Here is a 72,089-nt window from a genome sequence, read left to right as displayed (position 1 = left end):
GGATAGCAAACGGTTGTTTGTCTGGCTGCGTTACAGTCCATAGCTAGAAAAAGCCACCTTTCCAAAAATCTATTTACTCCTCTGTTCATAAAATTAAAAAAATATTCTTTGCCAACACACTGGTGTTCAGAATTAGAATTTAAGTTTTTAATTCACCCCTAAAATGGCCCTAGGTGATGGGCTATTCTTCATTTACAGTCATTACAGAGCCATATAAAACAATTTATACGGTGCATTTCATCACTGAAGTAACAAGTTCTTAAAGGTGACAGAATTTCATTTTTCAAGAAATGCGATGCCAAATATAACTTTTGTCCCATAAGTAGCTATCATTCTCCTGTCCACACTTGAAGGTTTCTTTGACTTTTTTGCTCCTAATTGCTCCAAGTCAATGCTTCTGACATCTCTGTTCCTTTCCCCACTGTACTTAAGAATTCCAAAGCTGAGGCTTTCCAATCCGAAATATTTTTATATATAGTTTAGTAGTTTGTGGAACACATGTTAAGATACAGGAAAGGAACTTAACAATTAGCATGTACAGAAATAACCATGTTTTTGACAGTAGGTGCAAAAGGGCAGGGAGAGCACACACAGCACTCCTTTTCATTAATTCATCTTGACTCATGTTGTCCTTCCTCTTGCTGGAACTCTTTTTAAGAGCTGGAATTTCATTTGGAAGATCTTGCAGGTGGCTGTAGTGCACACTATTTTCGACCTTATTTGTTTACTGAAACTGCTTGCCAATTTGCAAGCGATTTGCAGTTTTTTCCACTAGTGAGAATGCCTGGTGCAGTCTATTTTATATGGGCATGTACTACCTGGCTTCCACTAGAAAAATATTTTTTAGAGGACAGCACAAAGCTTTAATTATTTTGTTGATTTCATTACACTCCACTGGGTGCACAGGATCCCCGTGCACATCTTGTTTTGCATTTACTTCTTTGCTTTGTTGCAAAAGACATTTATTTTGGCTAGATACAACTATCAATCTATACCTGTTCATTAATTTGGCAGTTTCTAATTCAAAATGCTACACAGTATTATTCATTAAGATACGATGCCTCTATTTTTTTTAATCAAATATAAGGATAATTCCAGAGGTAAAGAACACTCCCTAAAAAAATTAAAAAAAGGATATAGGTCTTCTTTGCACAGAGAGATTGTTGCACTTCACCAATTCAGTCAACTGGTGCAATCATACCCTAGCACTGACCTGTTAATACTGAAATAATTTACATCCATCTGGAGGGAAGACGAAACTATGCTAGTAAAAAATATTGATGCTTCCAAAAGGCATTGTTTTGGTGTAACTCCCTACATAGTTCTGCCAAAACAGAAATCATACAGTTCCAGCCCTAAGATGTCACTGCAAGGTATTACCAAATACTATCTAAATATCTAATACTAGCTACCAAATCAGCTACAGAATTACTTGGTTTGATGTAGCAACTATTCAATAAAAAACAGAGCTAGGACAACAGAGATACACTGTTCCTCCCAATATTAAAGTCTGAGAAACTGTATATAAAGTAAAGATACTGAAAGAGAAAACTTTGCTATTGTGTGCAATTAACAAGGTTATAATTGTTAGGGCCCTCAGCACCGAGATTTAATTGAAGAGATTCAAACAGGCAGTCCCACAATAGGAAGAGACTTAAGGAGCAGCATAGAGTCAATTTTAAGGAAGGACTTATTCCTCACGCCTGATCTACTATTTCCAGTTATTGTTTACAATTCTTTCATGTCAGAGCACTGCTGTTAATAAAACCATTTGTGTTTACTGCTTTTTACAGGTCCCTTAAAAATTGACATCTGATTTATCTTCTCTAGAACTAGTAATACTAATATACTAGTTATAGAGAGCAGGCTGCAGTCCAGACAGAGCCAGTTAAATTCAACTTCCATTCAAAGGACAGCAAATAAAGGCTAACAGTGTAATGCTGCACAACTAAAAGTCAGGCTCCACTGGAAAGTAAAGCACATGTTTACAGCCTTAACAGGAGGTGAGCCAAGTACAGCTGAGAACTACAACACCTCGCAGAGATGTAGGAATTTCCTTCGATTTTTTGTGGTAAATCCTCTATCTTCCTCACTTCTTCAGGTAACGCTCGAATTATAATTACAATTCATCTTTTCTCACTTAAAAAAAATAAATCTTTTGCACTAGAATCAACTACTTTTTATATCTAACATGTATTCAGGTACCGCCTGCAGACTGGATACAGCTTTAGCAAAATTTCTGAATCGAGCTTAACTGCTGATGGAGAACGTACTACCTGGAACTGAAGATTAGAAATGTAATTTGGGAAAGTTCACCCCCCTAGGATAAAGTTAGTTTTAATGGATAACCTTTTCCACCTGTATATAGACATGCAAACTAGAAGTCAGTTAGGAAAACATAGTGCAGCTTGTCATGGGAATATACTGCATGAATTTTGCTACAGTACCTCACTTGGCTTCAGTGAATTTAAGTGGAACTTCAGCTGCACTGTGTTTGAAAATTGCATTTAGCTGTAGTGTATCTATATGATAAGGAAATGACATTTATTATAATTACTTCTTTAGTGCAAGTTCTGCATTGCTATCAAAGTATGAAAGGTCATAAAGACTCTTCTTCCCCCAAGACACAGTTCTTTTAAAAGTACATTATCTGAAGTGTAGGCAATTCATGTGAAAACTTTACTTTAAAAGTATCTAAATTTAAAAAGGATACACTTTTTCCATTTGGAAAATTAGCAATTAGACTAGATAATTGTTGTAGGTCCCTTCCAACTGAAATAGTGTATTCTATTCTATTTCTATTAAAGGGATATATTACTGAGGTATAGCTGATGCCAAATACTTCTCTACATCTAATTTGTTAGTAGGGTTTTTGCATGTACCCTTTGAAAAACAGAAAACATTTGTGCAAATTAAATTGGATTTAGTATGGCTTCAAAGGTATTTCAGTGCACATCAGTTTCAAAATTTAATAATTATTGTATAGCAGTAAAATGGTCTTCAAAGGCATTTTGATCTGAGGGAAAAAAATAGAGCATGGTTAGTTACTAAAGTTTCTGTGCTAGTAGAAAATGCAGATTTAATGCATTAGAAATAATATTCCTAAAGTAAGCCCTTCCCCAGTAAAGGGTATCACCAAAACGCTTAATTTGACAGACAATGGAGTAACTGAGGATACTGGTACTTCACCATTCAGAGGAACCTGCCTAACAGTCTAATTTAATGATTTAAGTATAATTTGACTACTTAGTAACAGAGACCACTATTTTAATAAACCACTTGTTGCAACCATCCACAGTACTGACGGCAGCGAAGCACCTCGACAGAGGCTTCAACTGCTGTGCTAGCCCTCCTAACCTCGGGCCAGCAGGGATAACCAGCAACACTGAAATGCAAGCTGCCGCAAGATTGCTGTTAGCAGTATTTAAGAGAACTTCAATGCAGCTGCTTTTGCTGCGATAACGCTCCTCACTTGAAGTTAAACAGCCTTCAAAAATATGTCCTTGCTTTGCGCGTGGAAACAAAGAGCTCCCTTTTGGCTTTATCAGTTGGTCTAAATATTCGGGATTTCAACGGCATGGGGAGTGGGAAAAGGATATTTACACTATCGGATTTTAAGCACTTAACATACTTCCTTCCCCCTCCTTGTCCCCAGCGTCTGCCAGGTTTACATTTGCCGCAGCTATAGCACTTCTGTCTCCTCTGGGAACAAAACACCAGAAACAGCGTATCGCCTCTAGCTTTCTGATAAGCAGCAGGGAAACAGGATTTAAATTCACATGACAGGTACTCAGCTAATCATTTTTTCATAAATGATAGCGCCATTATATTAGATATTAAACAGGGAAAATGTGTTTGTGTGTATCAACAGAGCCGTTCATCTACTTCAGGTCATCTTCAGAGAAATACTTTAAAGATCAGGTTCTCATTTACTTCATTGATTTTTTTTTTTCCTCCACACACACTTATGCAAGATTATGATATAAGAGGACAACATCAACAGTTCTGGTGAAATAACAGCTGAAGAGAGATGTCAGAGAATACCACTTGCTTTTCAACTATGCAAAGAACCTATCTACAGAAAGCTACCAGTGTCATCAAAACTATCACTGAGATAAAGAATGTTAATATCAAACCAGCAAGGCTGCCTTTGGAATGGACAGCGTTGGATTAGTAACTATGAAGACACCAGATTTTACAAATATATCGCTTTCCCTGAATTTCCTACATTTACAACTATAGTTCTCACAGACCACACATACCTGAAGCTGCCTCACCTTGTTCCGAGAACTGTAGGGGTATATGGAAGTTGCTGCCTGGAACAGCTCTCCACCCAGGCAGATAGGTAATGTAAACTGAACCGACATCTGTCTGGTATTTTGAAAACAAAGAAGTTTTAAAAAGCATGTATCAATGAAATGCAAAGGTTTTTGCATCTCTATGCGCATTTTAGAATGGGATATGATGATTCTAAAGTTTTATTCTATACTGTATCATACTGTCATACACAGAATTATTAACCCTGCCCACTTGGATATAAGAAGAGCTGAAAATAGGAACATTGACAAAAATGAAACTTCAAATTCTTGATTGGTGAAAATGTGCAATAAATTCCACACAGCCCCACACTGTTGCTTCATCAGAAGAATTCACACTATGTCCTAACTGTTTATCCTTTTCTTGTACCTGTACTAAGTTTAATACAGTCTGACCTTATGACATGCCACTTGGTATTTCACCGTAGCTACTTCTACCCAGTGAAGTCTTTAGTCATGAAAGAGAAAGTGGGGTTAGTTAAAGCTCCTGCTTATTTGGTGTGTTTGAAAATAACTGTTACACTATCTGTGGTCATTCTCAGATTATGGTACTATGCATCTGTCCAGAATTTGTGTGTTAAAAAGATGTGATTTTAATATCAAATTTCTGGAGAATTAAAAAGATAAAGAAATTCCTTACTTCACTTGGACAATACAATCATTCCCGTTACACTCATTTGTCTTGTTTTCATTGTGGTAATTTCCACAGTGTATGGTAATAGCAAGCCTTAATTTCTAACCTCTCGTTCCGTTGTTCTCAGTCTAGGAGATGTGATCTTGAGGCCGAAAGCACTACTAGAACTCAAACACCAGCAGAACTGGAGTTTGAAATTTTAAGTATGAGCACTAATGAAAAGAAAGGGTTGGTTTAGACTTTCTAGAATGAACACACTCATTGAATTCCAGGCATGATTTCTTTTCTCCTTCTAGCATTTGGATAACCTGAGTGCTGCGTGGAACCAGCTGTGAGTCTTCTGTGTAGTTCCTTAACAATGCTGAGTGCTTAGATCTTCTTCTATAAGATTTAGAACCTGTGACGGATTACGGAAAGAAGAATTTGCCCAGATATCCTCCTCTCAAACTACTTGGACAAAATACGTTGCTTCCCAGTTTGCTTCCCTTCTTCACCACTGGCGTCATTTACATCTAAATTACTGCATTAGCACACTTCAGGATCAAAGGTTCTGCATTTATACAAAACACGTATTAGAACATAAATGTTTCTTCAAGTTTGGCAGAACTACAGGGAAAAAAGCAGAAAAATGCTGGAAGAGGGGATTAAAACAGAGAAGGCAGATGAGGTCACTCACCCGAGTAATCTGTCACAGCACTGGATACCAGCTGCAACCAGACAAGTAAAAAGGGCGCAGTCACTGCTCCACTGAAGCCAGAAGTCTGGCTGGACGCAGAGGCAATGGTCCGAGTGGTATGGGGCTCTCTCTGCCCCAGCCACTGCCTCTCTCATGCCTGCCTGCACCAGCAGCCCCGCAGCAAGCATGCCAGCAGGGATCTTAAGGACACATAGCTCTGAAGAACAGAATTTGTGCTTTCAGCTATTTCCAACAGCACATTCTCATCGTGCGTTTCAGGATCGTTGTTTAACGGTTGTGACTAGCTTTTACTTTTACTGCCAGCTATCTTTGCAGAAAAGCAGAGAGATCGGTTGGGGAAGTCAGAACCCCTCCAACACGTATGTTCCTTATGGATGATCGAGGGACAGCCACGGTGGTAATCCCTCTTTTCTGGAGACAGATTAATTTAATCTTGTACACCAATAGCATGTTCCTTTGGGAAGACAATAAAATACATTAGAACTTTATCATTAATAATTTTTATGATTAATAAATTGCACCAGGTGAAGAAAGAAGCACTTGATTGTTGAACCTTTTATGATTTTGGTTCCTCTCAATAGCAGCTTTTCTTAAAATTTATCGTTTTTATTGAGCTTGTGCTATAGAAAACAGAAAACATGCCTAATCGACGAAGGGCTACTAGTTGAATGAGACTTATAAGAATATAATAGTAAAATAAAATAAAAATTAAAACTCTAAACATTATAAGAGAAATCCATCACTGAATCAAAGTAAAGGCTAGATTTCTTTTTTTTTGCTTTGGTGGCAGTCCCATGTTAGGGATCGTTCATAAGGTAAGTAATCAAAGTTAAACACAGAAGTGCAGGAAGAAGCTCTTCCTTTCAAAGTTCAGATCCATTAGGAAGGTAGGAAACTCAAAGCTCTGTCTGATTCTCTTCTCTGCATGGCTCCTAGTTTTGCCAAGGAAGCAGTACACAATAACTGTTGACTCCAAATAGGCAAGAGTAGGAAGTCTAATTAGTCTGCAAAGATATGTTTATTCCTTTGTAGTCTAATTGACACTGGATACACTTCAACACTTTCATACACTCCCATTTTTAAAAGAAGGGTGCTTTGTAAAATTCTGGCATGCTTACATCCTGTTTCTTTCATAATGCATCGTACTGTGGTCATAAGCACTGCTCTTGGATACCCATCAGAGCAGCTTCCAAGAAAAAAATTAAGACATACTTAAATCTTATTTTGTTTTCAAAATGGTACTCCTATTTGAAATAAATTAGTCAGAACTAAAGGAAAAAAAAACCAAACACCAGCCCACCTGCTGAATAGATAAATCCCCCATATAGAAAACTGGCAGCAGTTATGCAGGGTAACGACAGCTAGAGTTATGCGAAGCTCAGGGTTGCTGTTAAACACAGCAGCCTGCTTTGAACTCTCTCTTTGGTTCATCTGAGTTGTACCCTAAGGTTTTGTTATCCAAGCATCTTCCAAAAGACAAAGCAAAACTTGATCAAAATGGAGTCTGCACTGCAAAATAGTGACTCCTGCCCTTTTCCCCCTAAACTAGTCTTGGTTCACTTGACTGTCATTTTGGCAAATCTAGGCAAGTTTCACATCCAAAACTGTAATTAGAGAAAATAAACAAAGACGTATCCTGTTAAGAAATAATACACTCAAAATTATGATGGAAACAACAACTGAAAAAAACAGTATTTGCTAATGTAGACTATAAGGCTATATATAAAAAAACCATATGAAGTGGAGTTATTTTCTCCTTCCAGTTTACAAATTGCTTGTCTTGTATAAGATGCTCAAGGAGAATGCTGTTAAGAAGGGGAAAAAAAAAAAAAAAAAAATCACCTTTGGTTAGTCTGCTGACATTTAGGAGTTGGCAAGATATGTGAATCCCTCCATCCAGAGCTAGTGTGCTTTGAACAAGAATGCGGATCTAGAACAAAAATGAGAAGTTGTGGAAACCTGTATCCCAGAAAAAAACATAAGGAAATTCTACAGCATGTCAACATCATGGCACAGGCAGAAAACTGCTCTCCAGGAGTGCCCAGATGGGGGTATGCCAGCCGGTAATTGCAACTTCCATTCCCAAGCAAATCTTGGAAGTGGCAAATACTGTACAGGCAAGAAGCAACACATCTGAACAAATGTGACACAGAGAAATCTTCGTAAAATAGACATAGTTCCTTTTATACCATGCACTCCACAGATACCAGACCCTAGTACTGCAAAGCAAATGGAAAAAATCATGACAGCCATTGATGACATTTAGTCTGCATAAACTTTGAACCTGCGTTAAAAAACTTTAGGAGCACAGTTTACTAGCTAAAATCTTCAGAACAAATTAAGCCCTAAAGCTCTGAACTGAGTCTTAAGAGTATTTTTCTGTTTTAATCATCTTTGCTCCCACTTAGGGCAATCTGGATGTAAGTTCCCCAGCACCCTCAAATTATTCCCTCCCCATCCCTGGAAGTTTTCCCCACTTTACATGCTCTGCAATCACATGTCACCAAAGAATATCTGTCCCTTCTCCAAGAACCTACCATTCCTGTAGCAATTATACAGATTTATAGAAATCATGCTTGCAGCAATGAGTACAATAGCATACACATGTATAAGCATGCTCCATCTCAAAAGAACAAAGCAAGCCATTCACCAGAAATTCACGTAATTTTTACAACATAGTGTTAAAAAAAAAAAGCTAGTGACAAATCTAAAGTACCTGGAAATTCACATAATTTTTACAACATAGTGTTAAAAAAAAAAAAGCTAGTGACAAATCTAAAGTACCTGCCATTACTGTTGCCACATTGCAGGGGTGGGATAGGGTTCCTTTTAAACTGTTTATGTGATTTGTTCATGACTCATGGCAAATCCAGGAACCAACAAGCTGGCTGCATGCATGAAACAGTAATTGAAAGCAGTCAAAGAGAGGTAAACAGAATAAAGAGAGTAATTCTTCTTGCACATAAATATTCACATTGCATAATCTTCTCTGCAGAGAATTCCTCGTACTTATTGAAAATTCTAATTTTGTCCCCAGGAAAGTGCTAATTTCATCATTTTAGTGAAAGATCTCTGTGGCTCTAGATTGCTCCTCCCATATGCAGAAAACGTGACATGTAGATGCTAAATTAGATCTGATGAATCAGGTATTACTAAGCTGGAGACCAATGGTCATATGCTGAATTTTATTAGCTTTCTTTTCATGTAGAATCTGACCAGGTCATTTTCTTCTCTCCCTGCCTATTTTGATGACACTAATCAAAATCTGTGGTACCAGGGAAGGGAACCACTGAAGAAATCTTTATTTGCATTCAACAGCTGAATGCTTACAACAGATTCCAGAATTTAGTGTGATCATGAAGCATGCTGGCTTGTTTGCGAACACCATTAATGCAAGTTATGAACCTCCATTTGGTGGCAAGCGTAGCATTTAAAGAACTATCAGATAAAAACTGATATGCAAATCCAGCACTTCAATATAGTAAAAACTCTGGATAAAAAAATGACTATGAAAATCTCTCTCATTATGGACAATCCAATGAATCCGCTACGAAAAACACTTGAAGGATGAGTGAATTTTGCTGGGGAAGTTTCCTCTCCCACTTCTAGCCTCTTTTACATTTTACTATTTTGAGACTTCAAATACATACAATCTCTGGTTTCAATTATATCTTGCCAGAGACAAATATTAATTACATTAAAAACTATAATTTCTTTTATACTTACAAGAATGAAGCACATATTCATCTTATTATGATGACATAGAATAAAAATAGAATAAAAACAGAAGCTTACAGTATTGAAAGAAGAAATTAGCATACATGTCCCCTCAAACCCTGACTGCAATAAAGATGTAGGCAGTTCGATTTTCAACATTTGTTTTATTTTAGAATCTGGGTTCCTTTTTCCTTTCTTCCATCCACTTTTGTGTGGAAATTTTTGTGTGAGATGTGCTTTCCAAATAAAGTCCTTTTACTGGGCACTGGCCAGAGCATAGCTGGAAAGAGGAATAAATTTTCTATTTCATTTCCACCCTGAATTTTCTATTATTTTATATTTTGCATGTACAGTAACTTTGTAATTTACATTGCATCTTCATCAACAATATCTGCTATGGTCATTTTAGTGATGAAAAGGTGTCTTAAAAACTTGTATGAGAGATTACTTACCTATACCTAATTCTCTCTAAGAAATTATTTAGCGTGTCTTCAAATGTTATCAAATTGCCAAGTGGTTGACAGCCTTCTACTATAAACAAAGCCACTCAGTTCTTGTTTGTTCACTCTTTTTAAAGGCTGCAGTAGACATTGTGGCTACTGCATTTGGTCACATAAGCAAAACAAGCCTCTTCTGCAGTCTTTTGTACTTTTTGTCAAAGTTCCTAGATATTTGAGTAAAATGTCAAGTATTATGAACTTAGCCACCCAGTGACTGCCAGTCAGCAAGACCTTTGTTTTGGAGTGATGATGGAGGAACTGACCAAGATGTAGACTGATTCAACATACTATCCTTGCAAAGTATTTCTGCCAGTTGCTTGCCAAAATCTCAAGAAACTACTTTAAATCAAAGTCTTAATAGACAGAGAGTTTCAGAGAAATGGCTGATACTCTCAGGTCTTCTCTAGAGTGCCCTACAAAGACAAAGCCTCTTCAGTCTCTAAAAACATTATGTCTGGAAAACTCAAGGTTCCCACCCAGTGTTTTGCATTTCCCTTTTCTAAAGGCTTGAATGTGAAAGTGCTTTTAAGTTGGGAGGCATAAACAGATGTTTTCTCTTGGGAGCTCTTGAGTCCTTACGTTTTTGCATAGCTGAGGACTCAAAAGACAAGGAAGTTGACCAAAGATCAAGAAAATTTTAGACAAGAGACTAACACAACACTAGTCATTGAGAGCAAATGCTTGTAGAAAGTCATCTTATTTCTAATCTAAGACTGGAGCTGTGTGATCCAAGGGAAAAAAGAAGTGGGCTGTTCTGAGGCTTGTCCTGAAGATTTGCACAGCGCACAGGTGTTTGTGGCAGCATCTGTGCCTACGGTGACTGGAAAAGTCTGATCAAAGCAGTCAAAAGAAGCAAGATGATCTCTGAAAAGATCATCTTGTGACAGAAGTTGTGGAATTAGGACTTAGATTTCAGTAGACAGTAATCTTGACAGGTATTTCAATTGTCAGAAACTGAAGAAATCGCAGGTGCTAGAAATGCAGTAGCTGGGCAGCTAGCATACTCCAATGTGCTTAGGTTCAAAGAACTTAGTGATTTGACCAAATACACATGGATCTGTAAACCTGATATATACAGGTAGAAACACTTACAAAGAGATTACTTCACAGAAAGCTAACTGAACAGTACGAACAAATATTACAGTTACTATGAAAAGTGACTGTAGAAAGAAACTCACATTTTACAGTTTGTTTCTCACTTGAGCTTCAGCAGGAACAACTGCTAAGTACTCCAAAGAGTCTGTGGGACAAATATATCATCTAAAGCTGTGTGGTAAGGGGGAAGAAAGTTTCAACAGTGCTCACAATGCTCTCTTCAAAAGAGAGCTGAATGTTCTGATTTAGGTAGGTGGTTCAGAGTGAAGAATAGAAGTTGCCCTCTTTTGTGACCACCTAGAGTGTACATGGCAGTGCCTGTACTGTGGAGCTTGTGCATGTTCCTGCAGGTGTTACTGAGAATAAAAATTTCTTAGCTAATTGGAGCTGTGGTTAGATATAACTCTACCATAAAATATACCAATAGGGCCTTCAAAGCAGTACTGTCCTCTTCTGCATGTCTAGTGCAATTAAGTTCAATAAGATTTATCATAATTATTTTGTATAAAGTATAAATCAAACCTCAGCATTTGCCCACAGAAAACACAAATGGAAAAAAGTCAAGGCTTCTGTCTCAAAACCTGTCAGATTACAAGATTAGAACCCCCACAATGGAGAACTAGAAGCCTACCACACTTGGGTCCATTAAAGCCACTGCCATTGTTCTAGCTATATTTTACTGAACAAGGAAAGCTTTCTACCCAAACGTAGCAAACACTTACATACATGAGCACTCTTATTGCCTCAGTATGACCATTCACATGGGTGAAGTTGCTTAGGCAAGTAAGTGTAGGATAAAGGCCAGATGTGTGTAAAGCTTCTATTATCAAAGGGCTACTGAGCTGAAGTGCAGCTGTCACAAGTACCTCCATGCCTGTTTTTCAACTACAGATTTAAGATCTACACTGAATAAAGTATTTTTCCCAAGACTGTGCTGATACAATTGATTACCTCCAGCACAAAAGAAATATTTGCTGTTTTTTACAGAAGCTTACTGGGATTTCAGCATGCGCTAGTTCCTGCAACGCTGCATTCATACCAAGTGATACAGCCTCTATTTAAGCAGTGCCATATCTTGACAATATGCTGTACATCTACATCTTTGATAAGCTTTTCATATTGCAAGTTTCAAAGGTGTCTGCATTCAGGAACATGCAGACTGTGGGTATTCTTCCACAGTCACAAGTGACAAACATATACTAGGTATTGAACTCATACAATGCATAAAAATCTCTTCATTCTGCCCCACATTATTATTCACAAAATGCTTACAATGCATCATAACAAACGTTAGAGCTAGTAAAGACAAAATGATGTGTCACTGGAAGACACTGGGAGAAATCACATCATCACATCATCTCAGGTCCTGCAAGAATTTTTTCTACAGTAACATTTCCAGGTATTTTGGGAGATGGACCATTACTCAAGGTTGAGCAGAAGCCAGAAAAACCTTGCCAAAAGCTCACTGACTGACAAACTGGAATTTTAACTCTAGAATGACTTCAATCTTGCAATCCAACCCACAAATGTATCAAGTTGTCTTAAAATAAATTAATGTTTTGTCCCTAATGCCTTAAGAAAGCCATTCCGTAACTACTTTTTTCAATAGGTAAGATTTTAATCATCTCAGCAGCCCTACTTTGCATTTCTTACTAGTAACTTTCATCAACAATGATCAGAATTGAACCCAGTATTGTAAGTGACAGTGTACTTTCTGTACCAAAATAATCTCATCCAATGCATCCTAAATTGGCATTAGCCTGCTGAACTAGGTGAGGCTAATCAGAATTACTTCACCTTCCAGTATCCTCATTTTTATTTAAAAATATTCTTGTTAGACCCAAGTGAGTGACTTTGTATTTTGTGCTTTCAGTTTCACTCCATTCTAGTCTTTCAAAGTCACAGAATTTTTCCCAGTTCTCTGCAGTACTTGCAATACCACCCAACTTCATCTCATCCACAAATTACATGTGACTTGGTGACCTCAACCTAAGTCACTGACAGATGAAACACGATGTGTCCCTAGGCTGATGTCTCTCCATTTCCATCCTGAAAATAATTTAGAATTTACTGCAATCCCTTTTTCCACCAGCTTTAATCCATCTTTCAATTCTCATGTTAATCTATTTTCACATAAGTATTTTTAGAGCCTTATGTCAAGTATTACTTCATTTTAAGTAACTAAAATTTATCGCATTCATTTTCTAAAAACTTAAGTGTCCCAAACCACCTGTGGTGAGGGGCAGAATGAAAGGGACAAAATATACTATATGCTATCATACCCATGTTTGAGCGTCAAGTCTTTTGCTCACAATCTAAAGTAAGCTTTTGCTTAATCTTGTGGTTAAACTAATGGGTCTGAAGTTGATCACAGCTTTTTTAATACAATTACCTTATTTGCTGTTCTGCTGTAAAATACTAACTCTGAACTTATAGATCCATTAAAAGTTCTTATTACTGGATTTATACTTATTTCAGTACTGTAGAATGGAGTTTATGTTGGTCCTCTGATAAATCCAACATTTTATATAAAAGTTTTATATAAACTGCTGCCCATGACTTACAACTACACCGTCTCTGTATCTCAGATCTCCTCATTCCTGCCTATTGTCCCCTAAACTATTCTATCAAGTTTTTTTCCATTTCTTCCGTTCTCATTATACATATTCACATTGTATATTAATGCTTTCTCTGCCTCTCCTAAAAACTGTATTTATTTTAGGAACTTGTTACCATAACCAACCCTTGTCTTGTCATTACCTGTCAGGATTACAAAAATCCTGACTACACTAAGAAGCGTTATATCTAAAGAAGCCCATTTTACAGATGGGTTAATTGAGGCAAGGAAGAGTTGACAATTTCACAAACTGCTTAGCTGGAAGTCTCCAAACTCCTAGAGATCAGTTTGTTGGGCTCTGATTGGGGGCATGGCTCTGAGTAGAGTTAATTTCCATATATCCTTCTTTAAATATTGTAGTCATACTGCTGTCAAAAGAGCCTCTGAAGCTCAAGAGGGAAGTACAATCACTACATTTTTCTCCGTAGCACAAAACAGCTAAAACCCAGACCTGTTAATCTTCCCAAATTACCCAAGAATGTCTAAACATGGGCTATCACTCATACTTAGCTTTGTATTCAACCACAATGACCTCCCCTCTGCTATGGGAACACCACAGAATAAATACAGACTGTGAAAATGGGGAGGCAAATGAAAACAAGAAGGAAAGCACAAAATCAGGAGATAGCATTGTAAGGACAAACATGGATCTGAGTAGTTCTCTGCAGATACCATGCAGTTATTTATGCAGTCTCCTAAATTTTCTAAAAGGGCCATATCAAATCAATTTTAATTATTTAATAAATATGACATTTAATGAGCACAAAGGTTCCAAGGATGAGAACATCTGCTCATCTCCATGTAAATTTGTATTTTTATTCTTCCCTTTTAGAGCTAGACTTAAGTCTCTGCTATCATTTCCTCAACGAGGTTAACTTTCTCCTGTGCTATAACTCACATTTTTCCCAGTTTGCGGTAAAAAAAGTAGTGAGTTTTTTTGTCATTCTAGTGCTCCTCCCCACCTCTCCTATCTTCCTGCAATTTTTGCCTTAAGCTCAAGCTTCTTTCTCATCTCTTTCAAGGTTCTAAAGAAATCAGCCAACAACTCTAACCTCATTCCAGTCACTGCCCTGCTCGCATCCCATGTGGGACTGCATGTATTTCTCCTATTTTCTTCTGCAACCATTTCTGTGTCCCCTCCCACTCCCACTCCATGGAGAATGTGATTTCTTTTTCTCCCCTGGCATACGTCTCCACTCTCTTTCAGCTGTGTTTTCAATCGTCTTATTTATAAAGTTCCTATTCTGAGATCATTTAGGGCATTACATTCAGAACAATCTCAATGATCAGACTGTTCCAATACTCTTGTAAGGCAAAGAGAGCTCTGCTGGCAACGTAGTTTCACCATCAGCAAGAAAAGAATATATCTAATGCAAATTAGATATTCCTCCTGGAGACTATGCTAAGGCACATGGAAAATAAGGAGGTGATGGATGACGCCAACATGACTTCACCAAGGGCAAACTGTGCCTGACAAATTCGGTGGCCTTTTATGATTTGTTTACAGCGTTGGTGGGTAAGGGAAGAGCAACAGACATCATCTACCTGGACTTGTGCAAAGCACTTGACACTCTCCTGCACGACATCCTCATCTCTAAATTGGAGGGACATGGAGTTGACAGATGGACCACTCACCACGTAAGGAATTGGTTGGACGGTCGCACTCAAAAGAGTTGTGGTCAATGGCTCCGTGTCCAAGTGGAGACCAGTGACAAATGGCATTCCACAGGGGTCGGTATTGAGACTGGCACTGTTTAACATCTTTGTTGGTGACATGGACAGTAGCATTGAGTGCACCCTCAGCAGTTTGTCAACGACACCAGGCTGTGTGGTGCATGCTGGAGGGAAGGGATGCCATCCAGAGGGACCTGGACAGGCTTGAGAGGTGTGCCCGTGTGAACCTCATGAAGTTCAACAAGGCCAAGTGCAAGGTCCTTTCCAACATTTAGAAATAGGTACTCTGAGGTGATTGTGAAGAACTGTTGCTGTCAGTATCAGGATGCACTGGCGGTTTAGAAACTTAGCATCAAACTTCAGGTTTTCCTAATCCAGATATCCAGGCTCAGGCTCTAATTCCATAAACAGCATGACAAAGGACATTTTAAAAGAAAGCAAGAATTATACTTTGTAAGCAAGGGCACTTTCCAATCTCAATCAGAACATTACCACAAAGAGTTTATAATAACAGAAACTATCTTTGATCTTTTGTAAATCTAACTTCCTCTGAATTTGTGTTCTCATTCTTTTTGTACCAGGCTCCTATTTCACTGTTGACATGAAAAAGGAAAAAATCCAAGACCATTCATTTGGAATACTGCACAATTAAAAGCTAGCTTTTGGCACTATACTAGTACATTTAAAGTTTAGCACTAAGAACAACATTTGTCAGCAGTATCTATATATTTCTATCTGACATGTTCCCAATACTTGTAAACAAGGTACTAATTATGTTTTCTGGAAGGCATTCTTATAGCACGCCACTGAATTTACATGCGTTATATTACAAATACACAGACACGTGTCTGCACACAGAACCCCCCCCCCCCCCCGCCTCCCCCAATTCTACTTCAGACAGTAAGTTTCTCTGATGTCTCGCAGGTAAGTATTATATAGCATCAAGTACTACAATTACAATCACATTCTGGAATATGATCATACATAAGTCTGTGCTTCTGAAACTTCACTTACAAAGGACATAATTAAAAAAAATCTACCTGAAATGACTGCAACAATTTGAAAAGAACACCTCCAGTATTAGTAAATCCAATTAATGCACATTTGAAAAAGTCTCCACCATTTCTTAAACAGTGACTGTAAGACACTTTACAAAGACTTTTGTAGGAATCCTGAAGTGTAATATGGAACTTTCCCTGCAGAGAGGTGAAAGTATAAAGAACTGAAAAAACATTAAGTAATACCAAAAACCTTTTAAAGTATCAAACATTGAACTGATTTACTAAAATTCTAGCTTACATAAATAGCAAAACTGAACGTGGAATATCTGACAGAAAAAACTTCCTTCTCCTTTCTTAAGCAAGGCTGAGATTAAGAACTCATAATCCAAAGGAGAAAGGCTAATAAGCACAAAAAAAAAAGGCACTCTTCTTTATTTAATACTGTACTCATACATGTTGGGAATTGGTTTAAGAGGAGCTATGGGTTGATACTTTATCATTCAGAATGGCTGTAAACTGAATCAGTCAACACTTGAAGCTCACAAAGTATTTAACAATGGGGACATAAATTCCAGCACCTACCACGAACTCCAATTTGGAACAATTACAGGCTATCTGCCTACATTCTCCTGACATTTTCAAATATGTACACTTCATGAACTGTTCTGCAACACTGGTTTGTACTTTTGGGCTATCTGCCACATTTAAAGCTGTCCCAGAGGCTATACTTAATGGAATGGAAACATTTTGCTGTAATTTACTTTAGGCATTAGTTTGGATGATAAATACTCAAGAGCCTGTTGTATCAAATGTTAGCACCTTAAATATGTGGCTTCAAACATGGTTTGATGGGCTGCTACAAAACTTCTCAATTAAAGAAAATAAATGATCAGAGCAAAATTATTTTTAGCAAAATAAAACTCAATATGCTAATTCAGGTATTGTGGGCTGAAGGTCGGTATTATATGTTTAATTTTACAGAATTAATGAGAATTTTATATGATAAATCTTCTAAACACTAAATTATTTTCACAAAGAAAGTCCTGATAGCTTCTCTAAAAAATTCTTAAACTTTTGTATTAGCATTTTCATCTCCATTGCCCTCAGAGACACTTACTTTAATTTCTTTCTAGGCAGAAGAAGGTTAAACATGTGTAAATGATTACTCAAAATTGCTCATGGCTTTTTCACTGCTTATTGCTTTTTCACGGAGGATTCCCTGGTTTCCTAGAGGAACCTAGATGTCCAGCATGTTCATGGCCAACAGATAGTCTTTTATATGCTTTAAGAAATACTTAAATTTTCATTTGCAAGCTTCTTAGTTATGTACTTCCATTTTGTGTCATTCAATCACCAAAAAATTAAGAATATCAATTTTAGTTGAAAAGCCTCAAATTAATGCAGTAGTATATCATAGCTTGCTTATTTTTACATATAATACAAAAGCTCCAAAGTTCTTTTAATCATTTTATAAATAGAAACAGGAACACTGCCTTTCCTCCTTCAAGTGCTGGGGACTGAAGCTGGTATTAGTAATAAGTGGTATAATCCACAAATGAAAGCAACTTCTGATTTTTTTATAGCAATGCAATATATGTATTTCTACATGGATCAATGTTCTGCATCCTTTCAACTGAAAAGCAGCTTTTCCAATCACAGTGTAACACCACAGTAATATACATGGAATAATTTACAGTAATTCAGTTTGATAATGAAGGGATCTATATTGCATGAAGTACTGTACACAACACAGGCTTACTGCCCAGTTCTGTGGAGCATTACTGTCAAAAAAGTTTCAGACTGATTTATTCTAAATTTCCCAAAACAATTAAAATCTAATCCAAATCACTGTCCAGATTAGCATGCTATCCCGTATCAGAAAGCAACATAAACAATACCAGATGTTTTATCTATTAAATCTTGGTCAACTAAAATGCTTAAGCATACATTTACAAGTTTCACACTATCCTTTTCAAACCTGCTGTCAAAGATTCTACACTCTTAAAAGGATACCAAAAGCTAAACTTTAACGCATGCTTATGTATGATTTTCTTTTCCTCATCTTTTTACTTTGAATATCAGACTTATTTTAGTTACTGCAAAACAGTGCAGCTGTAAAGAATACATGGATTTGATCCAGCAGCTTGGAAAGAAAGACAGATCAGATAGTATGTCATTAAAATTATTACATAAATCAGACATTCTGTATGGTGTACTCAATTATTACATCACACCAGTTAAAATACTACTTATTCTTTCCTTTAAACAGCATGAATGGATTTTTAACAATCAAGAGTTCTATAATGGCAAGGGCAGACCTCATAAAGACTCAAAATTCAGTTTCCAAGATATTTTAATTAAATCCCAAGTCCAAAAAGTCTCCACAACAAAGCAGACAGGAAGAATATTAGCTGGAAATAAGAAGCTCTATGACACTAATACCAGAGATGAACCTATACTGCTTTAATAGGTAAAGAACAGGCCTTTTTTTCAGCCTCTTAAAAAGACAGAACAGCTACAAAGTAAATTGCCCTAAAAGTTCATGTTGTTTAGAATCTCTGCCTCCAGTTTTAGGATCATCTCTGATAAATATTAGTACTTTCTCTCAATTATCCAAACATATACGAAATTGTAAGTGTTCACACAAAAGGAGCAAGAACCAATGATCAAGAACACATGTAGCTGTTCATACAGTTGTGGGGGACTGGGTTGGAACACCATCAAAATGACTTTCTCTGAAGTGTCAAGAGATGTTTTTTCCAGCACGTTTTAAAATGAAATACAAATGTCCTCAAGTCTCCCTCAACTTTAACTTATGTCTCAGATAATACCCAAATAATTTATGTATAGAAAAAAGTCCTTCCCATTGTGGATCTGTCAGCCTTCTCACATGCTCTCATTTCAGGAGGAAAGCGCTAATCTTAGTTACCATTTTAAAGCTATTATACTTATTAAATAACTGTTTGAAATAATAAAATCAGAGTAAGAATTTTAACAGAATATTCTTATGCTCAAGTTTTTTACAGATTCAGCATTTTCCCATTCTGATAATCTAAATATTGCAAGATGAATTCTAACTCTTGAGCAGTGTTCACAGTACTTTCTTCAGTATTTTGCTTACATCAAGCCACTGCATTCATGTTTCTAGCTCCACTGTTTGCAAAATGAAAACAGATTCCTACTGTACCATTAATTGCTAATCTGACACTGAAACAGTGATTTCATTGTCATGGGTGATGGGATTGAGAACTTCTGTGTAACTCCACTCCCTTAACAGGTACAGTAATAAGCTGTTAGTTCTTTAGGCAAAAGACGTGAATCTATTGGATAAAGGCTTCATTCTCTGCCTGTAATCAGTAACTTGAGGGCCTTCTGTAGATTCTGCACAGCAGTGCTCACATCTTCATATTGCAAAGCACTGCCAGCATATTTGCAATATTTTTGAGCTCTGGCAAAGTCCTCTGGAGTCAAACGGACTTCCCCTGCAAAAACATAAGTATTACAAAGTTACTATAAAGGAAATCTGAGGCTTCCTTTCACATGATTTCTGTGTTTTACTTGTATTTGCAGTATTATTATGAAAACCAGGGTAATATCTGTGGTAATATTACAAAGACCAAGCTACGGTGTTTCTTCTGTTCACTATTCTTTCCATTCACATAATGCTTAACATCTTTGCGGCTGGCATTTGAAAAACATAAGAGGACCTTTCTAAACACTGCTATTTGTATGACACAGTGCCTTTCAAAAGTAAGTCAACACCTTTGAGAAAGAGCTGCTCTTCATCTAAGGCAGCAAAGGAGAGCTTTTTAATGACAGTAAGTTAACTGTAATCATATTACAACCTGCAAGAAACAAGGACAGTGGTTTTTGTGTTTACAGTATAGTTACTTTGCTCTCTTGTTCAGGAATAATACATAGATAGAAACTGTTCCTTCTTCACTAGAATAACTTTTCAGAATGTAGAAGCATTTCCCACTGGCCTGTTTTTGCACATTTTATATTTCTGTTTTATCCAAGTAATGTTTATGTTTCCAATTTTATGTACAGAAAACAAGACTGAACCCATTAAATGTGCCCATTTTTTTTAATACTGAAGAACACTAGCAAAAAAAATATTCTCATAATATCGTATTAAAAAAACAACTTTTATTTATTTACCAGAATATTTTCTTGACATAAATTAAAACATTGGGAATTCTGTAATGCTCAAACACATGCACTCAGTCTTCTACAAAGCATAGTAGGGACTTTTGCCCTAAATGGCAGAAGATTTGATATGTGAATAGCATCACTGATAGGTGCATAAAGCATGTTACTGTCCCCTCCTATCACCCACAAAATCACCGGGAGTTTTAAGGCTAATCCCATGCCATTCTAATAACCTATGGATAAATTATAAAACCTTTACTCATGTTCTTTCAGAACAACATAACTTGTAAAAGACTGATTTTTACGGACGCGGATAAAAAACTATATGCAATACTAAAGAACTATGTATTTATTTCACAGCATTTTATAAGCAAGGAACAGATTTCACAGATTAAGAAAAATACATTTTAAAATGTACTATAGATATTATACAAAAATTGGTTAAATATAGATTTAGCTGTCTAAGTACAGCTTCCTAATTTTAAGCAAGGACATGAATATACTTAAATCTATTTTTTATGGGACAATTTCAGTTAGCTGAATCCCCTTCTTTCAAAATAAAACTGTTAGCAATACTGTGAGAATGTTTACTAAGAATCTCAGTGCTTATCAGAAAATGTCTATTATATTTGCTTTTCCTTTCCCCAATCTTATTATTTAAGAACAGCTTTTGAACAAATAAAACGGAAACCCTGGAAATATTAAAAACTAGACTGGTCTGCTGGTTTTCAAAACAACCCTATACCAATAAAAAGCAGAAGGGTAAGTGCTCTTAAGATTAATTTTATCAATTTTTAAAATATACTCTAGAAGTCTACTTATTTTCCCTTCAATAAATAAATATAGACACAAAATAACTGCTGAATATTGAGGCACATGACAACTTGGTGGACTTATTATCATTGCAATGTATATTAGTTCACTGCTGAGTAAGTGAAGCCACATTAAATCTCTTAAAATACATACACATGTGAGTAAATACAGGTGAGAGAGTGCATAAACACAGGCACACACTTAGGTTATTTTGTAACCTGAATAAAGTCACAGACTAAAAGCAGCTAGGGTCAATCTGCGACCACATTACTGAACATCTTTAAGAAATTAAAAAGAGCAAGTTCCCCTCAAAGTGGCTTTATGCTATGATGCCAAAAGAAACTACAAAATCATTCTTTAAAAACTGGCCAAGGCATCAGTCCAGTATTCAACTAATTTATTGGAAGGAAGCCTAAATTCACCAGTCTAATCTTATTTTTACAGTATGAGCTCTATTAATGTTTCGCTGGCATAAAGCCTTATTTATTATGAAATCTACTTCAGATGCTATTATGACATAACTTGAGGGAAAAAAGTTAACCATTTTACATTTATAAACCAAAGTTTACACAGTAAGGGTGTTGATCTTTTGATGTGCTCAGTGGCCTCAGCTCCTATTGAAGTCAGCACCTCACAATGGGCAAGCAGAACAGAAATAAACCAGCTCTGTGTTCTTGAGTTTTCAAAATAATGTGAAACTTAACTATAATGTCTGTACTTACATCAAAGGTATAACCACAAAAGTTAGTAACTGACTTCAATTTAAATATTCTAAGGGTTAGGCAGCTTTGGAGAAAAGGAAAGCAGCTTTGCAGAAAAGGACCTGCGGGTCCTGGTGGACACCAATTTGTCCACAAGCCAACAATCTGCCCTTGCAGCAAAGAGGGCTAATGGCATCCTGGGCTGCATTAGGACCAGTGTTGCCAGCAGGTGGAGGGATGTGATCCTTCCCCTTCATTCAGCACTAGTGAGGCCACACCTGGAGTGCTGTGGCCCGTTCTGAATTTCTCAGTACCGTAGAGAGACTGACATCCTGGAGAGAGTCCAGTGAAGGGCCACAAAGATGATTAAGGGATCGGAAGACCTCTCATATGAGGAGAGCTGAGAGACCTGGGACTGTTCAGCCTGGAGAAGAGAAGGCTCAGGGGTATCTTACCAAATGTATATAAATACCTGAAGGGAGGGTGCATAGAGGATGGAGCCAGGCTCTTTTCAGTGGTGCCCAGTGAGAGGACCAGAGGTGGTAGGCACAAAACTGAAACACAGGAGGTTCCCTCTGAACACGAGGAAACACTTTTTACTGTGAGGCTGACCGAGCACTGGCACAGGTTGCCCAGAAATGTTGTGGAGTCTCCATCCTTGGAAAGATTCAAAAGCTGTCTTTTGAATTAACAATGCCATTTTTTCTCAAACTTCTTCCATCAGTGCTGCAAATTAAACCATGGGGAGAGTGCAGGGGCAGGAGGAGACACAAAGGACATGGTCCTGAGCAACCTGTTTTACAGGACCCTTGCTTGAGCAGAGGGGTTGGATGAGATGACCTCCAGCGGTCCCTTCCAATCTCAACCATCCTGTGATTCTGAGCTCTAAAAAAACCCAACAACATTGAGATGGGAAAAGTATACTGTATGTATCCTGAAACAGACCTGCTTCTGTGTTAATCTGAAATTATTAGCACAATAGTTATATTTATTACTGAAACCTGAGACACATATGGAATCTGTAACAAGCAGCATGATTCTTTTAGTTTACAAGGAACACAAAGTGAAAACCGAAAGGCAATTTGACTAGAGATGCTGAAGATCATGCTGGGGAAAAAAGCAGTTTTAGAATGAAAATAATGTATTTTTTATATGATGTATCTGCTTCTCCCTTGTAGTCTTCTCTAGCCATTGGATGTTTTTCCTTTTTATGAAGTTGCCCAAATACAAGGCAGCTGATTTAAGAACATTTTAATAATATAACTTGGTGTATAAAAACAGAGATGGCAAAGGTAACTGAAATGATTTTTGAAACAAGATGCTCTTTTTTCCCATTAAAGCACTTAAGATCTTAAAAATATAAATCCTCAAAGATTTCTTCTTAAGATCATGAAAACATGTAAAATGTCAAACTATTATTTCTACTTTGTGTGTAGAAAATCAAACATTATTATACACACAACTAGAATGGACAAATTGTTTCTCTGTACTATGCCACCTGTGGAAGGGAGCATATGGTAACGTAATAAGACTTTATAAAAACTGTGTAGCACAACCATGAATGCATTCAGTGTTAACAAAATCTAGGGGTAATAAATTTTTTAAGCAAACTACACCAGAGAAGTGCAGGCACACATTATACAAAGTTGCTGTGTAGCTGCTCTACATTCTGTTGTCAGAGGCATTAACCAATGCTTAATTGCATAAGCTTTGACACTTACAAAAGTCAATGTTAAACTCTGAAACCTGTTCCCACAGGACAGGAAAATTATTGAAGGATTCATGCTGACTAAAATCAAAGGAATAGTGTTACTTTAACTTAATATTCTTTTGATAAAATATTCTACTCTTCTCCACCAAAAGTTTCTCTCCCATCATAGCATTAATCATATTGCTTCTGCCATGTTAGGAGATGGAAAGAAAATATATAATTTATTTTAAAAATATACATTTGATCTTACTACCAGAAAGAGTCTTGCAGGAATATGTGGAATATCCTGTTTGGCTATGCCTCTACTAGTACATTCAACAGTGCCAGAGAATGCGTTGCAGCACTCAAACTTCACTGTCTACACTGTCAAACTGCTGGAACAGACTCCAGTATGGTTTTGGCCCATGCAAACTAGCACTTTCCCAAACAATTCCTGGGCATGACTTGTGGTCAGAACAGGCTAGAGACCATTCAGGATTGGCAGCCTTCTCAAACTACCTTGTTTAGAAGGTTTAAAAGTTTAATAGTATGGATGTAAGTGGTTCTGTGCCAGCTGTTCTCTGTCAAATATTTACAGGCATGTTTAATTTATTAGTATAGACACAGACATCGTGTCTGAATCATGGAGCACGTGTACTTTGCACTGTGCTAGCTCTATGGATCTACTGGAGGGCAACACTGATCCCTTCTTCCCATCCAAAGGAAACTTCAATTCCATAGCAATGGTGCATACCAAGGTCTAACCTCAGTACACAGCCAGGATCTAGCCTGAATATATATGTATTGCAAATCAGGAACGGGGGAGAGCTCCTGGGTCCTACAGTTTACTATGTCCATTGTGAGATACAAGCATTTCTATATCTACTTACAGGTCAGGGAACAAGGCTACTGTGGAACAGAGTACTGTTGGCATAAAAAGGACTCCTCAGCAGCATGGGGAGAAGAATGATATCTGCCATTATTCTTACACATACAGCTGAAGGGAGGATGTTTTGGGTAATGACCAGGCATGAGTGACAGGATGGTGACAGTCAAGGACAAACACTTTCCATTGCTCTCAAGCTTCTTAATTCTATTCATACAAACAAAATTCTTACTGTATGTCTACTGACTGACATATCCCTTATGCCGTCTCAAACTCATGCATAATTTACAGTGTATTTTCTAAGCTTTCAGAACCAAGGATCTGTATGAGCTGTATCACTTCTTCGGGTGCACTTTTGCAAAACTCCCTCATAAGAATGTTAACACTTTAAGCTGTTACAAGACCCAAACATGTAGTGACACAACAGATGTGCAGAGGAGGAACGCAGGCGTGCAAATACTCAGGTTAGATCAAGTGAGAGATTCATCACTGTGCTTAGCAAGGGTCTTAATCTCTTAATTACACAACAGTAGTTATTATGAATTCTCACAAACACAGGGTATCTTAATTCACTCAATTCCTTTTTATTTATATTTATGTACTTATTAAATCAGGTTATCACAGGTAAGTGGCTAGAGGGAGCAACGCACTGATACTGTCCAGATACCAAATAACAGAACTTCTAATACTTAATGAAGAATTAAACTTTAAATCAAAATTATGACATTTTTGACAACTAGAATTAAACATTCAAACCAAGACACGATGATGACTAAAATTTTCAGAGTAGTTATCAAAAAACCTATTAGCATGACTGTCAAGAAGATATGTTGGTTAAATACGAAAGCTTTGCTGCCAAACAACCCAAAATTTACTTTCCAACTAGCAGTTACTACAGTAAAGCTTAAGTAAAGCCTTCAGCTGTTTTGGTTAAGGAGCTACCAAGACGCCCACAACAGCCCCCAAAACTCAAAAACTATCACCCAGTTTAAATGGGTCAGCAAGAGTCTGAGGTATTGTTTTCAGTAAAATGAGTTCACTGTCACATGAGACATTACAGTAATATGCCAGACAAACAATAAGATGTGCCTTTTGTTCTTTAAGAGAATACTAAAGGTTAATATGTCTCTATCAAAGGTAAATTTTATTATTTTTACCTTTTTAAAACATCTTCTACAAAAATGGCTCCTAATATAAGATGGACATGTCCTTGAGCATTCTTATGACAGCAGATGAAAATCAAGCTAAACACTGAATTCTTATTACAGCATTCAAAAATGCTTTTTCAGTAAAGCTGGTATTTTAACATAGACACCCTCTTCAACAACATAATAAACTAAAATATCTAACTAAATATTTGTAAATTACTATATACAAGAATATATACCTATCTAAACTCAGTAGTCTTAATAGGCAACATTTGACTGTATCTAGTACTGGAACTTAAAGCATCAATTACGTATACTATCAGCTTTCCCTGGTGAGGATAAACTATAGGGTAGAATGTGAAGAGACTTCATACCAGGACTTCTAGACGTCCTCCTCACTTAACATCCACATTACACTGCCAATAAAAATCTGATTATTACAAAGGGATGCAAATTATCTTTTTATTACCTCTACTCCAAACAGAAAAATTCCTAGAAAACAGTTAATAATTTGTCCAAACGCACATCAGTGTTCAAACTAGATTCTAGGATGATTCCAGCTTTATTGTCAGTCACTACTCTTTCACAGGCCACGGTTTTCCTAGGGTTAGTATTTGTGTGTGCACTTTAAAGCATGATATATGCAAGCAGACATAAAATCCATGTAATATAGATTATTAGTGATTTTAACATCAAAGACAGACGTCATTTTAAAAGATAAAAGCCTTGATTAAATGGTACATCAAAATGACATCATTAGCAATACCTTATAAATTATTTCATTTAATACAGATACTACTTATAATCAACAAGCACACATAATTATGCTGCAACAAAAAACACCATTGGAATGTCATGATTATTTAATGAAGTGAATAAATTACTTATGTACTGACCCTGTAGAAGAAATTTTAAGTAAAGGGAATGTGTATTGATTACCAAAAATATCATTTAGCAAAGGCCATCATGAATATAGGCTTTGCTAAGTATATCACAACCTCACCTGAGAAGCAACATAAATATTAAAAAAGCCTAACGCAATGCTAGTTCACTGGTTCAAAAAAGTCAGACAAACACTAAACATACACTGTAGCAAAGCTTTCAGAAACTATTAAAAACTCTTAGCAACACAATGCTTAGATGATGTCCATTATTTTTACAATTTTTTAATTAATAGCATTCAGATAACGATGTCACTTCTTCCTTCAGTGCAGGGTTAGACACACAGGACACAGCATGTCCATGTACAGACAATACAAACACCACCACCTTACCTGCAGACTGAGCACTGTAAAGGGAAGAATCGACTAGAGGAATATTCTGAGGAGCAGGCTGAATGGTGTTACTTGTCACTCCTGCAAATCAATGCAAAAATTGGACTTTGGTTATTTTTATCTATAGACTTTAAAAGTAAGCAAATGAAATAAGAAAACAGAACAGGTAAACATAATGACTCCATGATTTTTAAATTAAGCAGCTGATAGCTTCCCAATTCTGAAAGTTTGTAACAAATAATTTTAAAACCCTTGCTTCAGACTATGGATGTTTTATAAAGTAATACAGAAGAATTTACAGACTATCATTCATTTTATCAGTACAGTATTTCACAGAAATTTAATTTCAAGCATTAAAAAAAAAGAAAAAGAAAATACTAGTCCAAAAGACACTGGTTACCCTAGAGTACTGAGGAAAACCTGCTAAAAAAAGAGTAGGAATAAAATTTTATATTTGAAGTTTAAATTCTGCCATTTAATATCAGACAGAGTCTCCATTATTGTATTTTTAAAGCCCCATGCCTGCCATCTCACACTTGCAAACTATCTCCTTCCCAATTCCTTCAAAAACAATCAGTGAGAATAAAAAAAGCTAGCTAGATTTAAAAGGGAAATAGTGATACTAGAAGAAACAGCACTTTACACTGTGAAGCGTTCTTGTATCTGCGTTCACATTTTAGACACTCTCATTTGCCTTGATCCAAAACTGTACTTTTGCAGTCTATCCAGAACATACCAGACTAACAAAGTTATTTCTATAACATCTGCTATGTAGGAAGATGGTATAATCACTTTTCTACATTATCTGTTATTTCATGGAATGACTGATGGGGTTAAAACTATGTAATGCGAAGAATTCCATGTATTCCAACAAGGTACACTTTCCATAATTTTCAGATCTGGTAAAAACGAAGAGCTAACATTTACCGAGACTGAATGTAAAAAAGCAACACTCTCCCCCTCCCAGACCCCAAACACCCACCTATCTAAAGGATTTCCCTTTGATAAATCTGAAAAAATGAGCATCCTGAACTTTTCATAGGGTGAAGCATTCTTAAAATGAGAAAGTAAAAGAAAAGGAGAGGCTGTGGGACAAAAAATATCTCATATGTTCGGTAATATAAAAACGTATCTGAACAATCAAATTATCATCAGGATTGAAATCAAGAGCTTTTAATTTGTTAGTCTTATTAAACATCATTATAAAAAGGTAACATGAAGTGAAAAAGTTGCATTCACAAATCATTTAACACAACTTTTTTTTTTTTTTTTTTTTTAATACCACAACTGGGAAGAACTTTGGATTTTTGATAACTTGGGTTTGGTCCAAAAATGACACAGAATAAGAAGGATGCAGGAGTCAGTATGTTTAGCAGTAGGGACAAAATTTCCATTAATAATATTGTTTGAGGTCAATCACACTGCAGTACTTGCATAGGAAAAGGAGCATAAACCAAATAGAAGAAAAGTATGAACTATACATCAGGCATGATTGTTATAGTGTTGTTTTAACAGTTTCAACATTATATTTGATATGTTCCCACATAAAGAACAGCAGTCTATCTGCACAGGGAAAGCTAAATATGAATTGAAGTAATACAATTTCATCTATCAAGTGAAAGATTCAAATAGTGCTTTACAGTATAGATGTTGCAACGCATGATTCTAGAGAAGAAAAAAAAATTTCTGTCTGCAGGAACACTCACCCTTTCAGTCCATATATCTCTTCTGGCAAAGTGCTCCAAAATATGAATTATGTATTTTAAAAACCATAAAAACATAAAAATATATTTTTGATGACATTTTTATGTTAATTTAGGAAGTTTCTTCTGCCATAGAATACCTGTACTATTTTAGTTTATGTAATGTAAAGAAGGCTAGAATTCATCTGTCAATAAAGCCATGAATTTTTTGGGCGTTTCAGACATACCTGTGTTATGAGGGACTTCAGCTGGAGTGTTGGCTGGTGCATGGGCACCTGGTGGTATATGTATGCCAGTGTAATTACTAGTTGGTATGTTGTTAGCTTCATATGTAGATGTTGATGTTGGTTGAGTCGTTCCACTATGGAGAGAAGATGACCCTGCTTCTTCCCTTTCAACATCTGCTAGGATGACACAGAACAGGAATTACTGCAACACTTCTGTACAAACACTTGAATACTTAGGCTTTCTTTTACAACCTCCTTTCAAATTATAGTTAGTAGAAAAGTTGCACCACAGTGTGACATAAAACATTTATCAACCCAAACCACCTACAGCTGATTTGACAAAGTAAAAAAGCAACAAAAGCAACTCACAGACTTTCAAAGACCTTTTTTGTAAGAACAATGAGGTTCAATATATCCCCTAGCATGTACAAAGAACATATATATTATTTTTCAATCTAGTCTTGTTCTTAAGGTTCTGGTCTAGTTTATTCAATGTTGCATTGAAGGCTAATGGTCCAATTTTATTATGCTAATGACCCAGTTAATTTAGAACATGGTTGATTTCTGCTCCTTAATTTGAATTCAGTTCAATTTAAAAAAGCTAATTTTCTTTTACAGTGTGTGTTCATCTGTATCAATAATGTCAGGTGAAATGAGCAGTTTGGGGAATGGCTTTGTTAACACCCAGCTCTTGAAAGGGAGCAAAGGGAATATGGGAGCACAAAACTTGTATATGTCTAGAGCTGGCAAAAAAGATGTTCTTTATGAAATCCACACTGATCTTCAACTATACAAGACTGTTTGTTATGCAAACGCCTCTTCTGCTTAATAATTAAACAGTCTACTATTACAAATATTACTATCACAAATATCAGATTTTTTTTCCCATGTAAAGCCCTCTTCCAGAAAAATTCAGGTACCTTTACTAAAAATGACTAGACACCTTCTAATTCACAATACTATTTACTACAAAAAAAGGCTATAATGTGGAGTAAAATCAGCAGTATTGTCATTAGGACATTTTTACTGGACTTTAATAAATACACAGTTAAAGAATATATTTTTGTTTTATATTGCAAAGTTGTAGTATTTTAGTTTCATTCAGAATATCCAAGTACTAATAAGCAAATCCCCCAAATCCACAGTCTAATACCAAGAAACTTTATTTAAAAGTATTAGAAGCAAAGTTCTGTCAGGTATGTCAAGCACTGCTTGCAAAATTTAATATAAAAACACAGACTATGGTAAAATTTTTGTATGTTATTCTTGTAAAAATTACTTTCACTTGCTGCAACCAGTAATTCAGGCTGTGGTTTTATGAGGCTATTCCTGACATGCAAACAAACATCTGGCAGATTTCTGGAAGGCAAAGAATATCTTAAGGTGCCAGATTTTTCCTTTGCTGTATTTTTTGCTAGTAACTCATACTGCAATATCATATGGCTAACATGCATGGAAGAAAAATTAAATGTGTTAAAACTGGCCAAAAAAAGTGAGATTCAAAAGTAAACACCGGATATGCTGCCTTTCAAATAATGACGTAATGATAGGAATAAGCCATTGGTTGACTGCTATACTTTTCAGTGGTTTTGGTGGTCACTAAAAAAATTGTTTTAAAACAGTTCCAGAAAATAAAATTTAGTTTAACAAAATCCCAGAGACTTACTATACATAAGATTAATGAAATAGTTATGCACAACACTTATGCTGTCTGAAGGTAAGGCTGCCCAAGTTTACTTGTAACACTGTTATTGATTATTTATAGCTTGGTCCAATTGTAGCCATAAAGTTGGATTTTCTATGTTGGGTGCCTGCCTGAAGCTAGTATTTTGGGAAAGCTGATGTAAAAAATTTAGCCACTTTTGAGACTGAGAGAGTGGGAGAAAACATGGTTTCATTATACTTAGTATCTCAACTAAGAGAAATTACCAGTGAGTTCTTGCCCAGACTTAAACCATTAATGCATTTATTCCTTTATTCTGCCCTGCAGCTTCCTGTTGCCCTTATCTGGCTCTTCAGTCCCATTCTGATTTCTCTCCCTCTGCACCAGGACTTCATATCCCATATCTGCAACCCCTTGCCCCATACTTGTGTCTGTCTTGCACTACCTCCCAACCTGCTCTCCAACATATTCCCAGTTTCAGCTTCAGACTTCCTCATAGTTCATGGTCTCTAGTCACTCCTTTAAAAGTGCAATGCTGTAGGCAACACTGGCCACGGAAGATAGGAACTCAAATGGTTCTGGCAATGTTTTAAACAAACAAAAAACCCCAACCCAACAAAAAAAAAAAAGCGTTAGAAGCGCTGACCACCCTTAATAACAGTGCCTGTAAGAGGCAAATTCACAAAAGGGCAACATAGTTTTTAATCAGGTATATGTATCAAAAGATCTAGCTAAACTGTTTGATTTGCTCATTATGCAATTGGCAAATATTAAACTGTATTAAACATAAAAGTAGCTTTGTTTAAATTAACTTTTCTTAGGTGTTTAAAGTGCCCAAATGTCATCAACACATTGCAACTATTCTTTCTGCAAAGTAAATATTTAAAATATTCTTTATCAAAGATTAAAGTATTAGAACCATTTTGAGATATGCACTTTCAATATTTGTGAAGAGTTTTAACAGTAGTGCTATATAAAAGGTTTTCAGACTGCTCGAAAAGAATATTTAAGTCAACAAACTGTTTTTAAGTTCTGTGGTTCGAACATCCATAACATTATTGAAAAACAAATCTTTTCCAGGGAATGGGAATGAACACTTGAAAATTAGAGAATTAATTTCTCATAAAGCAGTAATGCCCTAGAATTTACAGTTCCTTGCAATTTGCTTAAGGATGCTGAAATACTAGGCTGTGAAACAGGGACACTATTGTTTCACATTCAGTTTCAGCTCCAGCTGAGTTTCTTGTCTTGGAACCTCATCAGCCTTTGTGCTTAGATCCCAGCATAATGAATCCATGTGCTCTTTAGGTTTTCCTCAGAGCTACAGTATACCCAGACTACCTGTTTGTTTAAATTATTTTTTATTTATTGAAGGCAAGACTTCGTGGAATGAGGCTGATACCCCTGGCCCCTTAACCAACTGTCCAAAGATACTTTCATATAAATAGAGGATTTTCAAGGTTTAATGGCATTCCCTTGTAAGGAAGCACCAATTATGAGTTAACTTCAGCAGCCCAAAGCACTAAATTTAAAACTAGCAAAATTTTTATTTTTAAGGAATCCAGACTCCTCCAATCCTCTGGACTCCTATTTTTAAGGAGTCCAGAGAATTAAAAAGGTAATCCATTGATTTTAATTTAAAAACATTTTCTTTTTCTCATTCTGCCGTACTGTTCCTCTTTAGCTTGAGATGTTGCTAAAAGATGCACAATGTAAGGAACTATTGGAACACTGCTTTTTTAAGAATATATAAGTGTCTATTTTTTTTTCTATAACATTGAGAAATGGACTAAAAATTCAATCAACTTTTCATACACTGTTCTTTCTACTAGTTAGGACTACGAAGTTTTCCTGGAATTCTGTGATATAAATGTAGAAGACATATCATATATTGCAATGAAAGTGGTGACATTTAATGTATTTTACTATGGCCATACCATAACCATTTAGGAACTTTTTAATATTTGAAATTATACTTTTAATTTTTTTTCCATTAGTGTAAAATCTTGTTGAGTGACCTAGGGTTACTGCCAAGTGACCTTTATGTGGACTCTCAGACTTGTATTCCAACTGCATTAATAAATTACGCATGTCATTTTAAGGTTTCCATGGTGGCATCCTGACAAAAGCATCCATAAATCCAACAGCAGAACTGCATAAAGCATGCCTATGTTACTGTAAAAACATCTCCAAGAGTTACAGTATGGTTTTCAAGAATCACAAAGAAAATAACAATTTGGAAAGAAATAGTAATTTGTCAAGCTACAGAGACCTAGTTTCACTCTGTTTAAACAGACTTTTTCCACTTGCAAGGAGAAGAAGAAAATGAGCAAGCAGAAAGGAATGGGGAAGGTCCAGTCATACATTCAAACAATGCTGCTTTTCTTCTTATGATGCACAAAGCGAGAATTCACACTTTTTTTTAACTGATTCTTCTAATAAAAATAATTTGCATAAAATTTTTGTCTTGGTTGTGTAAAACATTATGGGCACCTACTTTACAGAGTTAATATCCACAAATAAACGTCAAAAAGTATTTTTCATTTAATTGCTCAGAAAATAAGAGTGTAAGAAATTCTCTTACTACATGAAATACAATTCAACAAAGATATTGCCAGATTATAGATATTGCAGGCTCCCCATCAATAAGGTTGTTAAAATTTTGGCTCACTCAGCATTTGCATCCCTTTTAAGTTGCATGTACACATAACTTGGTAATGAAAGCAACAGTCTTCACCAACTCACACTACTGCTTGTAATGACCTGTCATGAATAGTAGGGATTTGAATAAAGTCTGAATTCTACTTTCCCTCCTACAACAGTTTCTTTTGCAGCCTTGAGCAAGTCAGTTACTTTTGCCTCCACATTAATAAAACGAAGAAAGAGCCTATTTGTTGCTGCTGAGGAACAATTACTGTCTCTACACAAGCTGCACACACAGATTTTTAGCAAAAGCTCTGTAATCTTTGCTTAGAAATGCTATTTTTGCAATTGTTTAGAATTCATAATTCATTTCACATAATCAGGTGAGCTTTGTAAACATTACCACGCTATGAGCCAGACCACTAAAGAGCACAATATTTAATTAGGCTATTCATTACATTCACTATAACAAAAGATTTTTTTCCCCACATATTGTCTTCTCCAGTAAACTATCAAACTGGTGTAATTTGACTTAGAAAGATGTGGTGATGTTTGCAGCTGGAATTGCATCATAAGTCTCTCTTGCTACAGCTGCACCGGCATTTAAGAAAACTGCCTTGAAAAAGACTGTATGTTGGAGAAGAAATTAGTTTGCTAATGCTTCACTTCAAATATAGCTGTGCCTAGATTGGAGCATATTTTAGTGGGTAAGATAGCCATTCCAGTGTTTAAGTCTGTAGGGCATCTTTAGGTAAGGAAAACATAACAACAAGAATACACTAGTAACTTGGAAATCAAATTGTATCCAACTCATTATTTGTTCAAAAATATTTGAATTTGCTTATGTTGTAGTGTTTCTAGAGTGTTAATACCCAAACAGTATTTTATCCAGGAAAACTGCAAAGAAATTATAATTGGCACCCAGGCTCTTAAGATACTTTTGTTCACTTTTAACAAAATAAAGGCTAGCAACAGAGATAGACGTCTGGTACACACTTTCATGGTGATGATGTACTTTATAATTTTTTACTTCCCCCCCCCCCCCCCCAACGTAATGGTGGCCAGGACTTATAAATGGTAAGAAATTACACGGTGAAGAGCTACCTTTCAAACTTTTTTGACTAAATTTGAACCTCAGAAGCACTCTTATCTGGCCCTCTCCCCTTCCCACCCATTGATTCTTTTTTCCATATATAACAACCATTTTTTCCAGAATCGTAAGAAGACTGAAGGATCCCTGCAAGTTACCTGGTCCAATTCCTCACTCACAGCAGCACTAACACAGATCATTCTGCTCTGGGCACAGAATGGCTGAGGTTGGAAGGGACCTCTTGAGATTATCTAGTCCAACCCCCCATTCAAGCTGGGTCAGCTAGAGCCAGTTGCCCAGGACTGTGTCCAGTCAGGTTTTGAATATTTCCAAGGATGGAGATTCTATAACCTCTGTTGGACTCCCTTTTCAATACCTGACCACAATCATGATGAAAATTATTTTCCTAATAATTAATTCACATTTTCCTGGTTGCGACCTGTGTCCATCGCCTGTTGTCCCATCACTATGCATGTCCAAGAAGAGTCTGGCTTAGATCTTCTCTACGCTATCCCATTAGGTATAGTTTAAGACAGACCTCAGACCCACTTAACTTCATCTTACATGCCATGTTCTCCAGTTCACATTTGGAAGACAATAGAAAACCCTCATACTTCAAGCAATATACTACTAACAAAGGTGGGCTTGGAAGGATTAAGAATGCCTGTCTTCTACTTCCTCATACTTTGCTCACTGTCTGATAAAGGTGGTAAGCTAGACAGTTTTTATTCATGCTTTGTCACTTTTTATCTTCTGCTGCACATTTGTCTTCTGCTAAAGAATCAGCTAGTGGCTGCCAAGTGGAATAGGATGCTACACCTTACTGGAAGGACCACCAGTTTAATCCTTCTATAAATAGTAGGTCATGCCCATCCTCCTCTTTCTTCACAAAAAAACAGGAAAGAAGCTTCAAAATATGAGATTGTATGACGAAAAGATTGAGAACCAGAAGAGAAACCAGTTTTCTAATGTTTTGACATGTTTAAAATAAAACCAACATGCAGAGAATTACAAGCCTATTCATAACATATTTGAAATTACAGGCTCAGACTTCAAAATTCACTGGAGACTTAGGTACAGACCCCAAACATGAATGAATGGAAACAAATACTTGTGTGTGTATGTACGCATGTGTAAATATATGGATCATATTGTATTAATACACATGTGTAGCTACTTCTACAAGGTGGCACTACAAATTAGATACAAGCCACACTCTTCAAGTTAGATTTCTCTCTTCTGCATTGTAGATTTGTTTGCTGATCCTTTTTATTAGAAAAATTTGTATTACTAAATTAAAGTGTAAGTTAAGTGATAAATGAGCATCAACTTAAGTGACATTTATTCAAGCCACAAAGTCTTGTATACTAGCTCAGAGGAAAATTTCAAATCATTCAATGTTCTTAGCTGTTTCATTAGGTATGTGAAGAATTATACATAGAGGTAATTGTCATTGTGCAGAATTAGACTGTTTTAATTTGCATAATGAAAATATCCATTCCAAAGTCATCCTCTTTCTATAAGAGATTCACATTTAAAATTTGTATTTCAAGCTTCTGCGCTGACTGGGGAAGAAAACAAAAAGATCCCTTATTAATGAAACTGATTGCTATCTAAAGCAACTGGTAAAATGCAAAAATAATTAAACATCCATAAAGCATTAAGCATAGAAAACCTGCAAACAATGGAAAAGTAAATGGGTGAAAATATTTTGAAAGTTAATTTAACAATTACATACCATTTCTATTTTGATGTATTTCAGAAATGAACCATTTGTGCATATATTTTGCTTTTATCAATAACTGAAAAGCATGATCAGTTTATACACAGAACAGTAATACTATTACTAAACAGTAATCTGTTTCAGCAGTTTAACAAAAAAAGTTTTTTATGTGATTTTATTTGAGTTCACAAAAACACATATCTGTGAAGTCTGTGGATCTCTACTTTAGAAACAGGGTAACATTTATAAAGTTTAGAAATAATGTGGCAGCTCTGGTTTGATGTTTTGTTATTTTTAGAAAAAATATACATAACAAAATAAGAGAATGGAGCTGCCTTTCTTAGAACAGGTTAGTATGTGATCTGCAAGCTCTTGTAAAAGAGAGTCTGCTTAGTATGTGTTCTGTTACTTCATGGAGAGGCTAGCTCGCATCAGGTCACAGTGGTGGTCTCTGTTTTTAAAAAGCTCTAAATGAGAAAGGTTTGGATGCCCCTAACATTTCTTACTGTAAAGCTAGGACTTTTAAATTAGCAACAGAGTTTAGACATGTCTGAATGCATTAAACAGAAGGCAGTAAAAGTTACAATTTGGGAGGTTTAAAACAACCTGTTTTGATAAACATTCATTTCGGTAAGTGGCTGTCCTTGGAAATCACCACTTTTTATCTAACAGTTAAGGAGGTAACTTCAAGGAATCCTGTACAAGAAAGTCAGGTAGCCAGAAGAACACAGGGAGTAACTAAAAACACAAGGAAAGGGGGGGTGAATGAGAAAGCAGCAGGAAATCCAATCTAAAAAGAGTAGGCCATAAACCTGTTTTGAAAACCACATTATTATACAGGGAGAAAAGGGTTGTCTCATAATCAGGTGTTTGCCTTGAAGTTGAACCTATCTATGATTGATCCCCTTTTGACTCCGATTTAACTTCTAAGAGAGGATAAACTGGTAAAGGGATCATAACTTTACAAAACAGATTTAAAAGAAGGACTGTGGGTAGAGTTAAAGAAATGCATGGTTCTGGCCCAAAGGTGACAATGCCTTCTTAGAGAGTAGCTGTATTCAAAATAATCTCCACTACAGAGGAAAGAAAAAAAATAAAATTCAATAAGTCAATCAAATAGTAACATCCAACAAAAATAACAGTAGGAGAAGCAGAGAAGAAAAAGCAGAAGGTGGCCCACTGTGAATGGAACATTAAACAGGAAAGCTGTGCTTCCTGTGGGGTGCTCCCTGAAGAACTATGCATACCACCATTTTGGTCTCAGCCCAGCCCTCTGCTCTTTTAAAAAGAAAAGGGGAACACATACCGAAGCTCTCTCCTTCCATTCCAATAGGCCCAGGCTGAGGAGTCTCTCCATTCTTCAAGCAGTTATGAATGTATGCTGCCTTCCACCTGGCGTACTTCCTGTGCTGGGCATTCTGGGGAAGTGAAAAGGCCAGCCATTTTAACCACCCACTTCTGCAAATTAATGCATTCAAAACAGAAATATAAGCAGGTTTTCCACCATGAGAAGATATTATAAAACTGAACTGCTTTCTCTGCTATCACTTGACACCCCTTTAAACAGCACATGTGAAAATTAATCAGTGTATTAAAAAAAATATATATAAAAAGAACACCTTTAACAGGTTCTCAGCCTGAAAGGAAAATGTGGAGATCTTCAATTAGTGCAGCATGTGAGGAAAAGGAAATAAATTACACCAGGACCACCCAGTGTGAAAGGCTGGGCACTGTGTGGTAATTACTGATGTGAAATAATAAAGAAAACTTCCTATCTCCATAAACTTGGATGATTATTTACTTTAGATTTAAATACCTGAAACTTAAAATGCAACTCCTGCTGAACAATAATATATCTTTTCTAATTACATTATTTTAAATTTTAAAAAGCTATTTAAAAGCATGAATACAGAAAGGCTGCTGTAGTTGCGGATTAAGGTAGTATGCGTGGGATATTCTAGGACATAAAATATTTTGATTTAATATCTTCACAATATAGCTAAAAAAATCAGATTAAGGACTTTAGCAATACATAAACTACCTGCAGAGCAAGGAGTTATGATACTTGAGTTATTAGAAAAAATGTTAATGCTTCTCAAAAAATTAATTACTATATTGATGGTCAATTGCCAACTCATCTTCTGAAATGGTGTCAATATGAAGCAACAGTAGTGAGAAGCAAATCTGCTGCTTGCCTTTCTGATTCCATTTTCATTTCCATGGTAACAGTTTGAAATTGAAAAAATGTGGTAGTAACTTCAGTATTTAAAGAAAATCAACATGATTTTTCACTATTTTCAGTTTCTGGGAAAAAGAAACTGAGCTGAAAAGCATTTCACCTGGGTTTTCATAAATTCTTCTTTTCACAAAACATGAGTGACTGAAATGTCAGAATCTCAACTATTCTGAGATTTCCCATTTCATTTTTTAAAATATACTGTTCTTACGGACAACTTTAGTATGTCAAAAAAAGAAATGAAGATTGGCCACTTTATATCTCCTGGGGCTGTTACAACACTGTTTTTTTAACCCAGGAAGAATTCTCAATTGTTATGAGAAATCTTAAACTGATTATGCAAATCAACTACTTCGTCAAAAGTTTAAGAGAAATAACCAGTTCTGACAGTTATGAGGTAATATATTTCAAGGAACAAGGCTGAATATAAACAGAGATGAGAAATGTGGAAGGATGAATGGAATAATTTGGCTAAGTGAACAATGCTGCTTGAGAGTGTGTTTCACATCAACATCATCACCTGCAAGGTACTGGTGAACTCAGATTTCCACAGTAACTATCAATCACAGGTAAAGTGGTTTGCAAACTGAGGTAGACAGAATAACGTCTTTTTAAAAGTCCTGACTGAAACTACATCCAAAGTTTTTGTGAACTAATAAAATGAAATTCAAAATTGCACTTCACAAAGTCTATTGCACTGTCGTCTAGAACAGGGTAGAGAGTGACAGTGTAATGGCTATCTCCAGAAAGCTCCCTTGTTCTTATTTAATACACTGTTATCCACCAGGATGCTTATGGAGCCCAGGAGAAAGATATGGTTTTCATTTTCACAAATAAAATGTTCTCCAGAAAAAAGCGTATCCTGATGACAGATTTGTTAAAATGCATTCACTATACCTTAGAAAGGAAAAGTACAATTGGAAAACACAGCTTTCTGTTAAATACTTTCTTTTAATAATCATTCCTGGCCAGGTAGTGTTACAGATGAAATTCTTTTATCATTCACAAATACACTAGAAGCCACAAAATGCAGAAATTCATATCCAGAGTATGATACTTTTAGAAAAGACCATTATGCAGGATTTAACAGCCCGTACATCTCCCTTCTGTTCTAATACCGCAATTATTTCTTGATAAAGTATGAAGATGCTGTTTTATCAGGTGTCCGTGCCCGTGTGCTGGCAATTGGGGGCAGCAGGGGTGTATCTGTGAGGAGAGGCCAGGGCTGCCCTGTGCCAGGAACGGCTAGCTACAGCACACCCATGGCAGGACAGAGTTGAGCTTCTCAGCCAGGCTGGTGGTGCCCCTGGGAAAGCATATTTAAGAATGAGCCCAAACCCCTCCCACCAAAACGCTGGACGGAGTGAGGAGAAGGGAACAAGGTGTTTGATGTGTGTCATTGTGCATCCCAACTGCAAAGCTTATCATTCCGGAACTGAGAACCTAAATTTTGTTGCTTTTAGTTTGTTTTTAATACACAGTACTGTCCCTTTTCGGAAGGCTGCCCTACTGTATGAACATTATTACTGAGGTAAATGAAAATAACACTACTATCACATAGCTTCTTACTGATCTGACGTAAGCTGTCTTGTAAAACATGTCTTCCAGAAAATCCTTTTACCTAGTTCCAATATTGAGATATGGAACATCTACTATTTCCTGTGACACAATCCATTCATACTACCCAATAATCAACCACCTGCCAATTAAAAATATACATATTATTTACAACACCCATTTTCTGATTTTAGATGTCAAATATCTGCTTTCTATGCCTTCTGCTGTTGATTTAAGAGCCTTTTAATAGTTGATATTCCATACATACGAAGGCAATTACATACTGAAAAAACACACAAGTGGTCTGAATATAGATGTCATACTATATGACCAGATGTCAGGCTGAACTTACTTCAGGCTAATAAAAGCTTCTGCAAAAGTCTAAGACAGTCACATGTCATACTTGTCCCATCACTTCTTCATGTGACACTGGATAAGGAAACTGTTGAAATGCAATGATGCTAGCCAGAAACCAGTGGAAACCTTCTACTGTATTTCTCGTACACTCTTTTAACATAGTCTTCACTGATTAAATGAAATGAGATAATTCTGCTTCTTTCCAATTACAAAGCACTTCTCTCCTTTCAGCATCAACCCCCCCCCCCCCCCCCCAACCAAACACATTTAGTAGTCAACACACCACTGCTAGCATTCCACATTGACATTTATAACAATGGTTTCCATCTGCAAGAAGGATTGCTTCAGGCCCTCTGGGGAGTCACCAAATCCGTGCACTGTCCTGTGTACTGGTCTCCTACAGTCTAAGATGATTGTCTTTTCAGCTCAATTCAATGTGCATTTACTCTCTGGCTCTAGCAACCATTATTTGATATCATAAAGGATGTCAGAGTGCATAGCAGCTAGTTTTAAGAGATCACATAAAAGAGTAATCTTACTTGTGCCTCTTGATAGATGAAAATTGTAGGTTGGTATAGGCTCAGGCTATGGAAGATGTAGAATCTTGCAAGAACACTTGGCCAAGTGTTCTTCTTGGGCAAGACCTTTCTTTAATAACTACACTTACAATCCTGTACGTCATAGTATACAAGCAGCGCACCACTATCAAAACCATTCTTTTACCTTCCTTCCAATATTTACAAATGAAAGTAGCCACGGCAACTGCATTTTAAACTAAGCAAACATGCCTGCATGTTAGGCACACTTGTCAGATCAGGGATTTACATACAGAATCTCAAGTCTGTGAATTCCAAGCACAGCATGGAATAGTTTGGGACCAACACAACCACGGGCTTGTGATGGGCCTGCAAAGCAGCAGAACTTTTGGTTTCTAACGCACTTTACTAGTGTAAGTACGGAAGCCTATAACACTCACGCACGTGAGGAAAAAAAAAGAAAAAAAGAGACACATTCAGCACTTGCTGATTCTGTCTCAGACTGTTCAGCACTGTTGCAGTTTCTTATTTATTTTTCCAGGTATTTCAACCTTCCTTTAACAAGATTTAAAACTTGTCTTCATGAGTCAGTAGCCACTTTCTCTAATTCTTTTTTTCTTTGCCAGAAGTTATCAACTATACCATTACATTTTAAAATTGAGCTTCTCATTCAGTTAATTTAGCAAGGAAACCTCACTCTTAATTTTCAGAACAAGAAATATTTTATTAAGAGTACCTGCTCCTCTATATCAGAGATTAATTCTTCTGTGGGGCATGAATAACAGAGAGCAGCTGACCATGCACCTAATAGAAAAGTTTGTTTTAAAACAGACCAAGAGATTATTCTGGTGTGCCTTAATAAAAGTAATAATGATCTCGTTTTGCCAATTCTAGAATACTGGTTTGATTAAAAGATTACCTGCCATAAAGAGCATCATGTTAGTTACTTTAGTAGATAATTTTTTGAATTAAACATGTCATGTTCTAATGGTCAGATAGCAAGCCATTTTTTATGCAGTAAATTCACATTCTTCCAACTTACCGTATCACCTTTAAAAAGTGGGGTTTGTTGCAAAATCGAATATATCTGTTCTAACTAAAACTGTACACGATTCCACCTCAATTACTAGCACTGAAGTTCTGGCTTGCAAGGTGAAAAAAGTGAAGGTGGAAAAAGACAGGAACCTTGCATCATTTTTCCCTACAATCATTCCTACTTGCTCAATGTAATGCAATCTGTCTCACAGTAATAATCAGACTTTGAATTTCTAACTGATACTCAAGTCATGAAGCATCTTCTAACAGATAACAGTTGTCTGAATATTTCAAATATAATTTATGCAATACTTAGCACAATTCCATATGACTTACTAGCATGTATTTGACTACACAATTAGAACCTATGTTCTTTGAAGTTTATATCACAAATTATAAAAATAACTTTACAGAACTAAAATAGTAATTTGCACCTGTGCTAGGAAAAGCAATCAGATAATACACTGATATCCCTAACACTTACCTCTTCAGAGAGCTCCCCAAATACTGTTAGAACATCTATCAGGAGACTTGCAGTATAAAAGGACTTTATCATGTTTCTGTAAAAAAAGAAAACATTTCACTAACTTGGTAATGTCAGTCTCTCAGGATCACATTTTAGAAGTTGGCATTTTAGATCATACTGGCTTATTTCAAGCCAATCATCACTATTTTTTTTTCTTTTAATCTGATGTTACAGAATGTACTTCACAGTATTTAAATTTAGCAATATATTGACTAGTGTCTTGACTACTATGCAGGAAGTTTCAGTATTTTTTAAAGCTGGTCATGTGTTCTGCACTTAGTTTCTAGTTTGAAATGTTCAATATTGGACATAGGGCATCCTATATTATCTTAGAAAAAGCCATCAACATGCCATAGCAATTGCTGTAAATCAAATCACATAATGTATCATCACAATTATTTTAATATCACTACACAGTAGAAAGTATAACATGCTTGATGTCAAGCTCAGTATTAGCCTGGAGTTCTAGAAGGCTTGCCAGTAGGTGAGCAACCTCTTAAAGAACCCAAGGAGGAGGATACCAGTTAATGTGTGAAGTTAAAAGACATACAAGTAGTAACAAATCAAGTTTTCTGAAAGAGAAATGGATACATTAAAGTCCAGTTCTTGTTTCCAGTCAAATTAAAGAGAGTTTGGATATTCAAATTTCCTGAACCATATCTTAATTCAGATAACAAAGATTTTCACCTACTTATGAAATTGCCCAGCTCTGTCTTCGTTGTCTGCGTACAAAAACATTTTCAAAGCATAATTCTCCACATGAGCAGAACCAACAATTTCCTGAGTAATTGCTTCATTATCACCAAATTGCTTTTTCATCTGAAAAAAGTTGAAAAAAAAATACATTAATTACCTTATTAGACCTTAACAATTCTGCAGTCTAATTCAAATACAAGAAGCTGCTGATTTAGACAAAGCCAAGTACAATTTAAAAAAGAAACAACATACATTTTAACTATTTCACAAAACTCCGACTTCTAACATAACAAACACTAAAAGCAGCATGCTAAAGAGGAAGCACATTCTTTTGGAGGGAGAAATATTATGAATAAGTAGCTCTGAATACCCTCTTCAATCACAAAATACTTAAAAAAAACCACAAACCAAACTAAAAGAAAAAGTCAACAATAAACACAACTACAATATTGTGAAGGAATAGCTACAGATATTTTTCCCCTTACTATTTGAAACACCAAACACTCTGATACCTGTGCCAGGATTCAACACAGTTCAATTGATAAAGTAATGCATGCTTTATAAAGGTACTTTAGGTCAGCATGATCATGTATCTTCTCTTGTAAAGTTATTTCACTGCAGTTCATTACATCTTTCAATGTGTCTGAGCCTTACCTTCACTGGTCTAGTGACCTATGGATTTACTGGAATTTTCAGTTTAAGCAGTGTACTGCAATTCAAAGACCTCTTTTCAAAGATATTAAGAGTACAAGAATCGTCAGGTTTCCTAATAAAAATCAGTAAAGCAAATAACCCTCTAACAGTTACAACAGGTGGATTTACAGCTTCTGAATAGGCTTACTGTTCACACATAAGGAAATCTTAGGTTATCCTTAGAGAACAAAAACAGGAACACTGCATGATACTAACCTGCAGCCTTTATTTTGCCAAAAGATTTAAAAACAATCTCTGAATAGCAGTTATGTTTCACTGTGCGTGTGGAGAAAATTTAATCACACAGGCTGCATTTCCATATTTTTTAGATTGCTGCCAACTTTTTAATACATAGAATGTTGCCAGAAAAGTTCCTTGATTTCAGTAGTGTAATATAAACTTTCCAAATAGAACCTGAAATTTGAAGACTTTTGTCAAACTCATATTCTACGTAGTTTTCAAAAAGTATTTGTTTTACAAAGTGTAATTGTTTTTCTTGTGAGTGTACCACAATTTGTAAGTTGCCAGAATGAATACTGAAATGAAACACTGAAGCTAACTGAGGAAGAAAATGGTTTATGTTTCTATTTCACCAACCTATATATGTACCTTACACTCAGAAAATAACTAATTACTATACTTGATCTGATATTCAATGGATATTATTTCAAATGCACAAAAGACACTCAGTTACATACAATTCTAAAACTATTAAAATTAACCAAGTTTTTTACTTGTGAAATCACCCTTCACACAATCTGTGATTCTGCACAGTGGTACTGATGTTTTAAATGATGATTCATAATTTGAATCTAAAATCAAGCAAATTCGGTTTAGTTTTACTAAAAACATTTAAATAAAAGTTACGTATTGTAAAAGCACAACACCACAATCATATGTAAAAGTGACAGAAACATGCATTTTGGATACAAAATCACTGTGTTTAATTAATTCATATAATTGGAATATTATTAAGTTTCTTGCAAAGAACACATCTGGTAATTTCCAGATATATCTACACTGTTTTATTCTTTGCTACTATAAAGTTCAGGATTGTTTATAAGCTTCTGTCTTAACCTCTAAAATAATCAACTGTGGCAACACACAGAAAGCTGTGAGAAACATTTAGGGCAGACCTGCAGCGCCCCTTTCTGCCCCCCCTGCTGGTTAAGGGCAGACTGAAAATGGCTGCTATTAAATTACTGCAGAGGTCCAACTTGTCAATATACCCAAACTTCCTAGACCCAAATGTGCTGTATTAGACCTGTCTAGAAGTACTCTCTCCATCCTTCCACCATTTGACTACGTAGAAGGAACTTCAATACCTGAGAATCAGTTGTCACTGATCAGCTGTCAATCTTACCAGCAACTGAAAGATGAAACCATGGGGTTTTGCTGCTTTTCTAGTCTTTTCAAATTTGAAACAAAAGGGGTAACTGAACACTGCAGACAGATTAGCTGCTGCAGTACCACAAGGGGTCCAATAAATTTAAAAAATCCTTAGTAAATGATGAGCAAAATCCTTCAAAGTTTTAATCTTGTCTCTCCTGCCACTTCTCTTCCCTTTTGAAGATGAAAACCAGACCCCATTAGAGATGTCAAAATTTGATGAAATAACACACCAAGAAGTCACTGTACACTGGATTTTCCATTGCTAAAAATCAGAGATAAAACACAGCAATGGTTCACTTTTCATTTTTTTTCTGAAGAATTGAAGCCTGTTGCACCAGTTTCACACCAACTCTTCAGGCATTGCTATGGCTAGATTTTGGATCGAATCATTAATACTGAACACAAAAAGAACCACTGCTTCATTTTTCAATGTTACTTTCTGCTTTCAAATGAGCAGTTAAACATTGAAATCTACACACTACTTCCTTCGAGACTACTGAAAATTACAGCACATGAACGTAAACAGCTCCTGGAACTTAAACTGACCATCTGTACAATGACTTGACTTTTCTTTGTTGAACTGTTCTTCTTAAGGTTGTTTCCTTTTTAATACTGTCAGGTCCACTCAGAAGAGCGTGGCATAGCTATCTCCTACCCACATAGGTAAGACTGTGCTTGCAAAAATTCAAAGTATAAGATCCCCAATCTCTAACAGAGGATACAATCAGAAGTGTCTAGATCTTTCAGAAAATGTTTTAAAAAATCCCTGGGTACAACAGTTTACGGTAAAAATTTCAAAAGCGCCCAAGGACTAGGCTAGTCAGTCCTAGAGCAGTGAAAATAACTCTCACAGACTTCAAGGAAACAAAACCAAATCAGTATAAAAGGTATTCTAGAGCTCCCAGATTTATTTCATAATGAATTATGATTTCTCATGAGAATACGTATGAATAAAGTATCGTAAATCATGTTGTCTAAACAAAATCTTATGGCAAATGTCTGCTGTATAAAATTTCAGTTATGTTTGTGCATGCATACATAAACATCCATATAAACACTCATATACACATATAGCTTTACCTCCTTTCAATGCGTCTGCCAATTTATTACATACAACTTAAATTCATACAGTCTACATACAGAATAGTTGCATCAATGACCAATGACAGAGAAAAGATAGTATTTGCAGAAGCTTAAATAAAAATTAAAGTAACATCATGAATCATTTTAGAGGAGAGTAATAAATTCTACTTACAGCTTCCAACTGATCCATAAGCTTGGATAAAAATTTACGGCATTCTGGGGTTTTACTATCAATCTTCATTCCTGTTTGCATTGCATACAAACGACCTTTAAAGGAGACAAAACACACAAAAAAAACCCAGAAGTGATTCTCTAAGGCAAAACCCATAAGCAAACAAAGCAATGCCCCCCCAACACAACTGAAAGACAAACTCATCTTGTGATTTATGAACATACTACTGCAGCACTAGTCAGCAATGACAGCGAAATCTAGGTATGTTCAGTCTTGCAGAGATACTAGGACATATTTTTCGAAGATCTATGCTTTATTTTTCTCAATGAGTATTCCTGTTGATTTCAGATTGATACTTGTATCGCTATTATGCAACATTAAGTACTTTTGTAAAAAACCTCCATCCTTCTCTGCAACTCTCTCAAATAGGAACTTCAAGTAAGAATTTTATCCCTAATTATACATGACTAATTTTCATATGACTTACATATATGTACAGAGTGTATGGGTATATCTCAAAAATGGAACTTCATGTAGCAGGAACCAGTTAGCTTTAAAACTCCACTTTAACAAATGGAATTAAGCATCTATTATCTCCATGTATATGCATACATATAGTATCAAAAGACACAAGACACAAACCTGGTCTTTAAATCAGACAAGACAGACTTTATTAAACTTTCCCCTCAAGTAAAGTTGCCAGTTTTTCATATGATCTTGAAAATGAATGATTAACATCTTCTGATTAAAAAGTATATTTTTACTACCAAAAAATCTATGAATTTTAGATACGGACATGGCAGAACTTTACATGCTTCAGAAAATTGTGGGTAAAACCAAACAGCTATTATTTATTAGGATTAAGACACACAGAGAAGGGGAAATGGGCAGAAACATTCAGTAAACAAATGCAGAGCATTTTTCACAAAAAAGCCATTCCACTAACTCTCACTCCTGACCCTCAAGGGAGTCCTACAAAACACTTTCAAATGCAGAGCTTAAGAACTAAAAGCTGTAACTCTACCAAATATCATCATGAGCTAATAATTATGGTATACCCCATACAGGACACAAGAGTTCTGCAAGCGATGCTTACTTGCTTCACAGCTTTACAATCTCTCTCCTTCCAAGCATCTCTTCGTATACTTGAGATAGCCTTTTCCCTTCAAATTATCTCAGTAAACATGAATGTAACACAGTTGTTTCAAACTGCACTTATCCTGATGTTTGCTGCAGAAGAAAGCATTATATGCTCAAAAGCTAGTCTACCTTTTCCACCTATTATCAGCTGGTCTAATAAAATTAGATCTCTCTACAAAACTTACCTAGGTTCTGCTGGTGAGCATCACAATTTAATTCTTTTTTTGGATTTTAAAAGTAGTATTTCACATTTCATATACAATTGATTATTCAAACCAGACAAAGTGTACATTCCTTATTTGGGACTGCAAAGCTGACAAATTTTTGAATGTTAAAGCTGTTGGGTTGCCCAACCACTTAAAGACACCCCAAAATAATAAATAAAATACTTGTGATCTCCAATGTCTCTCTACTCCTACATTCACAATTTATAAAACAACCTAACACCTTCGTATTCAAGTTTTCAGTAAAGAACAACCAAGTAAAAATCTACTCTGAGCAAAACTTCAGGAATTAATAAAGGCTATGAACAACTACAACAACTGACGATGACAAATGAAAGAAATGTTTTTAACAAGAATTGCTTTGTAGGTTCTATGCTATTAGATTTCATCAAGCGACAACACTAATATTAAGCTAATTACTGATATGTACTCTTAAGCCCACCTTATTCATCTTCAGGACGCTGACACATTAATATTAAATATTATGAAACCAGCAAATGTAAAGTTAAAACTACATTTCAAAGAAATCCAAACACAAAAAGATAGAGATTTTTATCTAAGGCACTCTAAGTCTACTGCCGATTAAAATACCATAATCACATGATAAGAAGTTAATGCTTACAGTCTTCAATTAAACTGATTTTTAAGTACACACTTGATTGTAAGCTTCCCTGAACACGTTTCATGGTATGATTTAATAATGTAGAACTTAGGAATTAACATAATGCATGCTAGACCTATGGGCCATCGGGATCAGTTATTTCTTTTTGATACATGCAAATATCAGATATTTTCAGAGGAAAGTAAATTAATTTTAGACTGATATGTGTTAGGGTGACAAATTCAGAAACCCCTTTGTCATTAATGGATATAGATTTATCTTACTTGCTGAAGTATGCATCTTCATATCTCTTCCAGAATTCATTTATATAAAAAGAACTCCATTTCCATACAAATGGAAATCTTGTAAATTTCTGTAGTCTCAAGGATCAGTTTAATCATTAAAAAATGTGTTTATTTGTAATTGTTACTCTTCTGTGGCTTTTTTTCACATTCATTGCAAATACATCCATTTAAATAGTGAAAGCAAGACATTTTTTTTCCTCAATAATATCCAAAGGGGTGTATTTATAAGACTATGACATCTGTATGCTTTGTAGGCAGCCCTAAAAAGGCAGCCCTTATCCCTCTTAGGATGTCAGAGACTGAGAAAAACTCAGACTCCTTCAGGCACTCTGATGAACAAATGCAGAAGAGCGAGTCTTGAACACACAGAGAACACAGGTCAAAGAACAACAGTTACACATAAGAAACACATTTTTCCTGTCTATATACAAATCTACACTATGCGTGACATCAAGCAATGTTCCATACCAACAACACTTTCCTGCTAACAAAAGACTCTGGGACTAAGGTGCCCAAGAGTCCTCAGGTCATTCAAGATTGAAGGACTATTATCCAAAGCGTACACAGACTGTCAAGAAAACATGAAGGTGCTCTAGCAGCAGCAGCTCTACAGGTATTAAGAACAGAGACGTCCTACAGACAATTACCGTCACCTGAGCTAAGATTAAATGTGTTCCACCTGTCACAGCAATTACATCTCTGTACCACACAACTGACTACACAAGACAGTTACCACATCTAGCCATCAAACCCCAATTTGTATCAATGTCTATATAAACTGGAAAGGAGATTTCCTGCAAGATCTTATTAACTGGTAAAAGGTCAAAGCACACTTAAGCTACGCTAACATGAGAGTCTACCTTTCAAAGTTCAGAATTTTTGCATACTCACTTCTTCACATACAGTAATATGCTCAAAAGGAGTACTACATAACAAAACTTGCCCAGAGACAGGCCTCTGATGAGGCAATCCTTGAGGTAATGCCAAAAGCTACTCCTTCTTTCTCAAGTAAGTGGTAATCAAGAAAGAGTATGATGTTTGTGAAAACTACTATTGACAGAGCATCACTACGTAGTAGCATTCAGTACTGAAAGGGAGTCTTGACTCAAATACCGTTGATAAAACAACCTGATTGTAATGAAGTACAAGGCAACCTGCAGGTCAGAAAATGCAAACCAATACCTTACCAGTCAAAATCTCCTGGAACATCAGTTTCAACTGAAGAACTGAAGATACAGAAGGAAAGTATACTCTCCACAGTTTGAAACTCACCAGTGACAAAAAAAATATTAAGTATGTTTAGGCACACTTACTGCTTTACTCAGTGCTGCTCTAGTCAAAAGTGGGGCTTGGGGATTGAAAACCTGCATCAACAATCATCAAACTTACCAAGTAGACAGCAAGTGAAATAATTTGGTATTTGCCTCAACAGATACTACTGGAAATAAAAATAATACTCTCAGTGTTTTGAAATTTTGCTTTTGAAACTACCTGTATGAAGAGCAGTATGCAAGTAATCCCTTGCCTCATTACAGACAACATGAAAAATTGTCTATCACTTCTGCTCTTCACGCTTTTGTGTATCATTATTACGTCTTACTCCTAAGGCAAAGAATCTTAATTTCTCTCCAAACACAAGTTTTTCCAAGTCTGCATCTTTTGTCATCGTCCTCTCTGCTAATTTTGAAATGTCCCAAGTATTCTAAATGAAGGCTATCTGTAAGACCATGTTGGTTTGTGTTGCTTTGGATACTACTACCTTTGCTAATCAAGGTGTCAGAAGTCTCTTGCCTATCTTTTACTTTTGTGTGTAGTTTATCACACAAATATTACTTATGGTAAGGATACATGATAGTAACTGAAAGACATGCTTTGATCTAGTGAAGGAAATCGATCATGTCCTTTTCCTAACTTGCAGCAAATGGGCAAATTCACTTCATTACTGAGTTTTCAGTAGCAAAGAACTCATAAGCAAGTGGCTGCAAGTTTACCACCTCCAACACTTCTGCTGAGACAGCCAAATGTAACACGAGTTCAGTTTTTTGCCATCCTATATCTGAAAGAAAACAGTAATTATTTACATTCCTTTAAATACAGCTGTTCTGGTTTCTATAATATTGCAAAAGCAGTGGAATTTATTATTACTGTGCTTGCTAAGTCACAAAAATTTTGCTTTAATGCAAGTGGTTCAATTTCTAATAACTAGAAGTTAATCTCCTGAATGGTATGGACACCATAGAAAGAAATCCTCTTAGTGTTTTGCATTACAATTGCATTATTTCACCTTTTAAAAATACCACACTTGAAATTCCATTTTAGATCAAAATTATTTCAGAGTTTTCTTTTCAGAACTTCTCTCTATACATTGAAAAACGTTTAAAGTGCATGTCCCTAATGACCACAGTAATATACTGCAAAACTAAACAAGTAGACTTACAGGAGCCATTTGCTTGGTAACTTTTGATAAAAAATTTCCTCTGTGAAAAACCAAGCTTCTGAAAATTCTGATATAAAAAGACAACTAAAACCATACGTTGTAGCTGCAAAAGTTTTCAAGTTTTTAAAGCCTAAACGAAGTATCTGAAGAATGTAGACAATCTTGGAAATAAGTGACCTGTAATTCTCATCTCTCTTCACTATTTGTGAAGATCTGGAATACCTGGTAAAAAATAAATGAATGCAATTATTGGTTCTTTTTAAGCTTGTTTTATGCTCTTGGCTTCGTAACGGATACAACCTATATTTTTTTCCCTCTTTATCTAAATCAAGTAGCAAAAAAGATTTTTGTGTGGCCAACAACAGTAGCCTATGCATAAAGCAAAGCACTAAGCAGGTAAAAGATGCTACACAGAGCTAATGTCTAAATATTAATTAATATTATAAGTAGAGCTAAAGTCACTTGTAATGTTTTACATGTGAAGACAGAACTGTTTTGCCAATTATTAACTAAAACATGCTTTGCTCTCAGTTTGCAGACAGGACATTTATCTTCAAATTCATAAAGACTTGGCAAGTAATCATTCTCAGAAAAATGTTTTGCCAAGACAACTACAAAATTTATGTCTTGATTTGTTGCCCTTAATCTTTGTTCAGCAAATCCTAAGTGTGGGTGTGCTGGATGGAATTATACAGTGAGCTTTACAGAAACTTCTCTGCTTTTATTTATGTCACGTAATACCACGTTATTTTTCCTTTGCTAATACACAGCACAATTTCAGAGCAAGCATTTTGGCTTTAGTATGTGCCAGGCATTCATTCCTAATACACAGTAAGTTATTCCAGATTTATGTTTGGATAACAACTGAAACTCCCCTTACTCCCATTTTAAACTAACTCTGTGCCAAGTAAAAATACTGAAGAACAAAAATTCCAGCCAGCAAGCATGCACAATAAGTTGATTCTATCTTCTAAATTCTGTCCTACTATCCATCCTTCTTTTTCCTGGTCTAACAGGATCAAAAGATCACAGTTCTTTTTCCCCATGTGTATTTAATTCTCTAGTATAGAAAAAGAATTATTAGGAATGGGAATATTTCTGACATTTGATAGTAAAAAAATGACATGAAATAGTATCAAAAAAGCATTGCCATAAACTTTAGCCATATTTTGATTCTGATTAAGAGATGAAAGCTTTTTCAGGCCATTAGTTATTACTCATTCATATGCTACACGTTCCTCTTCCCTTTATCAAACCACTGACAGAAAAATGTTTGTTAACTGCTTGGTGCAGGAAGACAACAGCTGGAATACAAATGTGGGAAGCAAGGGACACAAAAACATTAAATTGGATTGTACTCAAACTCCTACAGATGTATTTTCATAAAGAATTCATCTGCATATAAAAATAAAATTAATTATTCTTGCTTTCATGAATATTACTGTATCATACTTCATTCATGTAATTTCTGCATGCAGATCATAAATATATAGTATTTCTACATGGCTAAGTCCAAATTGTCTGCATTCAAAGACTTTAAAAAATAGATTTAATAGCACTGGCAAACAAACTTCAAAGGGCCTAATACCTCCTCCTCATTATGTGATGCTGAAGGAAACTGGCAAAAGACAAGATAAGTATTAGGCTCGCAGCATCAGTTCAAAATCTGAAACATTCCAGAGAAAACAAATTACTTTTAAATATTTATTTTCAAGTAAAACTAGTTTAAGGAGAAATGCAAGAAAAAAAAATCTGAGGCAAAAGTGGGGGGAAGGAAGGCTACACACAAATTTAAATAAGAAACTCAAACCAAAATGGATAGTATGACCCCCTCTTCCCCTCAGATTCTTTTATAGTATTCTAAATCCTACAGAAGGAAATGGATTGATAACAGTATATTTCAAGGTTATGTTACATGCTAGACAAACTTTATCAAGTCAAAACTACCTTAAGTAAAATGTCTCTTACCTAAAATTACTGAAACTTATAGTAAATTACATTAGAATTCACTGTTGTTTGAAGAATAGCAACTTGCAAACTAAATAGGTGAAACAAAATTTGCAAAAACAAACAAGAGGGATAATTATTAAGGTCAGATGACAAAACAAGTAATCTAATAATATTTATTATGAATCCTAGAAAATTACTGCGTATTGTACACTGCCATTCTTCAGTGTGGTTTAAGGACAAATTTTGGTCTTGTAAAATTTGAGTAAGAGATCTATATGTGGAATTCATAGGTTTATAAACTTTTGCACAATATTTAAACTATGAGCATTTTTCAAAGCTTGTCTCTACAGTCTAAGAAAGAAAATGAAATATTTCTAATTGAAACAGGAAAAACTACCTTAACTGTAGGATTTATAGTAACTGAGATCTCAAGAAGGCAAAAGGAGGAGAAGGCAGGTACTCTGGATTAGTTATGGTCAAGTCATTCCGATAAAACAGCTTGTAGTGACTACAGCACAATCTGAAGCACTCCTGTGTAACACCCTCCAGTTTAGTTTAAACTGGAAGAAACCTATTTCATGCTCTCAAACTACACTGTGAGGTGAACCAAAGCACCGTAGATGGGCATGACCAAGAGGAACAACACTGCCAGCAGGTTGAGGTGATCTTTCCCTTCTACCCAGCACTGGTGTGACACACCTGGAGCACACTGGGTCCCAGTACAAAAGACATGGGAAGAGCCACAAAGCTGATGAAGGGTTAGGAACATCTGTCACACCAGGAGAGATGGAGAGCTGGGACTGTTTCATCTTGGAAAGAGAAGGCTCAGAGGGTCTTATCAATGTGCATATAAATACATGATGTGGGGAGGGGGCAGGGGGAGTGAAGACAAAGCCAGACCCTTCTCAGTGGTGCCCAGTGACAGGAGAAGAGGCAATGGGCACAAAATGAAATACAGGAAATTTCATTTAAACATAAGAAAAATCTACTGTGAGAATGATCACACACTGGAACAGGTTGCTCCCAGCAGCTGTGGAGTCTCCATCCTTGAGGATATTAAAAACCGGCCTGGACACAGTTCTGACCAACCTGCACTAGTGATCATGCTTTGAGCAGGGGATTGGACTAGGTGATGTACAAAGTTCCCTTCAACCTCAGCAATTCTGTGATTCTGCAAAATGAAATGCTGATATTGATGCATCCCTTCTTCAGAAGCAGCAGCAAACCTCAGGCAGGAAAAGACAGTTCTTAATTCTACTTCGATAGATACAAGTTGAATAAAGATCCACCAAAGAATTGTGAATTATACAGTGGAAAAACACACGTTAGTATTTTTACACCATACAGTTGAACATTAGGACTTTTATACAAATACACATACCTCAGAAATAAAGTTTCAATCTCTCAAGTACACTTTTTCTATTTTATGTTCTCATTCCTATCTCTGTCAGAGCAGATGATTTTAAAATATTACCTACGTAATCAAAGCAGGTGCCAAAAATACTACACAATAGTTAACATAATCTTTAATTTTTGCTTCTACCCACAGTTTGCTTTGAGGACTGTGGGGTTTATGTATTTATCTTTGTTATTCCAATCACTTCTCACCGTTTTCCTGTCTCCACAGACAAACCAGTGTTTTAAGAGCACAGTTTTCCCACTTACAAAACTTTGAAACAAATCAGAGCAAACAAGCTAAGACTGAAGACAGAAAAAAACAGAAATCAAGGGGGGGGGGGGGGGGGGGAAGACATTGAGAAATATTTTTAGCTTATACTCATAGCACAATCAAAACAAATCTCACAGTACACTACAAAATGGCTATCTACTTCTTAAATATCTGACCATTTCGACTAACTTATCCTGAGTAAAGAATAGATTAAATCTATTCTTCAGTATATAATCTCTAATAACAGGCTTTAAATAATTTGTAGTATTAGTATCATACAAAACAGTTTTCTGCCACCAGCAATATGAGAATACGGAAAATGTACTTTTACAAATGGATTATATAAAACTAGTATAAGGAAATTAATATTTAAACTGAAAAACTCAGGAATTTGATCTTATTAGATAAGGAAGGGCATAAGAACATTATGTTACACATTTTAATTCTAAAATGTCCCAGTTAAATGAAGTCAGTAAGTATGTGCAGAACCTCTGCAGAGAAATACAGCAAATACCAGTTACTTTTATTTCCGTTAATACTTCGGAATTACATGCAACTTCTAAAGTAGTTATTCAAAATGCATCAAGATACAATAAAAAGTTGAATAAATTAAAAGCTTATTTAAAATATCTGTCTGCTATTAGTCCTCTGCTTTGAGGAAGGATCAGTAAAAAATTAACAGTATTTCAGTTGTAAAATTACAGAGTAACTATATTTCCCAGGTTCTGAATCAGGCCGTGAACTTTATTTTTTATGTCTTTTTTTAAGACAAAAAAAAAAGGAGTCTTGTAATTGGTATGCACCAAGAAGCTTGTTTCATGGATGTGTGACTAAACTTCAAAGTAAAAAGCCAGTCACATGGCTATTTCTGTTAAAAGCTGAACAACTTTTGTTTCAAGAGACTGTCAACTAGTTGTGGGAAAAAAAATTTTCTCTTCTGCTTTTCTCTCCTGCTTGATCCCACAAAACCAGAAATGTCAACACAATGGTAAGATCCTTTGGAAGGATTTCTCTGGTGCTTTTCCATCTCAAGAATTTGAGAACTGCAGATTTTCTTCATACCTTTTTTACACAGATCAAGTCTACTGATCTCATATAAATGTTTTCTGATGTTTAGCAGACTGTAAAGCAAAAAATGATCACAGTGCAGCTTTTGGGAAGTTATTGGAATCATCATTTTTCATGTTGCATTCACTGGATATGCAAACGCTGTTGCGTGTTAGGATGTTATACATCGCAAAACTCACTGGCATTCTCAATACTTTTGAATTAGAACATCAATGGCCAGTAAGTACTGGAGTATAAAATAAACTACCAATCATCTTTGAAAAGAGCTTAACAACACTACTGAAAGGCTGAAACAATAGCTATGAAGGAAAGTCTCGCTTTAAGCACTAGAACAGAAGTTTTCAGAAGACAGAACTACCTCTCAAACCTTGCAATTTTTCAAAAAACAACTTCTGAGTCAAACTGCCTGTGGCACAGTTACATACATAATTTCTTTAGTTATTACACAGGCCACAGATTTTTTTATCAAAGTCTGCCTCCTTGTGTTTGCAGAATAACATCTCAAAGCAGTCAGTCAGACTCATCTAAGTTTTTAACATGAGAAAGTTATTTTATTGACCACCAATCAATTATTTTCCTTTTGCTAGGCAATGAATGTGGCATCCCTTACACCTATTGAATCAGCTGACCTTTACTGAACCTGAAAAAGCTACATACTTAATGACAATGATTAACAAAATAATATGAAATGTGAGAGGTATTGTATGAGAAGGTAAATATTTTAAAAGAAGGTAGCAGATGACCCCAGTGCTGAACACTTACATTAACCATAAAATGTCTAATCTCTTTAAAAGGAGAATTATTTTGTGAGATCATGGTCTGTACAACTTAAAAAATAAAATTGATTTCTTTATTTCTCTACAGTCTATGTTCTAAGTAGAACAAATTTTACAACCAAGTAAATTGAAGGTACATACTGTCAGGAAGCAAATATATTTTTATTGCTTCGGTCATTTACATCCATCTACTAACAGTGGCTACTGCTAAAAAAAGTAATGGTTTACAAACAACATATAAAGCTACTGATTATATGCTGCTTTGAATACCTAAAAATGAAGGCTTTGTAAGGAATACACATGACTACCAGAAATAAACCCATTTTTAAAAGTCTGCAGTGTTTCCAGCAAGTACCACAACAAAAAGCATCTGTGATTTTATGGTACAGAAGAACATCAATGTTGTTCTTCAATGTTTTATCTTTCACGTGGAAAATTATGTGGCCATTGAAAAATATAAATCATCCCTGTTGTAGCTATCCATATTGTGTAAATCGGAGATTAATGTTCATTGAATTACAGTTTCTTTTCATCAACATATGCCAGTAATATCAAAAAAGCAGGAGTCTTGTCTTCGCTCCATGCCACCGTATCTTGTTCTTTTCTGTGTGTGTGTGTGAGCACAGCTGTTTAAGTGGTAGTGAACTGGCCTGGCTGAAAAATAGCTTACTGTTGGTTTTCATCATACAATTACATCAATGTTTGCTTCTGAAGCACATCAGGGTTGGGAATGAGAGGTCAGAGAAGGACTACAGTATCCTCTTCAGGTGGCAGTGCTGGTTTGTGCTAGTTTAATGCTTCAAATGAACTACAGCCAAAAAACATGAGAGAAAAAAACTGAAAATGGTGCACGCAAATAAAATGCGTAACCGCCATTGAAATTTCCACCTTTGAGAGCACACCTCTAGCACCAGTGGATGCTGATCAGAGACAAAAATACTAACATGAGCAGTAAGTAGTTCCTCCTGACAATTTTATTGCTAAGCCATAGAAAGTAATATTTTAGGTTGTGAACACATTCTTACCAGAGTTTACTTGCTTCTGATATTCAAATTAGTTTGTGTCATAGCTCTTATTATCAGAAATATACAAGTGGAATTGAACCAAAATGCACATAAATCAAAACCTAGCAAACATTATGTCCATACTGAAAACCACTGTGTCGTGGAAACATCAGTCTTGGGACCAAAGCTTTTTTCTAGGATGAAGCACTTCTGGCAACATTCCAAAGCTATAAACACCTTACTCTATTCTTCAGACCGATAGCTACATCCGTCCTATGACCAAAATTCAGACTCTCCCCCTCACACGGTGGCTGTGCAAGCAGCCTTGAGACAGAACACGCAGCACTGTACCATCACATGACGTTTCACCGCAGGGTCCCCTTGGCTAGCTGCTGCGCCACACCACCCTTCTGGTCCCAGGACATGCATGGTGCCCGCAGACAAGGCTAGCAGAGGAGTACCAGAAGAGAACAGCACATGTTCCAGCACACACCAAGCTTTCCTCACACTATTCCTTCCACACAATACATTACAGAAAATGTATACAGCTCCTCCAAAACACATTTCAAAGGCTCAACAAAGAGACTTTCACTCTTTTCAGTGAAGCATCTAATGAGAAAAATTGCTTTAACTCCACATAAAATCTGTGTTGCTTTCAAAACATTATCTGAAAAGTATCCTGAAAATTTTTTGTATCCTCAGGCTTACACTTTAAAAAACTTACCTTTTTAGGAAAGCCCCTATTATTCATAGCATGCTAGAAGCACATACAGTACATTTTGTTTGACGGTAGCAATATTAATAATTAATACTTTGGGATTCCACATAATTGTTCCAAACCCACAATGTTCAAAATTAATGGTTCATAAACCTTATTTTTGCTTCAAAGCCAGAATTAAAACAACAAAACAAAAAAATCCTATGAAACAGGAATTCTGCATTTTAGTCAATCCAAACTCATCCACCATGGAAGGAAATACATGTCATCAGTGGAACACTAGAGAAAACTAATTCTTCTATTTTGTGTATTTAAAAGAACAAAGGAACCAAGCAAGACCTGTCTTGAAAAAGAGGTGTTGCTGCTTTTTACTTTATGTAATAATGTAATGAGAAAAGTATCTCTAGAATACATCTTCAGTATACTCAGTAATGAATCAGATGTGCTGAAGTACTCAAAACATATGATATGCAAATTTTCAGGCTACTTAGGACAGAGAATGCAAAGGACTTTACAGAAAATGCTAATTATTCAATACAGGTGGATATTTTTTTCCCCCTGTGCACCAAGACTTTCAGAATAGGAAAGACATTAAGAAAAATAGAGATCGGCCATCAAAACATTCCTGTTTTAAAACAGACTTGCATTCTGTTACCTACACTAAATGCTAGTATTTTTATTGTATAGCCAGAGTGTTACATCTGATTAAAAAACCCAAAAGAAATAAAGAAGAAAAAAACCCCAACAAAACAGTGCAACTTGACCTAGCTAGTGCTTTCTACCACACAAAGTAAGATTCATCCTGTTTTTCCAGCAAAAAAGAGTAAGCACTACTGAGAATTTCCAGTGTTCTAATACGTGGCTACCTCACTTCTCTGGTGGCACTCTTCCACATTAGCACAGTATTCCTGTATAACACAAAAAAATTAAAGTTATTCTTGTGACACTGAGCTAACGTTTTTTTCAGAGCTTTCTGAAGCCGGAATTTCATGAGTTCATCCTTCAACACTTAAGTTCGCTTTACAAATTAAACTACCAGTTCTACCTCTATTTTTTATTTAACTCTCTTTGAAGACAAGCTATTGCCAAGAAAAACCCCAAATGACCTCCTCACATCTCAATAAAAAGAAAAAAAACAACATAAACATACATTTCTGGTGATCAGCTAGTCTTACAAATTTTCCAAGTGTGGTGATTAACTGTGACAGGAATTTATGACTACTAACAATAGGCTTGCGTTACTTAATTAACTGTGGAAAGCCTTTTACAAAGGCTCACAGACCACCCTGACAAGCACTAGCTTAGAAGCCATAAAGTAGCTTGAAAAAAATGTACATATTAATTTGAAAGACTTCAAGTAAGATTTTGCTTTTGTTTTCACTTCAACGAAACGAACAAAAAAAGAGCCACCCACTCTCCCCTTTAGAGAGCCCTGAAGAAGTGGCAAAGCCTCACAGAAAATAAAATGAACACTTGAAAGAATTAAAGACTCTCAAATCCAAATTGCTTACTCGGATACAGGACAGAAAGGAGGTCTAATCACCAGGAGAAAGACTCTCGAAGGTTAGTTTTTTGCGATACTTATTAGGACTATCCCAACACAGACAGCAAACCTGACTTTATACACATGCGTACAAGCACGTATTTAGGGTGCTGGCATACGCCCTACGACTGCAGAGGGTCTTAACTCTGCAAAAATAGAGCACGTGAAAGACGGGTCGGGGCTTGCAGCTGAAGCGGCAGGCAGGGAAGACCGTGAACAGCCCGGACCGCCCCAAGAGGTGGGGCTTCCCCCCGCCCCCACTTCTCCGTCCATCCGACGGGCACTCGGCGCAACCCGACAAGCCAGGCAGACAGAGCGAGGGGCACGCTCCGCCCGGTGCAGGGACTGGTGGCCGGGGGCGGTGGCGGCCCCAGTCGCGGGGAGCGGCGGCGGGGCGGGACGCGACGGGCCGGGCCGGGCCGGGCCCCGGCTCGGGGCCAGGCGGGGCGGTGCCGCGGCCGCCTCACTCACAGTAGTACGCCACCACCGGCTCGCGCTTGTCCAGCTCCTGCGCGGTTCGCAGATGGTGCTGGATGCTCTTGAACTGCGGCGGCAGCGGGGGAAGCGCCGTGGCCGCCATCGCGCGGGCGGCGACGCGCAGCGACAACAACGGGCTGCCGACAACAGCTCTCCCTCCCGACGCTGGCGCCGGCCGCTTCCGCTTCCGGTACGGGACGCCGGGGCGCCTGCGCGGTGGGCGGGCTGCCGCCCCTGGCGGTGCGCCCGGGAAGAGCGCCCCCTGCTGATGGGAGGAGGCGGGCGGCGGGGCGGCCTCACCGGGCCTCGGGCCACCGCAGCCGGGCGGGGCCGGGCAGACTGGCCCGTCCGTCCGTCCGTCCGTCCGTTTGTCTGCCCGCCCGCCCGTGCGTCCGTCCGCGGGGACGAACAGCCTCATGCGCCTCCTGCTTGGCTCGTTAGTGTTTGCAACGTGTCCCACAGCCGCCGCGCAGAGGGGCCTGGAGACCTCGGGGCGGCCGGGGTTTGTCCTGGCCCAGCCCGGGGGAATGGCGGCCTGGTTCCAGCTCTCAGGGGCCGAGCGGCGAAGCCCTCACCAGCCCTTCTCGCTCCTTTCCTTTGGCACGTCAGCCCAAACAACCATGCAGACCTTCGCCCTGGAGGTTGATCTGCAAGTAAAATCCATTTTCAGATTGAAAAACCTTGCCCTTGGGCTGCCCCGGCGCTCACCAGACATCCGGGAGGCCCTCGAGCACTGAACCGCAACTCTGCTCCTGGGCCTCTGCCCTTCCTTCATCCCACTGCAGCTCCCTGGAGAAGCCTTGTGCTACCATAGCCTGGCTAACAGCGCTTCGCTGGTCTGGGCTGCTTCCCAGCAGCTGTCAGCAAGTCTGCCGGCCCTGGAAAGTACATCTCGCAGGATCACCACTTCCCAGATAACTTTTTCTCAGAGGAACCTCCAGGGATTTCCGGTTTTGCTGAGAGGGGATAAGAACAGCAAAAAAAAAAAGGGAACTGTTGAAGCAAAACGGTTTCAAATGGATCTCACAAATTGCAATATAAATTATTTTAGTGTCAGTCATCTTCTCATTCTGACAGCATAGTTAAATGATTTTTTAATTTCTTTTAAATGGCCTTGTTGCCAGACTTCTTCCTGGTCTCAAAATGGCTGTCTGCGAAGCAAGAGAATGTCAATGCTCCAGGGCATAAAGAAAGATGTGTGTTGGAGGGGGGCATGGGGTAGGAGAGGTGGCTGCATTGTCTCATTGCTATCATGGGAGAGTGCTGTAAAAGAGAACAGAAGGGAAATGATGGCTGAAAAGAAGAAAGGAAGCCAAGAAAGGAACAAAACAAGGAGTGGTTATAGTACTGGGATGTTGCGGTGGTGTACTAGAAGTTGGCTGGCCCAGAGCAACTATACCTTTGATGTGAAGGCAATCACATCACTTACTGGGTGTATTTAGCTTGTTTCACTGAAGATGATGGAGGGAGCAATTACGGCTCTTTGTTAAGTGAGTACTGAAATGGGCATGATGTCTGGCTAGAGACAAAACTGACTGCAAATGCATCGAGCTGGGGATTGGCTTGTGTGCTGCCTGTGAAAATGAGGCAGCTAGAGTATGGTGGAAAACAACGAAAAAGTTGAAGAAGCACTTACAATATGACCCTGATGTAAGCAACAAAACTACTCCTGCTGTGTTCTGGGAGACAGGACTTCATGTTCGCTGTGTAAAGAAATAGAATTGAATCAAAGAATCCCCAAGTATTATATAATTCCTTTCATAATGGCAAAAAAAAAGCCTTCAGGATCATCTCAAATATTTGCTAAGCATTTGAGCTAAAATCAGTGCAACACTGATGGATGCAGGCAGTGGAAGGAAGCTGATAGAAACCGATGTAAATGAGGATAAAATTGGTGGGAGTTTTGAAGACTGAAAGAAAGAAAATTTTAGAGACACTTGAGAATACGAGTGCCAGGAAAAACAAGTGGCAAATGTAGGAAGGAGAAGTATTGATAACCATGGGGAAATGGATTCTTTACATGGAAATAATATCTCCATCAACCTGTTCCAGAAACTAATGACGGAATCAGTCACAGAAAAACATTTGCACTAAAAGGCGATAATGCACATTTTGTTTTTAAATGAAAAACTGAAACAGAGGAATTTGACCATTTTAATTTCACAGGAGATGCGGAAAAAACCTGCATTGTATCTCGTTTGGAAGAACGTGTTTTAATATGTTCCAGGTTTTGACCACCAAGGGAAAGGGCATGGTGGTGGGTAATCCAGCTCCTGGACCCCCCCAGGGGTTCTCAGGCAGTCCTGTGCCAGTCCTGGCTCTGCAAGGCTCTTGATGGAAACATGGAAGTCCCCTGAGAGGCTGGGGGTTTTCGCAGTCCTCTGACCTTTCTGAAGTGATTTGAAATCTACAGAAGAACAACTGGACGTATATTTAAGACAACATATAACTTACTTCCATAGGGAAAAAAATAACATTAAAGCTTTAATACAGTGAATGTATGGAAATTTGTAATCTTGTTCTTGAACAGCATATTTTAAAAAATCACACATCTGGTTGTGACTCACTTTTGATTTAAATGGCCCAGGATCAATCAAATCCAAGACACCTAAATCATGCAATTCCATTTATGAAATGAGGACTACTTTTGTGGGTGAGGATTACAAAGCTCTGACAACCCAACCTTGTCTGGGACTGCTTAACTAACAGTTGGTGCTAAAAGTTTTTGTAGTAATTTTTCCAGAATTTTCCAAATATTTCTGGAAGGACACAAATGCTGTCAGTGGGATCTCAATTTTTTATGCGTTTATGCTGAATGTTTTTTCACATAAGTTAAACTTAATTCAAGATGCAGAGATGTTCTTCCCTTCAGTGTTACAGACCTCAGACTATATCCCAAGATGCTGACAGATTTCTTTTGACTTTGCTGGTTCCTGGATCACTGTTAAGTAGTGATGAGTCCGAGTCTCTTGTTTCATTGAGATTCAGAACAGAAATTGTTCAATTTAGTAGCCATAGAAAATGATGAAAGAGGAAGAAACCTTCCTTTTTTTTTTTTCTTCCCTAGAATTTGAGGGTATTTGAAAAAAAAAAAAAAAAGGAAATTAGCTAATTGTTATGATTGCTATTTGTACATATTTTGTACAGGAAACTATCTCCTCCTTTCTTCCCAGTTCTGAAATCTGTTTTTTTTTCATTACCTTACTTCAGCATAAGGAATGAAATCACTTCTAAGTTTAAGATGTCTATTAGTCCTTAAGAAGAAACTCACACACAAAAATATGATACCTATATAAAGTTCAAGACATAACCTATCCAAATACACTTATTGCATGGAATAATTTTAGTATGCAGACTTCTTTCTAACTGTTATTCTAGCAGCTTTAGTCAGAGCAATAAGAAGTCAGATGACACACACAGCACAAAAAATTCTGTGGGCCCAATTCTGCAGTCACACACAAGCAAAATTCTCACTGAAATCAAGGCATGACTGGACCCAGAAAAGGCTTTTCTCTGAGATTTTCTTTTGACAATTTTAAGCCTCTTATGCAAAACTAAGGCATAAAGCCCTTTTACTCCTTCAAAATGTGATCATTCAAAGTTGGTAAAAATCTTCTACATTGTAAGCCAAAACATAATGAGGGTAAGGCATTCTAGTCAGCACAAAGAATATCATGCTAGTCTTTCACTTTTAAAAGGAGATTCACAGCTAGCAGATGACACTAGCTGGACTGGTCCAAAGTAAGCTGGTATCCATGGATATGTTGTCACCACAGCCTAACCAGGAGATTCTGCCCCTGGGGTCTGAGATGCAGGTTGCAACAGTGGCAGTGCTTGGGAAAATGTTTGAATGCTTTCTGGTACCCAGAGATTATCCACCGTTACTGATTAATGCTCAAGCCATGAGAACATGTAAGAAATTTGGAATAGTTTTTCCTGTAAGGTCAATAGCTCCAATTGCATGTGTTCAGAAAAGCTGTGAATAAAAATATGTTTATAATTAACCTCCTCACACACACACACACACTCCTCTGGAGGCAAAACTATTTGTATGTGGCAGGTCATGAAAACATGTTACTCTTGTGAATCTTACCGCCTTTGGTCTTGACATGGAAACAAAGGTTATTCATGTAACGTGGTAGTTTTTAGATGAGGAGTAAGTGTCAGATGACTACTCTGCAGCAGTAACCATCAGTGTGGTTCTCTTCTGCAACACTGCATAGAGGGCAGGGGATGTTTTTTGTTACAGCTTGAAATCGTTACAGAACTACAGGTGGACAGGGAGGTAAATGACTAGGAGTGATTGAAATCACTGAGTTTTTAGGAAACCTAGCCTTCTACATGAGATCTCAAAAATTTAGACAACACACAAGACCACTGTAATCACAGTAACTGTGTATGTTTCAATAAGAAAAATTGTCTTTTCAAAGTGCTCTGGCACTATGCACCGGGTAATGTTAAACTTTTTTTCCAAGTGCTCCCACATCACACATGTAGATTGCGTTCACTCTGAAACCAAACAGCTGAATCTGAAGCCAAAAAGCCACAGCTTCAAGGATAATCCTTAAGAAAACAGAGAAGATATGAAAACGAGTGTAGAATGACTTTTGGAGATTATGTTCCTGTTTGATGCTCTTACACGCAGCATAAAGGTGAAAAAAGGCTCCAGGTACCAGCACAATCACCAGCTGTAATGCCCAGAATACCTAGAATGTAGCAGAAACGTAGTTGTCAGATCATTTACAACTGCATCAGGACAGCTAAAACACACACACACACACTCTGGAACATTTTGCAAGTCTGTTTTTAATATATATCAAATGTCTAAACACTTAGATGACAATGAAGGTAAAAATCACTATTATGTTTTAATTTGAAAAGTTCAGTTGGTTTCTGAAATGTGAAGGTTGTCGTTATGAAGGATAAGAAAGCACAACTCTATATTTAGTCACAGGTGAAAGGTTATTAAAAAGAAAATATTCATGAAAAAGCTAAGTGATAATTAGTCCAATCAGTTCCTACTTCTTATATAGAACAAGTATGTTTAGTTTTTGCAGTTTATTCTCTTAACATTGGATTTCTACAATAAAAAAAGAGAATTACCTGAGGAGTTATAGTCCTGAACTGGTTGTAACAGAAAAGATTAACCTCTCTCTTGTCTGGGTCACAGCTGAAATGCAAGGCCTCATTTCCATAAACAGCAAAGCCCAAAACGCCAAGGAAAAACATACGAACAGAGCCAAAGAAAAGAGTGTGGAACTGGCCAATTACCGTTGGTGGCCTGAGCTGCAAATCACAGGGTTATTCAACATGAAAACAAAAATGAACAGCATTATTGTTGGAGGCCTACTTGCTCTTTTTCATTATCCAAAATATTTATTTTATTCTACTTGTTTTAAAAGGAGAGAGAGATTGCCTATGAAGGCTGCAGTAGCCTTCTAACAAAATAATGGCTTAGAACACTTTATTGTTGCTACTAATTTTATATAAACATTCGCTTGTGTAGGCCTTATCAGTTAATTTGTTTCCCTGCCTTTATCCGTGCTCTGCTGTCACAGAATGCACCAGGCGGAGCTGAACGCTTCGACCGAAAGAAAGTCCATTCGTTTTGCTGTTGTATCGATTCGCATGATGTCAGGTGATGGCAGAATAAGGACCGCCGCGCCATCATCAAACCTCACGGCACTTGGTCTTGAAAATTAAATTTCAGCTTCCCCAAAGGGGCATCTCTAGCACCCGGGCAGGCCTCCCTCGGTGGGCGTCGCGTCGCGTCGCGTCGCGTCGCGTGGCGTCGCGTCCCGCCCCGCCCGGGAAGCCCTGCCGCCGAGCGGGCCGCTGCAGGCGGGCGTCCAGCACCGCTCCCCGCTGCTCGGCGCGGGGCACGGGGCGCGGCTCCCTGGCGGCTCGGGGCCGGACCCCTCGCTCCCGGCTCCCGGCTCCCGGCTCCCGGCTCCCGGCTCCCGGCTCCGGGTCCGCCCCCGCGTACTCACACATCCCTCCGAGAAGCTCCGCACGTAGTCGGCGGACATGTCTGCGGAAGGCGCAGCCGGAGCCGGCCCCGGCCCCGGCCCCGGCCCCGGCCCCCTGCCCCGGCCCCGCTCCCGGCCGGGGGCTACGCAGCAGCCGCAGCCCCGGCGCTGCGCTGTCGGGGCAGCCGCCGGCGGGAGGAGCCGGGACCCCGCCAGCGGGGCGCGACGGCAGCATCCTGGGCTGCTGACACGTTCGGTTTACACCCTTTGGAGTTTAATCACTTATTTTTAACTAAGTCCAGTCAAAAGTGAGGATGCAACTGGACTCGGAAGCTGTAGGTCAGAGATTCTGAATTCAAAGAAGTAACAGCAATTGAATTAAATAATACTAACCACTCCAACACAGCTACAGATAACTTAATGGCAATAATTGCTATTAATAATTTGCTAGCGTACTCCATATGCGCAGTTGAAGGAAATCCAGAATAGCTATGCATGCGAGCTCGTGCATGCGCCAGACACTCCTGCCGGTAAACCGCCGCGGGGATGTACCTCAGCACCTTAGTCTGAACCTAGTGGGAGTTGTATGAGAAGGCGGAGAGAGGAAGGATGGAGATGGGAAACCAGAAGAGGGGAAGGGGTAGATCGTTGTTCCATCACTGGTACACAGTAGCTTATTCGGCGTTCTGAAGAGGGTGCGCAGGAAAGTGAAATCCAGCCACCAAATCCAAAGGGGGTCATTTATTCTTTGATCTCTAAACTCATGAGAAAGCCTCCTTTGTACTTGGTTGCAGTGTGACTTCAAGATGATGTAGCAAAAAGTGTTGCTCCCTCTGTGATGTATGCTCATAGGCACAGAAACGTAGATAGGAGGAGGGAAGAGATGGAAATCGGGGTTCATTTTTTGTGTAGGTTTGTCTGCTGTGGCTCTAAAAGACGTCACAATGACTATATTGATGGCATGATTAGAACAACTGTTGTAAGACGTCGAACACCCTTTGTAAGGGGAACTTGCCCTGCATCTGCTGAAGTAGCTAGATTATGAATAAGGTGGAAAGTGCTTCAATAAGTGTGTGTTATTTACTACAGCTCCTTTTTCAGGCCGTTAATTAAATGTCTGTTGATCTCTTGGAGGACTGTAAAAGGTGTTGTATTAGTAGCACTGAGACTAGGTTTCTAAACTTTTTTTCAATGCAGTCTGCTGCTCCGCTGCATAGAGAGAATGCTGAGGTTTGTATATATGGAATGAACTAAAAGCAATCTCACAATGGTATATGATCTGCAATAAAATACTGCGGCTCTCAGGATGTGTGACTAACCTTCACAAAAATGCAATAATTGTGATTACAGTGAACTGTTTTTCTTCTGCTCATAATACGTATGGAGCCTAATTATCACCCAAAAGCAATTTTTCTTGTTCCCACAATACTATAAAACTACGAAATTAGCTTATCATGCTGGACAGATGTTTAATATCAGTAATATTTTAATCTTTTAATTCTTTTAAAATGTGAAATGCTATTGAAAACCTACTGTTGAATGTACTTCAAAGAATACCTGTATCAGTATTTCTTACGATGTCTTTCAGCAGAAATATTTTTTAAAAAGCAATAATGGGAAAACAGAAAAGCTCCTAGTTTCTAACCTGAGGTAGATCTTTCAATACTTTTTATTATGCTTGGTACAGTAGCAATTATTTTCACATTAATCGAAGAATGTGAACCCACAATAATCATTAAGTTTGGTCAGAAAGCATTTGATTTTGCTACAGATAGAAAGATATTGAAGAACACATTTGAGGTAAAAAGCTGTACTATACAAATGCTTCTTTGTATCTTTTTATTGTTAGGTGGGTATAACATAATTACTTACCTGACCGGACCGTCTAATCTAAGGCAATCGAATCATTCTCTGTACAACCTCAGTAATATTATGGCAACTTGAATTTCTGTCCCGTGATAAAGATGCTAAAAGAAGAGTTAGCTGGCAATGCTCTGCCTTAGTTCTGGGAACACATAAGGAATACAGCTGCATTGAAAGAAGAAATGAATTCTGGAGAGGTTGTCAAATAAACCCAATACAAACCCCATGGGCGTCTGCGTTCAAACCCCACTGAATGTGATGAATAGGCCCACAGTAAAACTGTCAGTTTCTTTGAAGTGGCTCAAATACACGTCGTGTGAGCTGGAGCACAGGAAGCCCATTATTTTCGCACTAGGAGGAACTGATAGCAATGTTTTTCTTTTGTCATGTGTGTTCAATAATGTGCTTCGTAACACCACATTAAAGGGATAACTTGAGATGGGAGTAGAATAAGCTGGCATTGTGTGGTCCTTTTGAATGCAGTCTGCTAAGGCAACTCAAGCTGTTCCTTGGGGCTTCCTTGAGAGAAAATCGTTATTTGTTTTGAATCTGCAGGAGTGGCTGTCTGTTATGCACAAATGGGATGGAAGATGTTGATATCACACTTGTTTCTAAGTGAGTCCTAAGCCTGGCTTTCAGCTCAAGATTGCAACTCAGCAGTGTGCTCTTTAACCTTTTAATGTGTTGAAGTCCTACTGAATAATCACAGTTAAACAAATGGAAACTAAATGCATGCATAAAGCTGCACTTATGCTTAGAGGGGTGAACTGTGTGTTTAGCATTAAGCACCCAGTTCATTGTTTTATTAGTGTAGTTAAATGTAATGGCACCTATTATCCTTGTGCCATGAAAAAGTGGCACCATGAAAATGGCACAAAATGAAATGGCACAAAAAATGAACCGGTACCAGTACGATAAGTTTTTGACCGCCAAAAGAGAGCTTGCATGCCTAAGCCTTGGAGAACAGCCTCTTCTGCCAGCTTGCCAGCTTTGCCTAGTGCTGGAAGGACCTGCACTTCCATTTTGGTTTGCAGAGTTCCCCGTGTTGAAGCTTAGGCCCAGTGGAGGCCTCTACCAGCTGCAGACTGGTGCCTCCACTACAATTCAGACCTGAGGTGGAGGTTGCCTCACCTTCGGCTAGGCCGGGAGGCTTACCAGGCAGGTGTCTTCCTCAGGTCCTCCTGCCTGCTGGTTTATGTTCAGCACAAAGAGTCACAGGCAGGATGCACAGTCTGGGAGTTGAGAAGGATGGACTAAAGAGAGTCTGGGTTTATCGTACAGGGGTATGGGCTCAGCCACGGCGCTCAGTCTGGGGAGATGTGTGTCATACGTAAAGCTTCTTCCTCCCTTTTTTTAAATTAATGCAAAGTCTAAAAAGCATATTTTGAAAAATTAAGAAATAGGCATGATGGCTCACTCTAGCATTGTTTTCTACAGTCACCATCTTCAGTCATGCCGACTTAAGAAAAAGAAATTTCTATATTGATGTTTGTTGCAGCTTTGTGAGGCCTGGGTGGCCACAAACTACTGCTTGCAGCCCAGTGCTCCAAGGACATAGTACTGCTGGCAGACACAGCTTGGCTCTGACCACAGAGAGTAGCTACTTCTGTTCTCTGGAGTCTTGAAGTGGAAAGGGCTGACCTATTTTCTTAGTTCGCTGCTTCTTAGAGCTTATCCCTGAGCAGCCATAGCTAAACTCAGTATTTCGCTTTTGAACATATCTAGTTTGCTAGCTTATGCCATTTGTGACATTCTCTACACAAATCCACAGCAATTCTTTTCAGAGTAGTTCTTCTCATATCTATTTCCCCCCAGGGGATGCACTGGCATCGCCTATGAGATGTTTAACTTTCAGTGCTACTTTACTAGTGAAAGAGTTGTAGAGGTTTGGTGTTGAGATGTCTAACCTTAGAGTTTGAGGTCTGGCCTTAGAGATGTGGCCTTAGAAGCTGAATGTTTGTCCTCCTTGGAGGCTCCACAACATGGAGTGTTTCATACTCAGGAAGAGAGCCCTTGTCTCCATCTCCTCCTTTCTCCAACTCTGCCTACTCTTCCCAGCTGCTTCGTGGACCCATTTCCAGCTACCAACATAGTAGCAGCAGCAAACCCTGTTATCTGTTCTGAAACCTGGGGATAGGGGAAGTGACCTGTTTCTGTATCCTCTTGTCCTTTGGAGTCCCTGACTCAAGAAGCTGAAAGGTGATGAAAGTCTGTGCTGCAAAAACCCACCACCAAATTAAGAAAGCCTGTAATCAAGTAATGAGAAAGAAGACATGACTTACTTAAGGATATTGTACATCTGACTGTCTGGGAGAAGTCACTGTCTGCTACAATGCATGTCCACTTTTTCCAGCTGAATCTGCTGGAATTTCCAGCAGATTGCGTGATATTACAACGATTTCCCTAAGGTTTGGTTCCTAATGCTCAGTGTTTAAAATCAAATAGTATTTATTTCTTGTTTGTTGCCTTGTTTCTTTTTAATGTATGACTAATGATCAGGCCTTTAAACATGATCACTTCCAGGGTTGCATTTGAACACAGTCCTCATTTAGTTTGCAAGTGTGCATACTTAATTAAAGGCTACTTGGTGCAGGTAGTTTTGGTGGCAGATATGCTTGGGTCTTCATGGGACCACACAAAGTTTGTTGTGATGTGCAAATCTGGAATTAGCCCTGGAATTGTCAAGCACCTTGAGCTGCACAAACACGTGAAAGGAGCCTTTTTCCCTGCTGGAAGCAGTTCTCAGTAGAGGGCGTTTGTGAGATGTGTGGAGTTCCTCATTCCTACCCGCACTGATTTTGCATCCCTACGTTTGGGAATTACTGATGAAGCAGATTTGCCTCCCACGTTTCCAAGTTGTTGCAGTCCCTGCCCTGTGGTGTTGCACTCCCAGATACGCTCCATCTGTGCTGGTTGATTTCAGCCTGTGCACAGTTTCTTTACCACTAAGGAGGCTTAACCATGGGAGTCTCTCCTTTGCTTTTGTGCTAAGTACTGTGTCACAGCTGTATGATGAGATTGTCTCTGGACCGTAATCTGAAATAACATCCAAAGAGGTGGGTGGATTCTTTTGTTTGAAAAGAGAATGATGAACAGTTTGTGTGTGGGGATCTGAATTCTGGCTGGTTTATGTCAGGGTCTGTGTATCTTTTCCCTCTCCTTTTTGCCTCTGCAGGAAATTATATTTATGCTGTTTGAATATATTCCCTTGTCTTTACACAGACATCCGTTGAATGACATTAGAAGCATAATCTAACTTTCTGTTTCCTTTGAGCTGGAGACACAGTTTCCAAAGCTTATTTCCCTGCTGTTCAGAGTTCTGAAAATATAGAGTAGATAAAATCAAGTACTGGTAAAAATCAGGAACATAAATTCCCACTGAATATGTTCCTAATTCCTCAACCTTAGGAATTCCATCTTGTGGACTAAAGGACAGGTAAAACTTACTAGGATAGAAGAAATTCTCCTGGAGGGCAGCAGTAGGAGTGGTGTTATTGTGCAACAAAAAGCAACGTGTCTCACCTCTCTTCATGCAAACTGCAAGAAATTTATGCCAATAGAAGCTTTTAAAGTGTTCTTCTGTTGGTATTCATGCAAAAAAAAAGATTCAGCTTCCTGTTGTCCCAGATAAATCAATATTAAAGACATTTTGACTTTAAACTATTCTTCCAATGGCAATCATATTGGTTGTTCACGTATAAACCCATTTTCAAATAAATTAGCGAGAGGTCCATAGTCTGGGGTCACAGTGTTGAAGACATATACTGGATCCAACCAATGGGAACCAAAAAGACTGATTCGAACTGTTTGCAGAAACCTGAATATTGCTGGTCTTAGATAAGTTCATGTATGCTCAGCAAAGTAGAGGGTCCCAGCAGTTGTGATAAATATCCAAGCAGACAGTAAGGCTCCCTTGGAGGGAGTGTGGTTGAATTTAACACCGTGTGAAGGAAACTTGATCAGTAGCAAGAACCACTTCCAGAGGAGCTCTGGGACAATTCCTATGAGCTGCTAGTGGTAAAGGTGAAGTCTCTAGCCTGATAATTTCTGAGGACTAGCACTGGCTGGGTTTTCTAGTAAAACTAATCAGGATTATAT

The 72,089-nt window shown here is 37.5% G+C and overlaps 2 protein-coding genes across 7 annotated transcripts; both read right to left on the bottom strand.

Annotated features, from left to right (window-relative positions):
• Nucleotides 1-16,228: 16,228 nt before the first annotated feature.
• On the bottom strand, nt 16,229-60,359 carry VTA1 (vesicle trafficking 1). 6 transcript variants are annotated; one of them, XM_049800942.1, is made up of 8 exons: nt 50,955-53,053; nt 46,248-46,342; nt 42,903-43,030; nt 42,170-42,245; nt 37,271-37,382; nt 28,846-29,022; nt 26,916-26,996; nt 16,229-19,733 (listed from the first exon to the last, which is right to left on the bottom strand). In XM_049800942.1, exons 1-8 carry the CDS (start codon nt 51,046-51,048, stop codon nt 19,588-19,590), a joined length of 909 nt encoding a protein of 302 aa, XP_049656899.1. In that variant the 5' UTR covers nt 51,049-53,053; the 3' UTR covers nt 16,229-19,587. The 6 variants fall into 6 exon arrangements, with proteins under 6 accessions (XP_049656899.1, XP_049656902.1, XP_049656901.1 ...); XM_049800945.1 differs by lacking the exon at nt 50,955-53,053 and adding an exon at nt 59,651-59,997 and having other exon boundaries at nt 16,230-19,733; XM_049800944.1 differs by lacking the exon at nt 50,955-53,053 and adding an exon at nt 59,006-59,644 and having other exon boundaries at nt 16,230-19,733.
• A 4,109-nt stretch (nt 60,360-64,468) lies between these two features.
• Nucleotides 64,469-66,188, bottom strand: GJE1 (gap junction protein epsilon 1). The gene is given in 4 exon segments (XM_049800187.1): nt 64,469-64,618; nt 64,620-64,865; nt 65,263-65,445; nt 66,150-66,188. Coding segments are annotated over 4 exon segments (618 nt in total).
• Between the last annotated feature and the right edge of the window lie 5,901 nt (nt 66,189-72,089).

The sequence above is a fragment of the Accipiter gentilis genome, chromosome 5, assembly GCF_929443795.1.
Source record: "Accipiter gentilis chromosome 5, bAccGen1.1, whole genome shotgun sequence".
NCBI lineage: Eukaryota > Metazoa > Chordata > Aves > Accipitriformes > Accipitridae > Astur > Astur gentilis.
Note: the sequence above shows the minus strand (reverse complement) of the source record. Positions and strands in the feature narration are given on the sequence as shown.

Excerpts from the sequence above, each read along its gene's own strand:
- VTA1 (XM_049800940.1), bottom strand. The coding sequence starts at position 60,262 with ATGGCGGCCACGGCGCTTCCCCCGCTGCCGCCGCAGTTCAAGAGCATC. Across the intron at positions 37,383-42,169 it reads TTGGGGAGCTCTCTGAAGAG|AATGCCCAGCACAGGAAGTA; the intron begins GTAAGTGTTAGG and ends TCACTTCCCCAG. Across the intron at positions 19,734-26,915 it reads TTACAGTGCTCAGTCTGCAG|GGGAAGTCCGTTTGACTCCA; the intron begins GTAAGGTGGTGG and ends ATGTTTTTGCAG.